Source organism: Panicum virgatum, chromosome 9N (assembly GCF_016808335.1).
Source record: "Panicum virgatum strain AP13 chromosome 9N, P.virgatum_v5, whole genome shotgun sequence".
Lineage (NCBI taxonomy): Eukaryota > Viridiplantae > Streptophyta > Magnoliopsida > Poales > Poaceae > Panicum > Panicum virgatum.
In genome coordinates this window covers 78,326,110-78,379,060 of record NC_053153.1, presented here as the reverse complement: position 1 = coordinate 78,379,060, position 52,951 = coordinate 78,326,110, and the positions used below count along the sequence as shown (strand labels likewise).

Genomic DNA, 52,951 nt, shown 5'->3' with positions numbered 1-52,951 from the left:
CTAAACTGTAGTTTATGAGCACGATTCTTGTTAATGGATGGTAGATTTGAATAAAATCTAGAAAACTGGGGAAGCAGAAATAGCACCGCTGCAGAACCTGCCAAAACCTCAAAGGAAGTACTCCATACAAATTTAAAGCGTGCTAAATTACTGAAAGAGAAATCAAGAAATGGGAAGGTGTCCCCTGTGAACTGTGGAGTCAGTCAAAACAGGATCCTTCCATGCTTTGGCCAAAGTGCTCCTCTTTGGCTTTTGCTTTTTCAGCTTTGCAGGCCCTCATTTAGCTCTCCCTCTGGCTAACGGTAACAGAGGAAGTCAGTAAGGTAGGAGCAGGAAAAATTGAGCAGCATGCTTCAAAAGATTGACATACTGCTGTAAACCTGTTATGTTCTTTGCACAAAAGTGTAGGCCATTTGTTCCTCACCTAAGGTAGCTAGATTTAAGTGACGAACATCTCCCTTTCAATCCCTCCCCAGCACACTTCCCTCGTGTCATAGTCTGAAAGCCTCTAGTTGATAGGGATGTACACGGAGGACAACTCCAAAGCCTCTTTGAAGTGAGGATAGTTGCAGAGTTGCTGTTGTTCATCAATCTACCACGTACTGTCTCTCTCCATTAAACCCAAGCAAGTCATGCACACTATCACTTATCTTTCTCACCATCCTTTTCCCATGCACATACAGTCGCACACTCTGTCACTCTCTGGTCTCTGCTGTCATTCCACCCTTTTGTCCCAATCCCTACAGATCCATTTCTCTCTCTCTCTCCTCTGCAATCTCTCTCTCCAACTGCCCCCCCCCCCCCACCATTGGCCCAGTATTGATAAATGTGACGGAACCGTCAAATTAAAACTTTCAATTCAGCATAATGACCGTCATTTGAACACATTGGGCGCATTAACTTAATGATTTAATTTGACAGTCCTTTCTCAGCCCACGTCCCGATCGAAACATCACCGATAGTCTCACACGAAGATGAGCGCAGATGGTACAAGCACGACACATATTTGAAAATACAACAATATACATAAGACTCTACCTTGAGTTTTACAATCCAAGGTTGAATATATACATAGTTTATAAACTTTACAATACCGAAATTAAGGTTCGAATAGAGGAAAGAGACCTACAACTACCACACGTGTATGCCGAGGAGACCCCTAACTAAGTGTCTGGCTCCACAACCTCCCATCCCTCTGCATCCCGACAGATGAACTTAACGTAGCAGGGACAGAAGTCTACATCTGAGTGTCCTGAAATAATATTTCAACAAAAGCTCTGAGCAACTAATACTCAGCAAGACTTACCCGACCAGTGGGTATAACTTAGGCCACATATCTAGACATGTAAGGCTTTTGCCTGGTGGTTTATTTTGCAGAAAAACGTCTAAAAGTGGATCCTTATTTTCAATATTTTCGCTCCAGATTCTGTATGGATTAATCATAATCTAATATTTGCATGGCCCATCTAGAACAAACATGGTAGAACATTAATTACAATTCAAAATAGAACCAACATATATAATAGATTCCATGTTCCAACTCATATTACTACGATGTGACTCGGTGATCAAGGTGCCCATGTCCGAGAGCGACTGACGGCGAATCGATTCGATTTAACCTTGCAAGGTGGGCCTAACCAACACGGCACGCATAAGCCCCGTCAGACCACACACACCAACATTTCCCCTCCCCGCCTCGAACTACAGGATCGCCCCACCATCATATGGTCAGCCGAGCTCAACGTGGGACCACCAAAAGTAAATACGTACAACCCAATTCTCCGCGACTACTCGACTACCCCAGGAGGTGAGATGGGATCCTGTACTTTCGAAGTGAGGCAGTACTCGGCTTACCGGTTTCGACTACCTCCTACTCCCGGCATGCGGTTAGTACATTTCAAACATGATCAGCAGGGCCGACAACGGTACGGTCCTTAACCGACACAGACGGAGCTACACTTTTCTCCGCCCGGTCTCAACTTCTATTTTTCCTTTCCTTCCAAGATTAGTAACTCATATATAGAAACATGAAATAACATATATCTCGCGAGTAACTGAAAATTACCCGACTTCTACCGAACCCTATTTAGGGTAGCACGACTATCGTCCGACATATACTAGTGTATAACTCATGGTACCTAAGAGTTATGCATCTAAGGTTCCATTCAACTCCTATGACTTTAATGCACAAGATATATATATATATATATATATATATATATATATATTGTTATGATATAATGCACCTAGGTGCATTCTGTACATAGAATGCACCCAGGCCAACAGGCGCGCCTGGTCCGACGGACCGACCAGGCACTTGAGCCCGACAAACCACCCCCGCACGGTACGCATGCATCCGATCAAATAATTGTACATGCTTCCTATACTAATCTATATCGTCTAACACAAAGGTCAGCCTGATGCATGCATGCATGGATAGAATCTTTTGTTGGTTCAATTCTTTGAAACAAAATTTCTCCTAATCCGTAACTTCGATTGACAAACCGTTTGTTGCATCTTACTCAATAAAATATGTTTAACAAAACAAGATCCAATATCAATATATTTTTACTTTTTTATGCAAATTGCATCTTTGTGTACCACCGATTGCAACTCTATATATTATCGAGTTGCAACTATATGTACTATTTGCATCCGATCTCTATAATTAGATTCATCTGTAAATCTGGATGCAACTAGAGTAGGAGTTGACTTGCAATTGTGTAGCAACTGATTGCATGTAATTAGGTTGCAACTAGTAGTAATTAGGTTGCAACTGGAACAATAACTGGATTGCAATTAGTACTAATTAGTGGTTGCAACTAGTACTACCTGGTTGCAACTAACTAGTAACTGATTGCAATCAGCAGTAGCTGGGTTGCAAATGAGTAGTAATTGATTTTCAACTATTAGTAACGGATTGCAACTAATAGTAACTAGCTTGCAATAAGTAATAATTTCTTACACAGGTAGTAATTGAGTAGTAACAGGTAACAACTTTCACTAACTAGACTTGCAACTAGATTGTAACTAGTTGCACTAGTTGCAATTGGGTAGAAATTAGGTTCCTAAGTGGTTGCAATAAGTGTTAACTACGTTACAGCCAAGTTGCAATTGTGATGTAGCTTTGATGGTAACTCATAGTACAGTGAAGTTGCAATTACGTACTTGAAAAAAAAAGTTCATAAAATATAGTCTTCATGGATCTCGGTTTGTTAAGCATAGTTTTTCCAACAACCTGCTGCAAACGGATCTGAAATCGGAGCTACAGTTTAAAAGATATTGCATTTTTTCAATCCGAATCAATAAAAATTCTCTGGGTGGCGGAGGATGAGCTGTGATTGGTTGTCTCATCTAATTTTGCATGCATGAGGTTGGACCAACAGTTATATGAGGCCGACAAAGGGTCTGTGCATTTGCTATAGCAATTGCACCTTGTTGCATTTTAGCCTCACCGGATATATATATATATATATATATATATATATATATATATATATATATATATATTGCATAATTTGAAATAATGGTTATGCACCGGGGCTTGCCTTGTGGCTGTTGCTCAGAACTATGGTCAGACGGGCCTTGGGCCGGGTTCTCACGCCTCTCCTCCTGTGCTTGATCCGGCTGCTTCTGCGGTGCCGCAATCACCTCAAACACGGCGTTCTCGACTGCGGATGCTACACGAATGCATATGAAATGATTGAGTGCAACTCAAACTATATAATCACTATACACAAAATGAAATGTCCTGCGGACTGTCCGCAACCAAATGGTGGACCATCCGCAGTTCAACTTCGCAGACCCACCAACGTCTCTGGAGAATTTCTAGACTGACTGGCGGACTGTCCGCGCCTCAGTAGCGGACTGTCCGCAACACACCTACGCCACTCCACCAGAGGCAACGACGTCTCTGGACAAATTTCTAATCCTACCGGCGGACCGTCCGGCCCTCCTTGGCGGACCATCCGCAATGCACTCTGCCAATCCACCAGAGACGACAACGTCTCTGGACAGAATTTTAGACTCTACGGCGGACTGTCCGCTCTCCATTAGCGGACCGTCCGCAGTTCAAGCCTGCGAAACCCACCAGAGACAACATCGTCTCTGGACAAATTTCGAACTCAACGGCGGACTGTCCGCTCTCCAATAGCGGACCGTCCGTAGTTCAATTCTACGAAAACACCAGAGACAACATCATCTCTGGACAACTTCTAACTTGACCTGCGGACTATCCGGCCCTCCTAGGCGGACCGTCCGTGATTCCTATCTTTTGACACCGCGCGCCGCCACCAGTGAGGCCGGCGTGGCACCGCGGCGCGCCGTTCCCGCCGACGGTGGCCCGACCGACGGCGAGGCTAGCACTACACCATCTACTAGACGAGGCGCACACGGGCATGGGTGATGCACGCGAAGAACTCAAGCCTAACCTAGTCGGCGACGTGTGTAGGATCAAGAACACCGACTAGAGGGGGGTGAATAGGCGGTTTAAAAACTAAAGCCAACAACACTAGAGAAATTTAATTAGTAACAAAAGAAAGCCCTATGTCATGCTATTTCAATCTCTAGATGGGTTTGCAACCTAGGGTGACAAGACACGAATCAAGCTCTAGTAAAGTAAATTGCTCAAAGTAAAGACAAGAATAAAAGTGAGCAAGAGAAGTAACCAAGCTTGACACAAGAATATATCCCGTGGTGTCGATGACTTGCCGGTCACCCCTAATCCACGTTGAGGTGGATTCCAAGAATCAACCGCTCCTCTATCAAGAACCTCTTGATCTTGAGCCGGCTTGAATCAAGGAACCGCTCCACACCTCGATTCCACTAGAGTTGCTCTTCACTACTCCGGTGAGGTGAGCACAAGACCTCTCACAACCGAAATCGGGGCTCCTCAACAATCTCCTTGGAGGAGCTCCACGAAATCCACTTCTCCAAGCCGTCTAGGGAGCGGCAACTCCCAAAAGTAACAAGTTGATAACGCTTGCTTGAAGTATCCCTAATGCCACAAATCTCAAACTCTTGATGCAATGCACTAGGAAGCTCTCACACTCTCAAAAATGCAATCTCTAAGCAAGTGTGTGTGAGAGAGGGATGCCTTAGCTCTAATGTGTCAAGAATGTTGTCCAAATGGCCAAGAGACCCACCCAATGGCCGAGCATTGGGTATATATAGACACCCCTTCAAAAACTAGCCGTTACACTCTTTTCTGCGAAATCGCGGACCGTCCGCGGTTCAAAAACCGGACTGTCCGCCGTTATAAACCAGTGAGTCAGAGTGCATTTAATGCGTGTCAGAACTAGCCGTTAAGCCCTGGCGGACCGTCCGCGCCCCAGGGGCGGACCGTCCGCAGTTAAGAGTTCCACACCACCAGAGACTAACATCGTCTCTGGAACAACTATGAGATTAGCCTGCGGACCGTCCGCGCCTCAGGAGCGGACCGTCCGCAGTTAACTTATCAGCCCAAACCAGAGAAACAACCTCTCTGGTACAAATCTGAGATTAGCCGGCGGACCGTCCGCGCCCCATGGGCGGACTGTCCGCCGTTCAACTTTGAAGCCCAAACCAGATAAACAACCTCTCTGGTACAAGTTTGAAATATAGTGGCGGACCGCCCGCCCACCTGGGCAGGACTGTCCGCCAGCCCACCTGGGCAGGACTGTCCGCCAGCCCACCAGAGCTTCTGCAAGCTCTCTGGAACGGGCGCGGACTGTCCGCCCCTCTGGTGCGGACTGTCTGCCGTTACTCAGTCAGCTCTCAAACTTAGTCTTTTTCGAAACTTTTCAAAACGCCGTTAGCCCTCATGCATGCAACTAGACATTTTGAGCAAAATGGCATTAAAGACCCGTCAAGCATGAGTATACAACCCCTCTTGATAGTACGGCTATCTATCCAACAAATCCGGTCACTTTTCATCCACTAAACGCCTTGTGACCGGTAAAATGCAAAAGCCCTATTTTATACCTTTGCCTTGAGCCTGAGCTTTGCTCATCATCTCCAAAACTCCATACGTTCACAACCAAATCTCTTTCATCCGTGGATCAACCTATACTCATCATCTCAAATGAAATCGTTAATCCACAAACCGTTGTCATTAGTTACCAAAACTCGAATTAAGGGCCTAGATGCTTTCAACGTGCGGCCCGTGGCGGTCAAAACAACATCGTCGTGAACGTGCGTGGAAACAACAAGAACGTGGAGGAACGAGGGGAGCATGAGCATTAGTGACTCACTTACAATCGATTTGAGCCCTTGGGCGAAGGAAACGGTGCTCGGATGATGGAGTTCTACGGTGAGGTCGAGTTTGGACCAAACTAAGACCGACGGCCGGGAAATCCAAGATTCCCGGCGAGGTGGGGGTTGTGGCTGTGGTTGGAGGGGTTGAGGAGGGAGCTAGGGAGGTGGTCGAGCTTCCGGTGCGGTGGATTTGAAATCCATGGGGGGAATGCACGGATTTGGCCGGTGAAGGGGAGGGCGCTCAAACGTCGCCCATGGCGTCGGGAGGGAGAGGGAGAGTGAACCGAGAGAGAGAGAGAGAGTGAGGGAGTGGGCGCGGGTGGGTGAGGAGGATGTGCTCGCCTTCAATGCGGCGTACGGGGTGGCCAGGGAAGAGGTCGATGGCCGGCACGTGGCGGCGACCGACGATCCTCGGTCACGGAGCAGGTGAAACAGAGCCGTTGCGGACCGTCCGCCGTCCCAAGCGAACTGTCCGCTAGGCGCAGTGTTACAATAAACGCATCAAATGACCATCATTGACAAACCTTGGAATCTGGTCCACAGTTCATGGCGACATAAGCGTGCCATGAAAGCCCAAAGTATAGCATGTACTATGCCCTTTACAACATGTATACTCTCATCACCACCTTTTAATTCTAACAGTAAAAGAACATGCTATTTCAATACATAATAACTAGCAGACCTTATAGCAGTCGGTTCCTACAGTTATGGTGCTGCATAAAACCTACGGGATTGTAAGTCACATAAGCTAGAATCTCTTACACAGAAAGAACAAAAAACTGTTATATGAACTCTATGAGTTCACCTATGAATATGATTGCAATTTGCAACCGTAACCTATCAGCACACTTGGTAAGGCTCATACCAAATGAACACAGTAGAAATTGTCCTAGCAAATTATCAAGCTGCTGCAACAGTGAGAAGAACAAACCAAAAACTAAAGTTGTCAAATCTGAGTAACGTAGTAAGAGGCCAGGCGACAGTCTTTCCTCACCTAAAGTGCTTCTGCACACGTACCGCCACGCGAGGGCTGGATTCTTGCCATCTCTGAACCTTCCAAAGAAAAATGTCTGAGTGGTCCATCCAACTTCTGCAGTTGACATGCTCCTGCTTAAAAGAGAAACCAAACCTGCAAGAAGCAATGTACGCAAGGACTAGTTACATATGTCGCGCGTGATCAAGATCCAGGACCACATGAATAGTAACACTGTAACAAACCTGACCTGTTATAGCATGGATAACTGACCAGAAATCATGTCTCTGAACCGCAGCGATCTTGTGAAAGAGAGTGGGAAGATTTGATTCCCAAATGTGCAACAAGGATTTGTCGTCTTTGAAGCTTGAGATAACCTGATTTCATCATAAACGAACTGTTGTCATTCACAATTTTTAACATCACTACAACAGTAGTCAAAACACTAAAAGTAGGTTAAACTAAAAAACAGACTACCATGCATAACATGGGTCATGGGGTTCTATGATACTGAGTGAAATTTCATTGTGAATCTGTGCTAATAAGATATGAGCACAATCTTGCCTGAAAAATACTTGATGCCAATAAAGAAAATATTCTGTGGGCACAAGGCCAGATGCCCACCTTCGCTGTCAACCATCAGATCGGCCCCGGAGGGCTGAGATTGGTCCAAGGCAGACGTCAATCCTCCAATTTGTTTATCAAAACAGAGATAAGCCAAGCAACTGTCCTCGCAGAAGGTGTTGAGAGTCCTGTGGATACAGATGATGCTTCTTAAAGAAAAATCCAAGAGATCCATAAGACAAATGACAATTGTCGGCATATGAAGTTGTACATGAATAAAGTACTTTCTGAGCAATAATCTTCTGTTCACAACAATTTGTCCTGTATCACAGCTAATATTCACTGATATATGATGAAGTACAAGATTATTGACAGTTGGAAGGGAATAGCAGCATATCTTCCCAGGAACACACTTCACTCAGACTGACAAAGTGGTTAGTGAAGAACATAGTTGGACCAAATGCAAATTTATTGAGTATATAGTCATCAAATTTGCGAGGCAGGATTGAGTAGATTCAAGGAAATAATGCATTTGGAGAGCTTATTGCTCCCTATCAATTGTTGTACGCAAAGATCACAAAGCTCCCAGCAGCAGTCCTAACTTAATTGTGAGGATAACACAAAGAATAATAAGAGCCTGTCCAATAAAATGTAAGCGGCTTGATCAATTTGCTGACACAAAATTTCTGAGTGCAGGGGACAGAAATAAGGAATCATCGTGTAATCACTTGATTGGTGCTGTCCTTGATACTCAATTAAGCACTGAAAAATAACCATGAATAGGACACTGCTTTACTAACTGTGATACCTATAGAAGACTAGGCATTGTTGAACGTCAATATAGAACAGCATGGAAGACCAAGCTAACTTGCTCTTACAATACGATGAATTTCCTAGTTCCTACATTCAGGGATGAAAAAACACTAGGAAATAAGGAAAATATATAAATGCATTTTCCTCCCTGCGTGAAAAAATACCACCCTCTGCAGACAAAGCAATTAAACTCTAGAAGAAGAGCTATGGAGAATTACCAAGAGTTCCGCAGCAGCAGCAATTATCACTCTCCAATTCAGTAGGGAGGGTTAATCAACCTCCTACGGCAATCACCATTTTCGCTACTCAGACTCAAAGCCTGTTGAATGTCTAACAAAGGATATGGGGGGAGAACCAATCCCACTGTCTATTTCCTCAACATGACATGTATACTAATCAATGCGAGAAGCATATGGGAGATGAGCAAACCAGCCGCTGCCATTTACCGTCCAGCATCTACCAAAGTATAAGCATGAATCCACCCGCTGCTTGCCGAAATAATTAAATATTTGTCCTGACTTTCCACTTCCACCTTGAGAAGACTAATTGGAATGCAGACCGATACCGATTCTGCGACCAGCGCCTAGGGCGAGGGAGGCGACGCGCGTGGCAAGTGATGGATGTCCCAGTCCCCGTTGGAGGGGGGGGGGGTGGAGACTGGGGACACGAGAGGCGTTGCAAGGCCGGGCCAGCGACGGCAAACCCTCGGCGCCGGTCACCGCCGCCGCCCGCCCGCCATTGGACCTCCTCCAATTTTGGCTCGGCTGACTAGCCTTTTGGCCGAAGAAACCGATCTGGGCCGTTCAGATCAAATCTGACGGCTCACATGGACCGAGATCCGACTGAGGGTTGGGCCTCTTTGAAGATCAGGGACGAATTGAAACTGTAGGCGGCGTGGAGGCCCATTGACATCGAGTCCGCGGGGGTATGGGACAGCAGCGTTCAGATTTTGCGTTCGAATTTGAATTCCTCCTGATTTTGCGTTCGAATTCCTCCTGCGTTGCATATTTGCATCTGCAGAGGCCGGATTTGATTGGATTTCTGTGGTTTCCTTGGCAATGCACCAGTACAATACTCGAGATATGATGTTGGTATCCATATTCATATCTCGGCTTGCTTGTTGACAACTCGTGTCGTCAGACTCACTCTCAACTATTACATCTGCACACACCGTGTCACCGTCGTCCTTCCCCATTCAGATTCAGACCATGTTCTCGTGGGCTGCCGCACTGTCCATGACCACGCCGGGCTTGTGCGAGTGCAGCACGTAGTCGCACGACGACACGGCCTCCCCCACCGTCGGGAAGATCCACTCGTGGCCGATCAGCTCCAGGACCTTGGAGCTGTCCAGCTTCTTCATCATCTCGCTGCCAGGGTTCGCCAGCACGATCTGAAAAGGGCACGACGGAACGAAGAACATTCAGAACAAGGTTCATGCCATGACATTCAGAACTCTCTTCAAGTTCAGAGCAAGGTAAGTACAGTGTTATTGCTTTTGCTCTTACCTGCATGCCCCTTCGTTCCAAGGTCTTCTTGAGCTCATCCAGCATGCTTGTCCCGCTCGTGTCGATGCTACCGACGGCTGCAGTAACAAGAAAGACAGGCAGATACGTGTATCATCAGACCATGCTTCATGCCACACATTCACAGTTTTTTTTTTAGATAAAGGAATGCCACACATTCACAGTAACATGCAATGCTCAGGTGTTTGTTTCTGATGCAGAGTTTCAGAGTTCATCAGACAAAAGGCGACAACTCACCACCCATGTCAAGGACAACGTACTGCACGCCCATCTCGCCCTTGCCCTGGGTGCGCTCTTCCTCCTCGTCGATCCACCGCAAGATCCTGACCATGAGAACACGAGTTTAGTAAGGTCACGGGATCGTTCTTGTCATCCGTTCTGAGCCGCCTTATTACCTCTCTCGCAGGTAGCTGGCGTTGGTGAAGTAGATGGGCGCGTCGATGCGCAGCACCAGGACGCCGGGCACCGTCTGCGCCGTGGTGTACTGGTCCATCCTCCGGTAGATCATCGTGTTGGGGACGTTGCCGAGCATCGTCGTCCTCGGCCGCGCGATGAACAGCAACACCCGGAGGATGGATATGGAGACCGCGACGACCAGGCCGATCTCGACGCTGCCGAAGACGACGCCGAGGTAGGCGCCCATGCACACGCAGAAGTCCACCTTGTCGACCTGCCACAGGTGGATGGCGCCCTGGTAGTCGATCAGCCCCAGCATCGCCGAGATGATGATCGCCGAGAGCACCACCAGCGGGGTGTAGTGGAACAGCGGCGTCAGGAACAGCAGCGTGAACATCACCGCCAGCGACATGACCACGTTCGACATGGCCGTCTTGCACCCGGCGTTGTAGTTCACGGCGGACCGCGAGAACGGGCCTGGCATGCACATCATGGAGATGGTTTTAGCAACAAGATTTTCTGAATCCTGTACTACTTGTTTCATCATCGACTGAATCGTACGCCAGCAGAAAATAAGTATTTATGTTACCGGTGGTGAGGTAGCAGGATGTGAATGATCCGACGATGTTCATCGTTCCAATGGCGATCATCTCCTTGTTGCCATCGATGTTGTAGTTCTTGAACATGGCGAAGCTCCTCCCTACTGCAATGCCTTCCTGCATTTGACAGTACGAGCAAACCACTGTAAGTACTTGGACTATCGATGAAACTTTTGCAGACATGTAACTAGCGGTGAGACAGGGATAGTGGCCCTACAGCGAGGGCAATGACGCCGGTGATGATCCCGGTCTTCAGTGCGAGCATCATGTAAGGTGGCGAGAACTGCAGGCTTGTCACTGATGGTGGGTTCAGACCCTTCTTCAGGTAACCGATCTATGATGTAGAAAGGGAAAAAGGAATCATAAATCAGTAACCACTTCTACTGGATGTTCGTGCATTTTTTGTTGACGATGCCATGCTTGTATTGGACAGAATTCAGAAGTTGTGCTCACCACTTGGATGCCATGGTTTTCAGCATGAGTGAGGTACACCAGGACACTCCCAAGGATGACCGAAGTCAGTGGCGCCGCCGCGGATATCCAGAATAGTTTGGGCCGCCTCTTGCTCTGTCAAAACAAGATTACATTAAACTTCACAACATTATACTGGAAAATCCTGTGTTAAAATACGCACCAATTTTTAAAATTTAATAAATAATATTAAAAATTATTAATTACGCCTAGGGACAAGACGATTGGGAAACGCGGCCTAATCAGCCGATGATATACATAATTTTAAGAACAACTTCTGATTGCCACAGTATAGAGGGGTCCAATTTTCTCCAAGGTGGCTTTCCTCTGACGGTTCTTATATATGTATATGAAAGTTGCTACACTAAAATACAGTGTTGGTGGTGGACATTGGCCTTTTGCAATTATTGCTCATTCTTTTCACTACCCATGAACCTGGATCTTTGAAACTGATGCACAAGGAAGTCAAAAGCTCTTCCTAGCAAAAAGCTGGTGCGTATGCCATGCAATCATGCAACGGCCTCCCTGTATCCGCACGGACACGGATCCTAATTAATTCCTAAGTTCTGAGCCCGAGTCAAACTCTGTGCCTGCCTCCTCTATCATTAGTATCTTGAACACGACAGACGACACAGATTGTTCCTGTTTTTCAGACGCAAAGGCAAGCACTTAAAAGAGGTCGAGTTGGATTATGCAGGCTAATCTTTTCATTTTGTTGAAAAGGATGTGCAGGATAGGGAGGTGTCCGATAGAAGCCAAACTTAAACACAATCACACAAATTATATCGCGTCGCCGGTGGCCGGTGCATCTGCAACGCTCCTATCCAAAAATGCTGATGGGGTGATGTATCGATTTTCATTGCCACGCGCCCACCAAAATCAGGTCACGAGATGGCGTCCTTATGTCAGTCATGTGTGCATGTGGGGTCCAAGTATGACATGCATGACAAACTCCTCTTTGTTGCATCTCTAGCAGGCCTGTGTGAGACCACGGCTACCTGCAGTAGTAGTCACGGATCCACCAGGCTAGATAGAGTCTCGCTGGACTACTTGCTATCTACTCTTTAACCACACGGTTACTTGTTTCTAAATCATTTCTGTTTGACTTTTTTTAGATTATGGAAAAAATTCCGGTCTTGATCATTCACATATGAATGACTACAGCCAACATTTATGTGTTGACTACCTGTTTCATTCTAATAATAAGGCAAACCGACCTTATAGCATCACCAGCAGATCTGCATTCCACAATCCAACTATCATGTCATATTGAGGAGTTTCAACAAAAATAGTGCCAACATATCCCTTTTATCTTTTCTTTTTCCCAATGATTTTTTATCTTTTTCCCAATAATTATTAGGACAACTTAATAATCCATTTCAGCTCTACCCAAATACAGTAGAGGTGGAGTTGAATATCTCCTAATACGATAGTTGGATTGGGATGGTAATAATATAATGGGATGACGATGATGTTATTAGGGAACTATAAAAGCAACTCCCCAAATATCATCAAGCAGCCGGCTATCTCTAGTCACAATCTTAGTAAAAAGTGAGGTGTTACGTCATTGTCAATTATATACATAAAGTAAGAGAAAAGAAAAAATATTCTTTTTTTTCTGAAAGACTGTTAGATGCCACTTCAATTATACTAAAAGATTCTCCCATGAGAGGCCATTTCCCACTATGGGTGTGTTTAGATCCGCGAAAATTTGGTAGAAAATGTCACATCGGACACTGTAGCATACTGTAGCACTTTTCGTTTGCTTGTGGTAAATATTGTCCTATTATAGGCTAACTAGGCTCAAAAAATTTGTTTCGCAACGTACATCAAAACTATGCAATTAGTTTTTTTATTTACCTACATTTAGTACTCCATGCATGGGTCATTTGCTATATTTAATGTTTCGATGTGATGGAAAGTTTGGAAAGAGTGTGGGAAGTGAACACAGCCTATGATTTGTCGATTCTCTCCTCTTGTGGTCCTCATATATATAATGCTCCTTTTAGTACGATTGGACCAGGCATTTCCCAAAGACTGTCATGCCTAACCTTTCCTACCAAGTAGTTAATGCTTGTATATCCCTCACACAGTCACACTAGGGGGGAAATTAGGAGGGACTTGAACTCTTCATCTCGAGCAAAAATGGACCACGCAGTTGGGAAAAGGTGTGTGAGGTCTGCTCCATAATAGAGAAAAGTGGAAGCTATTACTGAGCACTTACGATGAAGCGGGTGACGAGGAGGAAGAAGAGGAAGCCGCTGCCGAGCAGGACGCTCTCCCACCGCCACTGCAATCGAACAAACCGTCAGGAACACGGAAATTAGTAGGTGACTCAGCATCTCGATAACGACGGGGATCAGATCAATATCGTGTCGTCGCCGGTGACACTGATGAGCTAGCTAGCCCTGCCGCAAGCGAGAGCAAGCGCGGTGACCGGGCCAGGAGCTGAGTGACCCACTGACCGGGGTCATTATGTCCCTGTCTCCGCCGCAGGCCCCTCTGCAGAGACCTTGCCGGACATGCACGCCGCGGCAAACGCAATGGATCCTTGCTGCAGCGCTAGCTAGCTCCAGAGGATCCGGCGCCGCCGCCGTCGCCGTCGCCGGCGTGTCGCGCGCACAGCCACACACGCGTGGCGCGTGGTCCATCCGTGTACTGTGCGTGCTTGATTGTCCAGCTGATTAATTGTCTGGGAGCTTATTTTTTTGCTTATTAATAAGCTAGCTAGGCGATCGATCGGCTAGCGGCGTGTGGTAATAAGTACCTGGTGTGTCTGGGAGAAGACGGAGTCCATGACGGAGACGACGTCGGTGGAGGTGGTGAAGCGCTCGAGGCCCAGGATGCCCTTGAGCTGCTGGAGGCACACCACCGTCGCCGCGCCGCCCATGAACCCCACGATCGTCGCGTGCGACAGGAAGTCCACGATGAAGCCCAACCTGTTGTTGCAAGCCCATCACGCGATTAGCTAGTCTGCACTTGCTTGGTTTCTTCACCTAAAAGCGCCTATTAGCACGCCCTAAATGGCTGAATTTCTAGTCTTCCTCAAGAACCTACCATACCATCAGTCAATTAACTAGTATAGTTTACTCAGACAGAGTGATAGTGGTACTAGAATGGTTACTCTGGCTAGAAGAAGTATCTCTGAATAAGCTTAGCTAGTAGTACTTCACTTTCAATTTTTGCCTTTTTTTCCCATCGATTTTTTTCTTGCCTATTTTACCAACTGCTCTTGGAGCTAAGCTTTTATAATAAGCTAAAGGGAGTTAAACCGTCCATGAGAGGCTCAGGCTCAGTACAGTACGCCATGATACCTGAGGAGGCCGAGCGAGGCCTGGAAGACGCCGGCGAAGAAGGTGGCGGTCAAGGCGAGGTGCAGGTACAGCGCCGGGTTCTCCGTCGGGGACACCTCGCTGCCGAGCATGGAGCCGATGAGCAGCGACGCCACCGCCACGGTCCCCACGGCCAGGTCCTTGGAGCTCCCCATCAGCGCGTACACCAGGGGCGGCACGAAGCTCGAGTCTGCAACGGCGAAAGCAAGCAGTAGTAGCCGGTCGATCGTCAGCACCCGCGTCGTCCGATTCGTGTGTAGTAGGCTAGTAGCTCAATGCGAGGAATGGCAGTAGCTGCTTACAGAGCCCGAGGATGGGCGGCAGGTTGGCGAGCTTGGCGTAGCTGATGCCCTGCGGGATGGCGAGGCTGGCGATGGTGATGCCGGCGACGAGGTCGGCCCTGAAGGCGCCCAGCGTGTACGCCGGCGCCCACTCGAGGAACGGGAAGAAGTAGCGCAGCGCGGCCAGCGTCCGCCGCGCGGCCCCGCGCTCCCGCACCACGGAGCGGAACGGGTCGTCCGGGAAGAAGGTCTCCTTGAGGTTCGCCCGGAACGTGTCCAGGAACGGCCGCGCCGGCGGCACCGGCACCCGCGCCCCCGCCGGCGACCCTCCGCTGTTCGCCCCCGCGCCGCCGCCGCCCATGGCTCACGGAGCTCGCGCGGGAGAGGTAGGTAGGCAGACCCTTTCGAGCAGAGCGCGGAGCTTTCTCCTTGAGGGGAAGCAGAGCGCCGCGGAGCTCAACTGCTTGCTGTCTGCCCGTTCGGCGGCGATGTCTCGGCGAGGCGTTCGGGGCGGGCTATATATAGGCGGCTCCGGATTAGGCGATGAGATGAGCTCGGGATCCAGGCGCGATGGGGTGGGCGGGCCCGCCAGGCTGCCGCGTCACCCGATCGCGGGCGCGTTCGGCGCTGGTGGCGGGGCCGGGTCGCGGCGGGCCCGCTCGTCGGCGAGAAGGGGAGGGGCTCTTGTACACGTGGGCGAGGCGCGCACGTGGAGCGCGGCGGCCGGCCGTGACACGGCGGCGCTGGGGGGCGAATCGTCTCGTCAGGTGCGGGTTGGCGGCGCTGTCCGTCGCCGGGTGGCGTCGGAGGCGGAGGGTTCGGCTCGTGTCGCCGGCGCCGCTGCGGAAACAGAGGAGGTGCCAGCTCAGCTAGCCGGTCGATCGGCCGCCGATTCGGCGACGAGTCGTTGTGTGAAACGCGCGTGCGCGAGGTGCTCCTCCGGCCGTGGCATTTCCTGATTTAGGAAGTAACCGCAGCTAGCCTACCAGCTAGTAGTCAGTTGATCCCGTGCTCTTGGAACCGTGACAGTGTGACATTCACCTAAACAACGAGATTTTTGCAGCGTGTCGTGACGTCAGGTTTTCTTTTTCTTTTTCCTTTTGCGGATGCGTGACGTCAGGTTTTCTTCGGCGCGAACTACTTGCATGCACGCTTGTGTACGTGAGGGTGACAACAGTACATGTGCAGTACTATGTATCATAACATCAAAGCTAACGGCTGACAGCTGGATGTATGTATGTATGTATGTATGTATACATCTTTTTTTCTTATGCGCGGTAGGCAACAGTACATATGGATTTGGAGAAATGACGATTTTACGCCATTGAGTGGTGAAGCACGTTCATTTAGCCGGAGCTGAAAAGAACTAAAGCACTGCTGCACTAGATCGATACTCGTTTAAGGTGGTAGTTACGATGATTATGTTAAACGCCATCCACGGGGAAGAGGAAGCGACCAAAAATGCGCGTCAACGTCACTCTGTTCTGAGTCTTCTGACAGCAACCAACCAATTTGCGTGTGGGCGCGAGAGATTGGATCGGCGCATCATCAACACGTGTTCACCGTTCTGAAACTACGGGGCTCCAGACTGAGTGGCTGCTACCCCAAATGTGCCCCCCACCTGCCTCTCCAGATTCTACCACCTCGCACTCGTCCAACGAACGATTCGTAACTTGCCCGGACGCGCGTGATCTGCTGTCTGATGCTGATGCTGATTTGATCGCCGTCACCTCACTCTCTTTTAGGTTTTTTTTTTTAAAAAAAAATTTCGTCGTGCCGACTGACGGATTCGATCATCACTAGCAAGCTAGCTACTCGCTGTGCAGGCGCACTTGGACTTGCATGCGCATGCGGCCTTGTCTTGACCTCTCACGGATTCATCATAGACCACACGCGCAATTCCCCGCGTCCATCCTGATCAAAATCGTTGACCACACACATGCATCGCATTCTCTATGTGCCCAGTGGCCCCAAGCAAAGCTACGGAGCACTAAATAATTGAGGGTATGCATACACATCGTCTATTGGACTACTACTATATATAGCCAATACAACACATCATGTATACGTACGTAGACGTATATATACATGCATGTACTCCTTCGGCTACATACCTGAGAACGAATATACGATGTGCTCAGGCATCTAGCTTGTTACGTATTCTGCAAGCCACGCATGCGGTGGCGATATTGATTCGTGTGAAGGTGATGAGATCGACGAGATGCCGATCCCATCATGATATATACTGAGAGCATATATGCAGCCAGCACGTACGCCACCGAGAGGAGGTCATTAGACGCGTATCAGCTTATCAGCGGGGCTAAGCCGTTGACCTCTCGAGTAGCTAGTACGAGATGAGTGTGATGCGCACGTGCCATGTTCCATGTGAGATATGCATGTGTGCCGGCCGGGAACATTCACAGCTACTAGGGGTGCCAATAGGTAACCATCTCTAGTTCAAAATTTTGCACTAATTTTTTAAAACTATATCTCAATTTGAAAAACTAGTACAAAATTTTGAACTAAAATGGTTGGAGGTGCACTTAAGGGTCACCCATTTACACCTCTAACAGCTACCACTAGTCGCTGCAGATCGAGTCTGAATATAATGTCTGATAGGTGCATCCACCACCAAGCAGGCCGCAGCTACGAACTGACACGGCCGTATTGATTGAATTATTGCTACTTAACCAGGTAATTGCTTGCAATTTGGAGAGTAATATATAATATAATTGTGTGCAGGATTCATGCATGAGGATCAGATCAGGGTGTGTTGTTTTATTTGACAGAGATGTGTAGTCTTGATTCTGACCGGTCTTACAGGACCAGCCTGATGATCTTCCTCCCTGTACAGATTTGGAAGTTTCCCTGCCAAGTGCCAACCCTGTCTCACTCTCACCTTCCATTATACGCTAACTTTCGGCTCGGTACGAATAAAAATCGATCTGATAGACGGATGATCAGTGTGCATGGATGACGAAGATTCTTGAACTGCTCGTACAGCGACGGGAGACACGGCATCGGTTCAACCATTCAAGACCGGAGGCTTCCAGAATCCTGATCAGGATGCTACTGCACTACAAGTGCGTCTGCTTGATAGGACCCTCGCATAACAGTGCAGCTGCCGCCACAATGGCAACCTTGCCAGAAGCAGGTGTGCACTGGTGAGGTAGTGATCCAGCTTTGCCGGGTGGTTGGTTAGGGGTGTAAAAGTAGTGAAATCTTCTGCTTTGGAGAAGCGAAGAATTGCGAAAGTCAGTACATGGAACTGTTTGGTTGCAATCCAGGATCTTTCCCAATCCGATACTTAGGCATTCCAATTCATTATAGAAAATTATCTAATAGCGATTGGCTGAAGATCCAAGAACGGTTTGAAAAACATCTCAGTAGTTGGAAAGGTAAACACCTTTCAACTGGAGGTTGTTTAACACTCATTAATTCTGTTCTTAGCAGCTTGCCTATGTACATGATGTCCTTCTTTGAAATACCAAAAGGGGTTCGTAAGAAGTTGGACTATTTTCGATCTAGATTTTTTTGGCAAAGTGACGAGCATAAAAAAAGTATCGGCTAGCAAAGTGGGACATCTTATGTCAACCCAAGGATCAAGGGGGACTAGGGATTCATAATTTGGAATTAAAAAATATAGCTTTGCTCAGTAAGTGGCTGTACCGCCTGTTAACAACAGATGGTACATGGCAGCAGATCTTACGCAATAAATACCTAGGGTCTAAACCGTTGGTACAGGCCCAATGGAAGAGCGGAGATTCACATTTTTGGGCAAACCTGATGAAGATAAAACAAGATTTTTTAAGATTCGGAACATTCGTGATAAAGGATGGGTCTCGAGTAAGATTCTGGGAAGACACTTGGTTAGAAAATAGTCCTTTACGCGATCAATACCCACAACTTTATAATATAGTCAGGAAGAAACAGGATACGGTGGCTGATGTACTAAGTACACAGATCCCGAACCTCTCCTGGCGTAGAGATCTAATTGGCAATAAGTTGGTGATGTGGAATAATCTTGTCTCACGCCTATCAACTATAGTTCTCAGCCAAGAAAGGGATGAATTTAAATGGAACCTAGACCAGACAGGTGTTTTTTCGGTAAAGTCACATTATCTGGGTTTAATCAATCAGAACACTTCTAACCTAAATAAGAGAATATGGAAATTAAAAGCCCCACTCAAGATAAAGATATTCCTCTGGTATCTTAGACGAGGCGTCATTCTTACAAAGGATAATCTTGCAAAACGGAATTGGCAGGGGAACCAACAGTGTTGTTTCTGTCATGAGAATGAAATCATACAACATCTGTTTTTTTTACTGCCAATTTGCGAGAATGGTATGGGCTTCGGTCAATGCGGCCTGGGGCATACCAAAACCTCATAATATGCCTAGTATGTGTGGGAGTTGGCTCAATGGAATTTCTAAAGAATATAAGCCACTAGTACTTCTGGGCGCGACAGCCTTGTGTTGGTATGTTTGGCTATGCAGAAATACGGTGGTGTTCGATAACAAAAAATCTTTTTTTTGCAGGTTATCTACTCAACTACGCACTGGCTCCGTACATGGGCTATCCTTCAGAAGTATACTTTGCAGGACAAGCTTGTAGTGGCCTCTCATTTCTTGGCACAGGTGGCCAAGGATTTTTTTGCCCGGGCACATGGGTGGCGGTCTAGTCTTCGGATTGACAGTCATTAGTGTGGAAGGATCTTTATCAAACTCTTTTTAGGCTATGTGTCGTTTAAGCAGAGGTCGGGAAAATTTCAAGACGATGTATCACCTTAATGTATTGTGCTTGAAATCAATAAAATTTCCCTTTTCAAAAAAAAAGTGCGCGACGACTTTGCACGCGACTACCGATTGACTCCAGCAGATCGAAACGCCGATGAGTCCGAATTCTTCTTCAAACCTGCAATCATTCATGCTAGCTGGTAATCGAATTCGGTTTTAATCTCTCCTTCATCAGAGTTCAAACTGCCAAAACCTGACACGCCTTGCGAGCTGAACAAGTGTCCACTTTGACTTGGACCATATCATCACGGAGTGCCAGCTGGACAACCTGACTGCGGTGAGCAAGCACGCCAAAACTGTGTTGTGGAACTGGAATCTGCTGCGTCTCTGACCTCACAAAATTCAGAGTTTTCCCTGACAAGCCGAACTAGGCCATCTTTCTATGGTCCAATCTCTTCTTCATGCTCCAGATGATGTACGTATATAAAACATGGTCGGTCACCTATTTCCAAATTACTTAAGGCCAAGCACGTTTAATCTCAAAGTTTTTTGGAGACCGGCTTCCAGAGAATAACCTTCCAAATAATAACTTCCCGGTCGGTCAACCATCACCAAATTGCTCTAGACCAAGTACGCTTAACCTTAGAGTTCTTTGGAGAAATTGCTCCAAGCCAAGCACGCTTAACCTCAGAGTTCTTTAGAGACCGGCTTCCGGAAATGAAATTGGTATGAGTATTCTATTAATCCTATTAAACCCTGAACCGAGATGACACACCCTCCGTCATTTTCGATCGATCCTATCTATCCACGAGGCCCACAAGCTAGATATTCTCCTCCATACAAATTCGGACAAGGAGCGTTTCAATAGCTGAGATATGGATGCATCTCTTGGACGACGAACAGAAATGGCGCGAAAAAAGTGACGCATTTTTCAAGCATATCTGGATAGGCATTTCTCAGCCGTTCTTAAACAATTGCAGGTTCACGTCTCCACGGAGGAGTGGGAACGAGCATGTGGTGAAGTTCAGACGAATATGTCTCCACCGAGACGGCGAGACAACGATTTATGCGCAGACACATTAGGGAAGTTGTGTGTGTGTGTGTGTGTCTATATATATATATATATATATATATATATATATATATATATATATATATATATATATATATATATATATATATATATATATATATATATCTCCACCTTGGTGTTGTGGCTTTCAGGTTAACTTCAGCAAAAGTTTCGCCGGATGCGTTAGGCACGGTTCTGAGATTGGATTCTTTCAATCCCCGTCCGTGCTCCGAGTAGATGTCAGTTTCCAGGGAGAATGCGAATCGTCTGAGATGTTGTCTGAGTGGCAGAAAAAAAAAATCAAAGGGAGGAACAGTTTCTGGCTTCCTGAACAAAAGGGGAAAAAATGGAACACTTTCACTTCGGAGATGTACTTTTGCGTGTACGAATTGCTCCTTGCCACATGCAGGAACAAAACTGTTAACGTCACTGAATTTTAGTGTGGAAATCCTTTTGAATTTCTGCTCAAATCGTAGTGCTGAAGGATACCGGAGGAACTAGCACAGCGTGGCTATTTCATTTTCACCATGTTTAGTTAGCGTGCTATTCTGAATTTTTCATGAAAAGTCTGTTTGGTAACTAGTGTCATATTAAAGGTTAATCATTTTCATGGATTACTAGTTGCTACCACATCTACAGTTTTATCTCTGAGAAAATATCAGCTTGATTGTGAACAGTGCATGCAGTTCTGCATATCCATCTTGACCAGGTACAACCTGCCTCGGACAGATTGTTATGCAGATAAAATACTTTTTAGTAAGGGCATGTCATCTCAATTATCCTGATCCACAATAAAGCTGCTCCTTAAATAATTATAACATCCTCCAGGTGCATGTATCCCTGCAAACGAAAAGAGCCATCAACGACTAGCCAATGGAGTATTCCTTCACCTACTACAGGCTCAAATTCAACATCGGTTGGCAATGCATGACTCGAGGAGGTAAAGGTTATGCCACTGCAAATTTGAGGTTATGTGGAAAAAATGGCTCCTTCAAACGAAACCAACAACTTTACTTGAATGTTCCATAATGGAAAAGTGAAAGATAGACAGGGAAGTGTTGGAGTAGTAACTAATGAGTATAGCCTTCCCCGGATATACTTGAATGGGCGCTGTTTTCCTTGTCAGGTCAAAAGTAAAGGAGCGAAAGGAACAAGACAAAGAAGATACAGGTGTTTCACATTCATGCAAAAAGTGATATTGTTCTGAATATGATTGTTCCTTTCGCTGCTATACTTAGTTGAAAGAGAAAAGCAGATATATGCATAGCAGCGAATAGGTGTTTCACATTCATGCAAAAGTGATATTGCTCTGAATATGATTGTTCAGAACCCTGGACTTGAAACAATGTCAACGTTGTTATTCACAACCTAAATTGTTTACCCATATGAAATAAATCAGATAGAGGCTAGCTCTTTTCTTCACTGTACTTAGCAGTGTTCTTCTGATATCTGATAGTAATTCCAAACATTATTGATGTTTTTCAGATGAAATATATACGTGCTAATAAGGATTTTAGTTCAGATACGATGTGCAGCATATCATCAGTGAAGCAACACCCACTGCCCCTGTTGATTTGGGAAAACTCTGGAACTCACTCTATTCCTTGATCTCTACATTTACATATATACATAATACATAGGCCATTGGGCCTCCACACACATAGGTACAGCCCAACACTCCCCCTCAAGATGAATGATAGATATCTATCATTCCCATCTTGTCACACGCAGCATTACAATCTTTTCCTCCTAAACCCTTAGTTAGACTATCCGCTATTTGACCTCCAGAGTTTACATATCTTAATTCTATAGTTCCATCATCCAACTTTTCCTTGATGAAGAAACGATCTATCTCCACATGCTTCGTTCTATCATGCTGAATTGAGTTATTTGCAATATTGATTGATGATATGTTATCACACCAAACTCTCAATGGACCTTTTCTCACCACATTCAATTCTGATAGAAGATTCTTTACCCACAACATCTCACTTACCACAAGAGACATAGCTCTATACTCAGCTTCAGCTATTGAACGAGACGCAACTGATTGCTTTTTGCTCCTCCATGACACCAAGTTTCCACCAACAAAGACACAATAGCTAGAAGTCGATCTCCTATCATCAAGACAGCTTGCCCAATCAGCATCACAATAACCTTCTATATTTAGATGACCATGGCTCTTGAACATAAGTCCCTTTCCAGGGCTACTCTTCAAATATCGTAGTATACGATAAACCACATCCAAATGCCCACTTCTTGGATCATGCATATAACGGCTTACAACACTCACAGCATAAGAAATATCAGGTCTTGTATGGCATAAGTAGATAAGTCTTCCCACAAGCCTTTGGTAGGTCTCTTTATTCACCGGATCACCAGACTCAGCACATAACTTGTGGTTTGGATCGATAGGTGTTGATGAAGGCCGACAACCAAGCATGCCAGTCTCACTAAGTCTAATACATACTTTCTCTGTGAGAGGACTATACCTTTTGGAGAACAAGCAATCTCAATGCCAAGAAAGTACCTGAGTTGACCAAGATCCTTCACCTCAAATTCCTCACTCAAATTTTTCTTTAGGTGATTAACTTCTTTTTCATCATCACATGTGATGATGATATCATCTACATATACAGCCAAAACTACAATGCGCCACCCAAAGTGTTGATAGAATACGGTGTGATCCCCATTACATTGTTTGTATCCCATTCCACACAAAGCACGTCTGAACCTATCGAACCATGCTCATGGAGACTGCTTGAGGCCATACAAAGATTTCTTCAGTCTACAAACCTTCCCGACTGCCTCAGGTTTTGAAAAACCAGGAGGGGTCTCCATATACACCTCTTCCTGAAGATCACCATGCAAGAAGGCATTCTTAACATCCAGTTGGTGCAATGGCCAACCAAAGTTTGCAGCACAAGAGATCAAAGTTCTAACAGTGCTCATCTTTTCAACCGGTGCAAATGTCTCATCATAGTCAATTCCATATGTCTGACTATATCCTTTTGCAACTAACCTTGCTTTATATCTCTCCACCTTTCCTTCTGGGTTTTGCTTCACAGTGAAAACCCACTTGCATCTAACAGCTTTCTTCCCCTCGGGCAGTTTTACAAACTCCCATGTTTTATTCTTTTCAAGAGCTCTCAACTCCTCCAACATAGCTTCTCGCCATTTAGGATCCTGCTTAGCTTCTTTCCAGTCCTTAGGGATTACTACAGACTGCAATGATGCAACAAATGCTCTATATGCAGGAGACAATGATGCATAAGAGACATAGTTACTGATGTCATGCTCAAATCCATACCTTGGTGGAGGCATACCAGCCTTAGCTCGTGGTTCTTTCCGTAATGCAATTGGCAGATCATCCAAACCAGATTCCTCAATCTCAGTCGAGGAAGTTGGTGACACATCAACAATCTCTTGAGGGGTTGCTGATTCAGGAGTTATTCCTGGAACTTCTTCTCAAGATGTATGCGTCCTCCTCTTATACACTCTCAATGGGCCCTTATATCGGGGATCATCACCTACAGAACTGTCCTCTTGACAAGGAGTTGGATCCAAGTCACTCGTCATTGTCTCCATTCTTGGTTGAGGAGTAGAGCCAGTAATCACTGCTTCCATTCTCCTTTGATTTTGCACAATTGGACTACTTATGACATCATGGTTCTCCCCCTCTCGATCATCCTGATTTATGCTCAAATCATCAAATTCGAACAAGGAGCTTAAATCAGTCTTCTCACCATAATAAGGTTCCGATTCCCTAAATGTCACGTCCATACTTATAAAGAGACGATGTTCAGTGGGACTCCAACACTTATACCCCTTTTGACTTGATGAATAACCCACAAATATGCATTTCACTGCTCGAGGATCCAACTTACCCACCGAAGGTCTATGGTCCCGAACAAAGCAAGTGCACCCAAATACCTTTGGTGGAATAATGAACTCATTCACTCCTCTTAACATCTCATAAGGAATTTTCCACCCAAGCAATCTTGACGGCGTACGATTGATCAAATAAACTGTTGTCATCACTGCTTCACTCCATAAAAACTTTGGCACATTCATAGTATACATGAGTGAACGCACAACCTCCAAGATATGACGATTTTTCCTTTCAGCTACTCCATTTTGTGGAGGTGTATCAGGATATGTGGTTTGATGCAATATTCCCTGAGCTGATAAATAACTTTCAAACTCATTATTCACATACTCTGTTCCATTGTCTGTCCTTAGTACCTTAACCCGAGCATCAAATTGATTCTCAATAAGTGAACAGAAATCACGAAAACATTTAAGAACCTCATTCTTCTGCTTCATAAGATATATCCAAGTCATACGAGAATAACAATCAATAAATGTTACGAAATACTTCATTCCACTAATTGAGATGACCGGGCATGTCCAAACATCAGAGTGGATAAGCATAAAAGGAGATATGCTCCGAAGCCCCTTGCCTACATATACCGATCTTGTATGCTTTCCATACTCGCATCGCAAACAAATTTTCTTTTATCCACCTTGCTCATGATCTCTGGGGATACTTTGGCCATGGTATCAAATGACAAATGTCCTAGTCGACAATGTTCTAGTATCACCTTATCCCCATTTTCACCCATAGCAACTGTCAAAGCAGTGCATGAGACATCTTCTCTTCTATCCAGGAACCATAGACCATTACGCCTTACACCACTACCGAGCACTCTCCCCGTCTTTCTATCCTCAATTAAACAATTCTCTCGATCGAGAGTAACACGACAATCCATATGATCCACCAAAGCACTTAAGGATACTAGATTAATAGGAAAGGAGGGAACATAAAGAACCGACGATAATGTAATTGATGGAGTGCATTGAACTGTGCCCACACCTTTAATGGGTTGAGCAGTTCCATCGGCGGTTTGAATAGTTTCATTTCGCATAGGAGCAAATGGATTATATGATGCAAATTCACTTAATGTACCCGTAACATGTTTGGATGCTCTTGAATCTAGTATCCAATTTGCAAGAGATGTACCTTTATCAGGATGAGCAAGGTTGACAAGGTTGCCAAGGATTGTCTTGGTCACTTTCAATTCCTTTGTATTTGATATTTGTTCCGAACTCGCCATACCTTGCTTGGTACAGGATGTCATTTCCTCTGTTCGCGTAATGAGCAAGCTGACCAATTTCTCTAGTCTAGCCAATCTCTCAAGAATTTGTTCAATTCTCTGATTTTCCCCCTCCTTCCTTGCGGCAGGCATCTCCATCTTCATTTCATCGACAGCCGACTCCAACTCGCTGCTCCCAGCAATGGCCGCCAGGAGCGCCACCTCTAGAGAACCAACCTTCGCCTCCATGTCCGTCTTTCTGGATTGCAGAGGCTCCAATTCCCTCCGTGTCTCCTGGAGCTTCTCCACCATCCCTTTGGCCTTCTCATTCTGTACATCACAAGCCACCGGCCTCGCTGCCTCCTCCATGGGTGCCGCCGCCTTCCGAGCCGCGGTCCTCTGGCTCCTCTGCAGGGTGGCTGGGGTCATCGCCACCTCCCCCGCCAAGGCCGCCATCCTTGCCGCAGCCTCCACCAATGCCATGGCCGACTCCTTCCCCGAGTTCACGGCCGAAGCCGTCTTCTCCGCGGCCTTCCCCTTGGCCGCCTCCTTGGACTACTGCGCCTTGTTGCCGGCCGCCTCCGCCGTCTCCCACGCCGCGTCCTTGGCCACGCCGGCTTTACTGGCCGCGGCGTCCTTGGCCACCCCGGCCTTCTCCGCGGCCGCGTTCGTGGTCTGGCGCAGCGTCTCGTGCGCCTTGCCGGCCTTCTCCTTGGCGGCCTCCTCGACCTTGGACTTGCCCTGCTTGGACCGCTCGTGTGCCTCGGCGCCGCGCTGGGTCACCGCCTCGCGTGATGCCTCTGCCTCGGCGCGCCCGCGCGCCTCCCGCGCCACCGCGAGCACCCGCACCGGGGCCGCCCCTGCCAACTCCCCCTGCGCCGGTTCCTCCACGGCCTCCTGCAGCGCGAGCACCCGCGCCTCGCGCGCGACCATCGCCGCGCACACCAACCTCCTCGCCAGGAACCCGCGCGCCGCCACCTGCAAGTCAGTCGCCGTCGCCAGCCCTGATACCATGTTGATTTGGGAAAACTCTGGAACTCACTCTATTCCTTGATCTCTACATTTACATATATACATAATACATAGGCCATTGGGCCTCCACACACATACGTACAGCCCAACAGCCCCGATATTCAGATACGTCTTAAGGAATAGATCTCTCTTTTGGGTTGCATTATTGCAGTTGCCTGCAGATCGTGCCACTGCATGTGGTTTCTAGCGCAGAGGACAGATTCAGTGGCCACCAGATTATTCCGAGGTCAGCCCTATAGGAGAAATGGAGAATAGATTATATCATCATGCAGTTGCGAAACAGGATCTGGACACTTGACTCCGGACACAAATAAGCACTGCAATTGCGTTTGTCGGCTGCATAATTGAGAGTGAAATGATGGATAATCACTTAGTGGCTACTCCTGTAGCCCCATGCTTTGCGTCAGCACAAGGCGAACGGTTCCCTGTTCATCTGGGCCTGAGCAAGTGAGCAACCTGCAGCCTCTCGCAGAGATTTGCATCGCTTTTCTCACCAACAGAATCTCTTCACTGTTCATCAAGATGGCCATCATTCTACATCCACGTCTCTGTGCTGCGAAATTGGAGCACCTACCATGGACTGAAAATGATACAAGTCATTGTCGGGATATAAGAACTGCGATGGAACTTCTCCTTCTGAAATCAAAGCATGTTAAAATCGCACTAGCGTCGCAGCAAACATCCATCGATCTTGTTCTTGAGATGGACTAGCAGGCAAGACTGTCACTGGCCCTATGCGGAAAAGAGGAAACTCATGAGATGTTGTCTGATGATGATGCAAAATAGTCAAATGCAATTCTTTTTTTCTTCAAATTCAGAATCCCTTCCATTTTTGTCAGAACTAGGGAGAAGCGGTGGCAATGGGTTTCTTTGCATTTTTAGGCACCGTTTAGTTCCTAAAATAAAAGTTTTTGGTGGTCAAATCGATTGTTTGACCAGATGTCGGAAGGATTTTTTTTACACTAATTTAAAAACTAATTCCAGAACCCGTTTGAAAACCGCGAGACGAATCTTTTGAGGCCTTTGACCGTACTATTAGCACATGTGGGTTACTGTAGCACTTATGGCTAATCATGCACTAATTAGGCTCAAAAGATTCATCTCGTCGTGTACATCCAAACTGTACAATTAGTTTTGTCGTTTACTTACATTTAATACTCCATTTATATGTCCAAAAAAAAAGAGGCAAAAAAATTTGGGAACTAAACGGCCCAAGATTCTCCTGCATCCACTCCAAGAGCTTGCACTGGAGCTCCTGCCTGTCACGAAAAAGGGCTGGGGCCTCTTCCCCCGCGCCTGGTTCAGGTAGGTCCAAGCGGCTGCTACCTGACATCCACAATCAAACAGCTCACGCCACACCGTCGCTGCGTCCTCCGCCACACCAACGCCAGGAGGCCCCGAGCCGCACCGCGGAAAACACATGGCAGCTCATCAGGGCCACTGGCCACATGGACGACGGCGGGGCGTTCTTAGGCAGCAGCGCCCCGAGGACGACGACGGACGGCCAGACGTGAGTACGTGATGACGCTGGGAAACTAGTAACTAGAGGCGCGGATCAACATCGTACGCCGAACGCACAGTGCGTGGCCGGTGCGCGAGTGGGCGATGACACCGTGCCACATGGGAACGACGGCAAACGACTCACCTCCTGAAAGACCATGGCAACTGTGGCAAGTTTGTTGACTTAATGCATGATGGCCAGAGGAGGAATCAGAGATGGGCTCTGAGAATCTCGTTCGTCTTTCCAATGGCGGGTCCGGCAGTGACTGATCATTAATCCCACTAGGGCCTGAATTATTGCCCAAAAGGCGTAACGATCCAAGGTCGTCTTCTTCCTCTTTCACCTCCTGTTTGTTTGTTCTCACTGAAACTGAAACATCCATAGTTTGAGGATGGCTATGTAATAGCACTATTGCACTGTGCCCTGGTCCGTGCTGCAGCAGAATGGAGATAAGGGCATAATGCGGTTGACTTGGGAAGAAAAGGATGGGTTAGTGATCGAGTGGCTAATGCAGTAATGAATGGATTGTATTGGATTTAGGCCTCAACCATCATATATGAGTACAGAAGATTTGGAGGGCAAGGTACCTCCCGTGATATATGGTAGTCTACGATCTATGTATCTAAACTACCAAATATACTCTAACATCGGTGATTGGAGAAGAAGTCGAAGGCAAAAGCCGGTGGACTGACAACCCTCACAGTTATAACGTCGGTGCGGTGCAGTTGCTGCAATTGGAGAGAAAATCGGTGAGTAACTCATGTAGATGATAGCTCTTTGTGCCGATGTCGAGGTAGCCAAGAGAGGGTGGATAGATATGCTCGAGGATGTCATGCGTAGGGTAGCTATCAAGGTTGCAGAAAATGAGGGAGCTGCATATGAAGCCGCAGGTGCACCACAGTGGTGGCACATAAGAGAAAGTGGCGTAGACGAAGACGGTGACGTGTCAAGGCAGTCATCGGGGAGGAATATTGATGCCGAGGATGACATCAAGACCGCCATGGCGACGCGTGCGCTGGGCTTGCCAGACCCAAGAACATGTCGAGGACGAAGGCGTGTACCGATGTTGCCAATACCGGAGTGCAAGATAGGGGAAACAACCAGACACACCATTGTCTACAGAAATAACAGAGAAGACATCCACGATGGTCGCAGGCACAGAAGAACGACGTGATAGAACATGTCGATGCAGCCTACTTGCTGGAGTACACGAAGTAGTTGGGGAAGAGACGGCGACATTGGCGATGAGGTTGCCTAGATGAAGCGAGTCAGAGATGGTATATAAACGGATAGTCTACGGCAGGGCCAGATAATTAGTGGGTAGCGGTGAGGGTGCTCGTAGAAGACGGAGCAACACTCAATTAGCTTGACCAAGACCGGTGGCGAGGAAGATGCAGTGACGGTGAAGACCACGAGCAGTGGCGTTGCAGTACTCGGGGAAGAGGTGTGCAATACGAGGAAGGACGTCATGGGACCTAGATGGATCATCCACGTTGGCTGATCAGATAGAGTATACGCGAAGTTGGCGGAGGCTTCCAATCAATGGAAGCGACGAGCCAGCGGAGGATGATGTGCATGACAATACGCGAAGTTGACGCCAACATTGAAGTAGAGACGTGAGGTCAATAAGTGGTGGGCGATGTAATCCGGATCTCTAGTAGTTTCAATGCTGATGAAGAACCTTGTAGAGTGTAGTGTTAGTTGAGCCCGTATTTTCATGGTAGGGAGTCTGGGAGGGATACGGAACAAAAGTTCTCACCGAGTACTAGTTTGGTTGTCCAAAACTCCAAATCAAGTCCAAACGCGCTTGGAGGCCAGTCCGCTAGGCCGAAGAGTGCGGCCCAATTTTGGCCACCTGGCCCCGATTGTGCTTTTGGCCCGTACCGCCACTGTTTCTGCTCTCTGGCTTCGGGAGCGGGGTCGGGCGTCGGAGAGACGAGAGGACCACCCCAGAAACCTCGCCGAGCCGTCTCCGCCTCTCCGGCGTACTTCGCCGGTCTTTTCGCTAATCCTCTCCTTCCTCCCCAACTCCTCCGTTCGTTGAGAACCGAGCGTAGCTCGGGTGGTCAGCACCGCGGGTGTGCGGCGGCCGGCGCGGGTTCGATTCCCAGGAATGATTCCGCATTTCTCACCGGGGGTACTGTTCATTTGAACAGTTACACCCAGTGGTCTACAACACATGTTGGGTACCGGTGCATCTCTTCAAAGCAGGCGTGTGAGTGTAAGTTGTAGTTCTTAGCTTTGCGCATAGGTGGTGTATGTGAGTGTGGTGTGTGTGGAGTTCTATGTATATGTATAAGTTCAAATGCTACAACTTGTATTACAAGTTACAAAGTACAAATTATGTCAGTAAATAAAAAAAAAACTCTTCCGTTCGTCTAGTTCTTCCCTAGGGTATTTCACCGGTTTCTTCTCACTAATCCTGTAAGCTCTATGTCTAGGCGGAGGACTGGATAGGCTGAGGATTGGTCAATGGTCCCCTTATTTCACTTTGCGTGGAGGATGCGTTCTGTTTTCCGATTTAGAAATCGCTGGTCTGAGGAGGCTTAATCGGTTCTGGTTTCGGTTTTAGAAATCAGTTATTTAAGAACGTTTGTCTGCTGTATCCCTTGAATTTTCGCATTCTTGCCTTCATCTTTAGATTCCACAGTTTTGTTTTCCCAGTGGGCTGTGTGAGGTTTGAGGCTTTCAGCTAATCCATGGCAAAGTAGCATTATAGGAACCCCCAATTTAGAACTCTCATGTCAGTTTTAAAGGTACATCTACGTGCCTACCACTCCATTTTTGGCACATAATGATCACTGATCATGGTTCGTGTGTTAGCCAATTTGACTCAAACTTGAAACTCCAGTTGCCTGCTGCCCTGCTCCTGTATGGCTGTATGTTCTTGCATTCAGAATATGCATTTTCCAAGCCCACCTTCTCTTGAGTGATGACGTGTTCTTCTAATGCCCAGCTATTGCGCATGATCTAGATATTTAGAGCAGTTATAGGTGATGCTTTTGTATTTGTAAAATCATATTGTTTTTTATGTTTTACTTTTCTGCGCTTTTTTGTTACATATGCTTCTAAACACTAAATGTTTACTCCTATTCCTAACCAAGTTAATCTGTAGTGCATGTATGAATGCTGTTCAGAGAGTTTCTAGACTCTTTAGTGCAGAAATACCTTCTTTCAGATCTCAATGACGGAGGCAATCAACAAAATCTGAGAGAAAGGGATTCCTCTCATATATTTGGATGTAAGAAATACACGATTTTTAAAAAAAAAATTGCTGTTTGCAATATTAGAGTACATAATATACTTCAATTGAGATTGATTGACTGTACATTGAGCCTTGTTCTATATCACGGTTTTGTTGTGAAAAAGTTAAGATTAATTTTTTTTCATGCATCTCACTTTCATCAGTGTGGTGGCATTTGCTATTAACAGTTTTTGGACAAGTTTGGAGATATCAATTCAATTGATGTGGCCTTCAAACGGCATATCTCCCTTTTGAGGGACCATATTTTTCTTCATTCAAGAATAGAATTCAAGAGTCTCGCACTGCTGATACTGCCTGCAAGACCCAAAAAAAAACATTGGATGTGAGAAGTTGTAGAGTAGAGAATTTGACGGTGTGATTGCATTAATTATTTTCCATTTTCTTGGAAGACTACTTGTTGAAGAACGGAGTTGTTACAAATTGGTTGTCAAAAGAGGCTGTATGTAATAGCAGAGAATTCTGCGTTTAGAGAAAACAGTATGGCCTCGCCTGGGGTCGCGCTTTCAGATATCATGGTGATAATATAACATAGGAGTAGGTATCTTATGTTTACTTGTTTAGGTCTCCTTATTCTTCCATCCTGTTTTTCTGCAGTTTAACCGAATCAATGAGAGTTTGTATAAAACGAGTGCTTTTCATTGTGACGTTGTCCTTGGTGGAAACAATGGTGATAGTGCGGTTGAGTTGAGAAGGAATGTATGAGTGGCTTGTCAGGGAAATTTACTTGTTGATTCAGTTTCAGTTACAACTGTGTAGGACTGATTCTGTGTGTGTTCTGTAGCGACAGAACAACAGAAGTGAACTGCTAAGCTTGGTTACCTTTTTGTTACTTTGGTTTCCTTGTAGTTTCAAAAAAAAAAGCACTTTGGTTTCCTTGCACTCCTTGTCAGGATCGGGCATAGCAAACATTACTGAGTGAGGGAGAGCCAAACAAATTCAGTGAGATCCTTACCCATGACGTCTGCGATTATGTGCTGTGGCTGGCATGTCCGCATGTTCACGGCAACACACATCATCTTGTGTTTTCTGGAGATTACACTAGTGAACACCTGCTTCTTTCACAGCTAAACAATACTGTATATTCCACGAGGGTTTGCAATCAAACCTTATTACATTGTGTGTCGTGGTATCCGTTCATACCAACCAATACCTCGCAAAACTTCACAAAGTGGACCACAAAAATATACAGTTTCAACTTTCAAACTTTCAAATGCGACTATGTACTGCTCTGAACCAGCCACGTTCGTTGCTCTCTTGGCACATTGGAAGAAATGCCCATCCATGGCATACACCTGGGACAAGAAGGCCTCAGTACAGGCCGCGTCGCACCTGGAGCACGAACAAAGGGAACAAGGCTCTGTCAAGATTACATGGCACGATGGTGATCTCCACGTGCACGGGGATGGGAATCTTGCGATTTTGTTTTCACCTCGAAGCCGACGAGCGACCGCGTCCGGCTGTACACGGTGGCCGCGGTGAGCACGGAGCTGGTGGACCCGCACTCGCTGTCTTTGAGCGACGCGTCCAGCCTCACGCCCGCCGACCACGGCGACGACTGGCCGCCCCCGCGCGGCGCCGCGCCGGCCACCGACGAGGACCGCTGCATCTTGGCGCCCCCCCTCGGCGGGGTGCCCTTCCTCCGGCTCGGCTGCCGCTCCAGCGCGTCGGTGCGCTGCCGGGGCGCGCTCTGGGACCGCGCCTTGGCGCGGGACGACTCCGTGTTGGCCATGTAGCTCGGGCACGCCTCGGAGGCCGCCGACCCGTGCCGCGGGCTGCTCCGCGCCGTCGCCACCGAGAACTCGTCGAAGTGGCCGCTGTACGCCCTCGGGCTCAGCTCCGTCACCGCCGACGGCGCCGGCGAGCACCGGCCGTGGTGCTCGGCAAGGAGATGCCTGTCCTTGGCCGCGTCTCGCCGCGCCGGCTCGCCGATGTCCATCTCCACAATCTTGGCGTTCTCCTCGCAGGACCTGTCCATCTCCTGGGTTTCCATGCTCGCCGCGATTAGCCATTGCCCGAGACCAGAGTGTTGCAGGCGCCGTGTGGCAGAGTGAGTGAAACCAACTTACGTAGGACCGGCGGTGCCTCGGGTGCTGCCGTGAGTGCCGTGGCCTGGGCGGAGGCGGCGGCGGCGGCACCAGGTGGTAGTGCTCCTGGACGACGCGCATGCGCTGCGCCCGCAGGTGGGACTGCGCCGCGAGCAGCGCCTGCATGCACCGGAGCGTGGCGTTCGCCTGCTTCCTCACCAGCTGGCCCCGCACCAGAGCTTGGAGCTTCACGATGCCCCTCAGCGCGCACAGCGCCGTCCTCGCCTGCCACGCAAGATGAGCTGAATCAATGGTTGGTCGAGTTGCATTATCCCAATCCTGCCGCGCGCGGTCCTGAGCTGCGGACGCGTACCAGGTAGCCTCTGAAGGTGGCCTGGATCCTGACCGCCGCCGCGTCCTCGACGAGGCTGGCCCTGCGAGAGGACAGGCGCGCCACCGCCGCCGCCGCGTGCGCCGCGGCCACCGCGGCGTCGGCGGCCGCCGCGGTCGCCACCGCGACCGCCACGGCGTGCTTCTTCTGATCGAACTCGATGTCCGTCGCCGACAGACCGAGCCCCTCGTCCGGCCCGCCACGCCCCGCCGCCGGGGTCGTCGCGGCGGCCTTCCCTTCCTGCCCCGGCCGCCTGAAGCTCCACCGCTTGTCCTTGGGTGCCCCCGTAGCGGGAGGCGTCGCCGCCGCCACGGCCATCGCCTCGGCGCGCGGCCTGTCCTTCTTCCCGGACAGGAAGCTCTTGAGCCACCTCCCCGCCTTCCCCATTGCTAGTCTGCGAGCACCACCGCACGCAGCCCACGATGAGACACTATACGCGTCGTATTTCACGGCGTAATCTACGGTGAGTACCAACCGGAGCGGACGCGACGCGAGTGCGGACGACGCAGCGGCCAACCACCCCGCGGCGCGACCGGCTCAACGCTCCGGTCAACCGCGGCGAGCCGACCCAATCACCCAACGGCCGGCCACGTGAAGCGGGTGGCCGTCGCGGCCACGAACACGGCGCGGATGGATGGTACGAGTAGGAGTAGCTAGCAACAGCGCCGCCGCGCGAGCTTTCGGCTGTCAGAATCTTTTTAATACGGGAGCGCAGGAGCATCATTGCAAATTGCAACTGTGGGCGGGGTCCGTCCGTGCAAATCATTCGGCGTCCGTCCGGCCCCCTGACAATGGCGAAACGTGAGCTGTGGGTGCCGCGATCCATCCTCCATGGCCCTTCCCTGTCTGTCAGCCCGTCCTTTTTTGTCCATTGTTCTTCAGGGCTCCCATCTCTGAACCTGAACCGAGGCCATGTTTAGTTCCGTTGCAAAAAAAATTTCAAAGAAATCTTACTAATTTGAATTACTAAATGAAGTATATTTATAAAACTTTTTGCATAGATAGATTGTAAATCGCGAAACGAATCTAATGATGCTAATTAATTCATGATTAATCAATAATTAGCAGATGGTTACTGTAGCACCACTGTTGCAAATCATGGATTAAGTAGGCTCATTAGACTCGTCTCGCGATTTACAATCCATCCATACAAAAAGTTTTGTAAATAAACTTTTATTTAATACTCCATGCATGTGTCGAAACATTCTATGTGATTTTTTTTTTGCATTTACGAGGTTTACGGGTCAGATCTGTTTGGCCCTGAATGTTCCCTGCTCGATTTCCTCTTCCTGACGCTGGTGCATTGCTGCGCTTGCAAGTTTGACATGCCGGAGACTGTCAGAGAGATAATCCCAGCAAACGGGGCACAAGAAATGATTCCGGGATGATTGAAGCGCCTGGTTTTCAGATTTGGACGCGTCAGATTCGGATTCCATGCGATTACACCCGCTGGCGCCAAGAACTCACATGTTCTGGTCGTCCACATTTGAAAGTTTTTCCACTGCGCTTGCGACCCCTGTGCTGGGCTCAGGGCTGTTAGAGAGAATCCGCGACGGCGACATGGCACCTGTTCGCGGTACGGCCAGGCCCGGATCCGCCTGCCTGCTTGCTGGCTGACTTTTTTTTTTAATAGGGTGTGTTTAGATTATTTTGTATTTTTTTTCTTGAAAGGAAATCTTCAAATATTTGAAGTATTAAAGGTAGATTAATCACAAAACTAATTACAGATCTCATCTGTAAACTACGAGACAAATCTAATGAGTCTAATTAATTCATCATTAGAGTACATTTACTGTAGCATTGCTGTAGCAATTTAGTACCTAATTACGTTATAATTAGGCTCATTAGATTCGTCTCGCGATTTACAATCCATTTATGTAATGCGATTTATTTTTTGACTACATTTAGTATATCATGCAAGCGATTTAAAAAAATTTATATTTTACGCTTTGGTATCTAAACAAACAAGGCTGTTCATCGATGCATCTATCCACCGATCGCCAGTGACCGTGACGTGGACGTACTGTGCCGTACCGGCGTCCCAGCTGGATGGGGAGCGGCATGATGCCGCATGGGTCGCGCGGCACGTGGCTTGCCCAGTTGCCCTGCTCGCTAACCGCGCGGACGTGGAGGCTCCTCGCACGCGCGCCTGGTCCTCCTGGCGTCGGTCGGTCGGTGCTCGGAATCTGATCCTCTGTTCATTATTTTCAGACTTGAGAGGGTAATCTTGGGGAGAGAAAAATGTTTGGGAGCAAACCCAACATTTTTATTTTTTGTAAACAATGGGCCAAGTTTTTCTCTTTATCGCTGTTTGTTGGTTGTTGGGATAAAATGAGTCTGAAGTCTGAACAGAATACTAGTTCATCTTCATCTTCATCTTTATCGCTTCATCATAATCCAGTCCCAACCTGGTTCAGGCACACGATTTGTATGATTGTATCTGCAAGGCTGCAACAAAACTCTTGATTGTAATGAAGCCAACGTCACGGACGGGTGGATGAAGTCGCGCTGCCCTCACACTGTGGATTCATCTCACCGGATTTCTTGATGCGGAACAGCAACCCGCACGGCGGGCAGCATCGTCACCACTGGAATGGAAAGGGCGGCAAATCCATCGAGAAAGAGACAGACAGAGCTGTCCGTAGTCCATCCACGGATCCACCGCAGCGTACGCGCAGGTAGCCCGGCGGACTCTGGCGCCCCTGCATCAGCACCAACGCCGGCTTTGCCTCTTAAAAGAGAATTTAAAAGGGCCCTGTTTGGGCTAGATGATGCCGCAAACCGTGGGCCGTCGTGACAGTGCATGCACTATGCTGAGATAGCCCAATACGAAACCTCAACATGAAGCAAAGCAATGGCAACACACCCACGGCTCTGAATTTTTTTAAAAATAATACGCGTCTGTATTTCTAGTTTGGAAAAACATACAGCTGGAAATACGGATACAAGCACGTATGGAAAGGATACATGAACAGCTACGCCAACCAAACTTCGCAAAAGACCCAAACAAAACAAAATTTACATTTATGCCCCTAGATCTTCCGCAAACCTCCTCAGGTCGCCCTCCTCGCCGTCAGCCACCGCCACCGGAGAGGAAGACGAGCACCCCCTTGAGCTGAAGAAGACACATCACACGTTGGCTTTGAGAGGAGTCGAAGTTGAAGAAGCCGTCGGCGGTCGCCCATCAACCGGGGCCGCGCCCCGCCTCCTCCAGCTCCTGGATCTGAGCTCGCCACTGACGACCACCGCCGTCGCCGAGGGAAGGTTGGCTCAGATCCAGCCAGCCACCGTCCACAAACCCTGAAGCATGCTCCGTCCCCTTGAAGAAGTAGAAGACCAGTAGCAACATCACCTGGCCAAGACGAAGAAGCGCCAGTCCCGACCTCCAGCACAAAACTCCACGACTCCACCGCCGATGCCGGAGAAAAGCGCCACCGGAGCGAGGAAGAAGCCTGGAGACAACATTCCGCAGCGACGCCGCCACCTTCGCCTCACCGACGCCGCCTAGGAAAACACGCCACATAGGAAATCCCTCACGGCAAACCCTTCCAAAGCTCCTGAAGATCCCGCCGTCGACAGCGGCCTCACCGGGAGCAGCTCGGAGCAGCAAAAGCCAGGCCAGCGGCCTCATCGAAGCCGCCGCCAGGAACCCTACCAAAACCAAAGAAACTACAAACCTAATACTAACCTATACTAGGTACTGCATCCGACGTCGATCTGGCCAACCCACCATTCCTCGGCTGCCATAGAGGCCGCCGGAGGGGGGGCGACGAGATCGACGCCGGATCTACGAATCGCCCTGGAGTCGCCTGTCTACACTGTAGCAACAAGAAAGATCGGGAGGCCTCCAACTGCGGCTCTGAATTTCTTCAGAGGAGAAAAATGTCACCTCCCAACCCTAGCAGCCCGACGAGTTGGGGGGACTCGCTCATCCGCTCGTTCCCCATCTACAGTGCTAGCGGGCGATTCAGGGGCGATTCCAACTTCTGGCGTCGATCTGTGCGATTCCCCTCCCCTGGCGTCCGCTCCGACGGCGTTGTGGAGCGGGGAATCGAACGGATCGACGTCCGGTGAAGGTTTTAGATGCTTTCTTAGATATCTAGCTAGTAGCTTCTGTGTGCCGGTGAGGTCGCCGGCGTCGGCACGGGTTGTCTACGAGCGGCGTGTTGCTGGCTGCGAGGACTTCATGGCGGCTTCTTTTGCTCCCGTTGGACCTTCCTGGTCCATCGGTGGGGGGTGTTTCTCCTCTGCTGCTGACCTGCTGTGGGTTCACTGATTTTCGGGATGGACTCTGCTTCTTCTCCGGTATCGGCGGCGGCGGCAACATGAGGTTAGTTCCCGACAACGCTTGTTTGGTGGGGGCAGCGCGGCCACCGTGGAATAAATTCACCCAGGTCTCCGTCCACCTCGCCGTCATGTGCTCCAGTGGCTGCGGCGGATCTGTGGGGCTCGTTCAGCTCGGATCTGAAGCTCCTCGTCGGGATTTAGATGGAGTTGAATCGGGGCTCTTCTTCTTCTTTGACTCCAGTCTGTTCTTCCCCTTCTTTTTGCTGCTGGTCCTGCGTGTGCAAGTCGCTGGGCAAGAGAAGGCGCGTGGCAAGACCGTCTCGAAAGGCTCGACAGCTGATGGGCGGTTACGGAGGATGTGCTGCAGCTTTCTATTGTTTGCACCTTCATTTCAAGGGATTGATGGTGGAGGATTGCAGCTTGTGCGCGCGGTTTGGTGAGCAGATGGGGATCGATGGCCGGGTCGAAGGTGGAAGATCTACAGTAGCAGTAGGGACTTGGTTGTAATTTTCTTATTCCTTGGGGTTCTTTCTGCAAAAGTTAGGTGTACTGATCTATTTGCATCCTTTTAATATATACTAGAAACCTGGCGCGGCTTTGCCGCGCCCTCGGTGTGGCTTAGCCGCGGTGGTAAAATATTAAGCATCATAGTACATATTACATATGCCATAGGGCAAACAACTGTTGTTTCAAAGACATGATCACAATAGCTTGGGGAACCCAGTTAGTGGGCCCTCAGCCCCAGACACACTGATTTTTAAAACAGTTTCTTAGAAGTCGGAACTCTCTGATGATAGATTGAAAGCCACCTGATCACCACAATCCAAGTTGTGTCGAGAGTGCTCAGGGCCAACTCCCATCAAGTCAAGATAGTATTGGTAATGAGATACCATAGTTGTGATTCCTGGTGAACATCAACAAGCGGATCCAAGATTATCAACAAAGTGACAGATCAGTCTGACCTGTAAACAGGAATAGCACCTCTGCCATAGTACTCATTGCAATCATGAGAGTAGCTCTGACTGGGGCTCAATTGCACCACCATGTGATTCACTATATCCATCTGATAGAAGACAGTTACAGTACTTATCAGAAGCTACTTGGCAAAAAATCAGATTAATGTGCAGAATATTCCAAATTAGGCGTCGTGGCTATCTCTTTCTGAGATTTATGGAATCGGGTGATAGATTGCTGGGTATCAGGAAACTGTTCGGAGGGAAGTTTCTATAGCTAATGATAAATTTCTATAGCTAATATGATGATTTGGGAAACTCTATTAGCTTAGAATAATTAGAGACAATTTCAGATTAGATATGGTACCACTTAAATTATTATTTTTCAATGAAATGACAGCCGAATAAGATCTTGTGGAGATTTATATGACTGAATGGGCAATAGAACAAACCTAGCAAAGCAAAAAATGTGTGTTGTATTGACATTTCATCAAATAGTAAATAAGCATGGAAGCAGATAAGGAGTTTGGCACTTCAATCAATATGGGTTGATTACATAGATGAAATGAAATTTAGCTAACATATAAGTACTACTTGCAGAATGGGGTTCACTACAGCAATTTCAGCATACAGATTTCTATACTAGATAGCATTTTGGATCATAGTTTGGGGAAGCAGAAGCAATATGGTTTAGAAAGGCATACCTATTACAGGAAGCTGGGATCACTTCGGATCTCGGTAAGTGGCCGACGGAGAGGCGTGAACGAGGCGGTCGCTGGTCGGCACAACAATGTGAAGGTTGGCGTCGCCGGTCCCGTCGACGAAGACGGCGGGGTTGGCGTGGCCGTCGGCTGCGTCACCTGCGATGAGATCAAATGTCTGGGCCCTCGTGTTTCTCTTTGTATTGTATACCAGATCGAGCGTATGGGGAAGGAACTTCTGTGTGAATTCAAGAAGTTGTGCGTTACATGTGCGGTCTTGTGGAAGGCGAAGTGTATCTGAGATTTGTGGAAGAACTGTGGTGGAAAAGGATACCGGAGCAACGGAAGATATTTAGCTTGTGTTCCGGCTTGCCGTCGCACGGCTCCTCCTCCGCTCGGGAAGTTTCTAGCGATTCAGAAGAGGAAGCGTCGCGAATTTCCTTGCTGGAGTACTAAGCACGTTCAGGAAGATTCTTGTCTCCAATACGTGCGTTCAGGAAGCTAACCTATATAGGCTTACTTTTCTCCGGCCGTTGCTTGAGAATCCAATGGACCAAAATTGTTGTAGACAAGTTTCGTCTATTAAAGATGTGCATCCTCTTCGCAAAAAAAAAGAAAAAAAAGAGGAGAAAAATGTCTCGTGTACAAGCCGCGGACGCGGAGACATCTGTATCCCCGTTATATTTTCGCTCAGGCTAAATCCTCATCAAGTTGACTCGCCAACACAAACTCCACGGTACTTAGGCGACGCCTGGCACGTTTCCAGGACACGCACGTCGTATCGTTTCACAGAGAGAGACGCACGCACCATAACCAATCAGAAAAAAAAAACCGTGTCCGTGTACAAGCCGTGAGCCGTGTGAAAGAGCATGGAGCCATGGAGGCTCCTAGGCTTGCATTATTTCACACACTTTTTTTTCTTCTACGAGTCCTCCTCCTCGGAGGATGATTGGGGACACGGATTCGAGCGTCTTCTCCTTTGCTGGCAGATTAATGTTAACGTCCATTTTCTGGGCGTACAGGTGGCGACGGTTTGATCAATCGAACACGGCCGCGTTTCTTTCGTGTTTGAAATCATGGTGCTCCCGGGGCGCGCTTAGACCGTCCACAGCGATAGGAGGAAATGGAGGAGTAAATCTACTGTTTGGCACTGTAGATGTACTGTTTGGCACTGTAGACAGAGAGGGCGTGGGAAACGAGGCAAGAGCAAATTTGCTCTTGCTCTTGCCATTGTGGACAGCCTTAGCGTGGAAAGGATAAGCATCGCCGTCGCCTCCCCGCGGATGCATGAACGAATGAATGTTCGGGTCCTCGCAACATGTCAAGCAGTGTTTCGCTCCTACGGAACTTGGATCACAAAGTACTCCCTCCTTCCCCGTTTATAAGGCATGGTGGAATATGACACGGTCTTCTAAACAACACTTTGACCATTTATTTATCATATATTATATCACTTTTGATTATAAACTTATAATCATTGTAAAATATATTTGATTATGAATCCAATCATATGAAATTTGCATTATAAAAATAAAAATTTAATAGTCAAATTATTGGTCAAAGATGATAAGGTTTGAATCTTGATATACGTGTATGCCTTATAAACAGGGAAAGAGGGAGTAGTTCAACATATTCGAAATTTTCAGTCCAAATTTCTCAACAGCTTGGAGTATTTCAAATATCGTGTTTGAAATTTAAATGCTACCCGCGCTCCCTCATCCTCCTAACGACTCTTTTGCTTCAAAATCAACCCATATTTAATGCTGCCCGGCCCAAGGGGAACTAGTAGTTCACGGGCGCCATTTGGGAATGCGCTTTGAACTTCGCTCGCGTCGCAGGCCGCAGCTGAGCGAATCCTGGAAGGCCCTCCTCCCATAAAAGCCCTTCGCCGCCTGCCCTGCCACTGCCACCCAACTGCCTCCCCACTTAAACGCAACCGCCCACTCACGGAAAAGTGACGACGACGACGACGACGACGAGCGCAACCGCCGCCTCGCCTCGCGTGCGCGGAGGCGGAGATCGAAGTGCCCGACCAAACAGACCAGCCTCGATGGCGCTCGCGGCAGGGAGGCGAGGGCTCTCCGCGCTCGTGGCGCTCCTCGCCGCAGCCGCCGCGGCCACCGCCGAGGCGTCCGGCGCCGACGACTTCTTCTCCCCTCTCGCGCCGATCTTCGCGCCCGTCATCAGTAAGCCCGCTTTCCGACTCCTCTGCCGACGCCTTGGTGTCCCCTGACGACCCGGTCTGATCCCGAGCAGACTCGATCTGCAGCACGGTGGCCTGCGGGAAGGGGAACTGCACGGTGGCGCCGGGGACGCTGGGCTACCGCTGCGACTGCGAACCGGGCTGGACGCAGCTCCATGTCGGCGACCACCTCAGGTTCCTGCCATGCGTCATCCCCAACTGTAAGCAAGCCAATCCATACGCTTTTGCTGCTGCTGCTGCTGCTTCTTCTTCTTCAATCAGGGTGGCAATTTAAATTCAGATATGAGTTCCGCTCTGCCAGTGTTCACTGCCGCGTGTTGCGTTGCGTAGTTGGGCAGGTTCACGGGTCGCGGATACCACCGGCCCGTTGCTTGCTTGTCGCGTCAGATTTGGCGCATAAGTGCCTGCCAGCTCCTTTTATCCGGGACACCACTTGATCAACAGCTTTGTTTTAGGATATGTGGAATTCAGTATGGTTGTTAGGAAACCATGATTGTGCTCCCTGATGGTCTGGGTGCGTACGGGTGCTGGGAGCGCGCTAGGCGCTCATTCACTGATCAACAGCTAGGCTAAGACCATACTGCCATAACGGCTTCTGCCAGCTCAAAGGTTGTTCAGAGTGAATATCTGAATTTTAGATAGGAACACTAAATTCCAGGACATAAGACATAGCTTAAAAAAACCTGACGTGTGGGACTGTACTAGCACTCTTCATGCATTGTGTGTGTCCAGATGTATTGCGTGGAAACTCAAGACTACTGATGTTCTGCAAGTCTTGTTTAGTCAGCTTTTCAAATTATTGTCAGGCAAATATGCAGGAAAAGTCCAAATGCATATGAACTTAACTGGAACGGCTCTATGTTCGTGGCGTTTCAATTTCGTTGTCAGTCTACTATCACCTCCACTAGAAGAGAAGACAGTTTCGTGAATTCAGGGCGCGTCTCAATCGGATAGAAAAGGATTGTTCTTTTCTAGGTATTATATAATTTGTTTAGATTGTTTGGGTCTAGTATCGTTTTCAGAGTTGCTTTATGCTTTTTACACCACAAGAAACACTGCTGAAAATTATATAATGCCTTTATTAGATTATATTCAAACCTGAAAATACCATGAAATCAGTTTGTAGCTTTATGTGACTTCAGGAGGAATTTTCCGCTGTTACCTCTATCTTCAGTATCCTTCGAGCAACACTTTTTTTTTGCGCTGGCAACAACTTTATTAATATGTGCTCACATCGTTTGAAATGACCGAATAATAATATTTCCTTTCAGGTTCCATTGACACTTCGTGTTCCAATGGTTCGCCAGCACCAGCACCGACGCCTTTGCCAGCACCTAAAAACTTCTCGCTCGACCGTAATTGCAACATCTCATCATTCCTGAAATATATATGTTTTTGTTGTTAGCATGATATTTTCATGCCATATGTGTTATTCAATTAATTCTGCCTCCACCAATTCGTTCCTTCAGCATGTGAATTAGCATACTGTGGCACCGGAGGCACATGCAGGAACGGCTCTGGTCTCAGCTACCACTGTGAGTGCAAGGATGGTGACAGCAACCTTCTCAACATGACCACAATGCCTTGCTTTCAGAACTGTAAGATCAAACGCTCCATGAAATTTGCCTTCCAAATACAGACGCTGCCATATCAATTCCCATAACGGCTAACTCATGGCACCCTTGCAGGCTCCATTGGTGCAGATTGCTCAAGAATTGGGATCCTCCCCTTCTCAAACTCTTCCAGCAAGTCCCCTGCACCACCTGGCTCGGAAAGCATTTCTAACAATGGCAATGTAGCAGCACCAGGTACAATTTTCTTTTCATATGTCAAAAAATGAGCGTAGTCAACTAGTCATGTGTGTTTTCATGCAAAGATTCAGATAACTGATGTACTGGCGATGCCTATACAGGATCCATTTCGCAGAGAATCCTACTGCCACTGCTTGTGGTGGTCTCACTGGCCATCGGTCAGGCAATATAGATCGAGGATGGAGCATCGCACGGTAGCCCTAGATTGGTTTTATCCACGGGACAGGATAGAGTTGATAGCCTGTTAGGGATACGCTTTGGGATGTGCTATACTGCTGCATGGTTACATTTGATAGTTGATTTCCATTGTAGGAGATGTTAGGGACTTCATCAGTTTCTGTCGATATGGAATAATGGAGTAAATGTTTATGTGAATAATGGAGTAAATTGCCTGTTTATGGGATTACTGCACCTAGCCTGGTCCTGAACATCTATGATCAGATTAAGATGAGATTATCTCTGATCACCTGGCCTCACTACCGGAAATCCTTAATTTGCTGAGTGTTAGACTCCCCTCGTCTTTCCCAAGGCCAAAGCACAGGTCTAAGGCCCGGCCTCGGTCGTGGTCGTCTCACATGGGCTACGGTGCCGCTGTGTAAGGATAGGGCAGGGGTTCGGGGGTTTTCTTGACCTGCGTGAGAAGGTCTTCTCTTAATGCAATGCCCGGGGGCAGTCTTGCCCCCCGCATGTCAAGTTTTTTAGACTCTTTGCCGAGTGTCAAATATTTCAAATGGAGACACTAGGCAAATATAAATTTCAAATCTAATATTTAACCACTAAATAAATTTAAATGAAAAAGTTTTCAACTACAAAATTGTGTAGCTTCACAAGATCTACAACTTTTATATTGATTTTTTATTTTTTGATAAAGTGATAGTAAATTTGTTCACAAAATCAATAGCTCTCTGATATAGTTTCAAAAACTATATATGAGACTTATAAGGTTTGTGAACAATATTACTACCACTATGTCGAATGAGAAAAAAACTAAAATAAAAGTTGTTGATCTTCAGAAGTTGAACAACTTTGTAGTTGAAATTTTTTTAATTTGAAATCATCTTCTCAACAAAAAGTATGTTTGAACTTCTGAAATTCAAAATTCAAATTTTGTAAACAACATCGGATGGAGAAAGTACCAAAATGAAAGTTGTAGATCTTGAAAGTTATGAAACTTTGTAGTTGATAATTTTTTAATTTGAATTTATTTAGAATATGAAATAAATCATTCAAACTCGAAGCAAATAAAAAGTAAAAAACCTTTGCCGAGTGCTAAATAGGGGACACTCGGCAAATAATATGGGTCCCTGAATCCGCACCGCGCGCACACTATTTTTTTCTGTTTTTTTCTCCATTTTCCCTCCGGTCGGCCTTATCCACACACGCGGCCCTCCTCAGTCCTCACGCGGACCTTATCCACACCACCCATCGGCTCCCTCCTCCCGCTCGCCTCCGCTCTCCAACCCATCGGCGCACGCTCTCTTCTCCGGCGGCGGCGGCACGCGGGGCTCGGCCTCCTCCTCCGGCTGCGGCGCGCGCGAGGCCCGACCCCCTCCTCCTCTGGCTGCGGCGCGCGCGGGCCCGGCCCCCTCCTCCGGCTACGGCGCGCGGGGCCCGGCCCCCTCCTCCTCCTGCGGCGCGCGGGGCCCGGCCCTCTCCTCCGGCCGCGGCGGCACGCGGGGCTCGGCCCCCTTCTCCATCGGTGGCCGCGGCGCGGCGCCCTCCTCCGGTGGCGGCCGCGCGCGGGGCACGGCGCCCTCCTCCGCGCGCGGGGCCCGCCCTCAGATCTGGCGGCCGGCGGCGGCAGGGAGCAGCCGCGGCGGCCGGCGGTGGCGGGGAGCGGCTGCGGCGGCCGGCGTGGGTAGAGCGATGGTCGGCATCGGGATTTTTTTTATTCAAATTTTTTTTGCCGAGTGCCGAGGTAGACACACGGCAACTTCTTTGCCGAGTGTCCGACAGAAAACACTCGGCAAAGAGCTCTTTGCCGAGTAAAAGGTTGCCGTGTATTGTTTACCGAGTGTTACACTCGGCAAACACTTTGCCGAGTGTATTTAGGCCTTCACCGAGTGTCTATGGCACTCGGCAAAGCCCCGAGATCTGGTAGTGACTATTACCTCTCCGGATAAAAAATAGTTTTTACAATAAAAATCGAGCATAGTTTTTTTAAAAAAAATCATAGGGGTGACTTGGAACTTCTTTCAAGATTTTGTAATATTTTTTAAAATACAAATTTTCTCCTCCTTGATGTTCCTAGAGGAGGGACACCAAACAGGCCATGCAAAGGTCTTTTTGTTATGGGCCAAGGAGGACTAGGCCCTCCTCGCGGTGGGTCCGTTTGTCGTGGAATCCCTGCCTTGGGCCTCTGTGGCTTTTTACGCCCATCATCGTTGGACCTCCATCGGCAGAAGCGTTCTTTTCTTTTCAGTACAGTATTCAGGATTTCAGGAGAAGAGATCTTGGATAAATGCTGAGTGATAAGTGGCAACAAGAAGTGGCGAGCAAAAATTAGGCAGCTAAGTTTCAGCGCCTGCAATCTGTTGCATATATTGTGAAGAAAAAAAACTATGAAATGGGTGGTTGCATAAACTGGAAACTGCTAATTTCTCCACAAGCTGAAATCTTTGGCACAGTTCTAACTTCTAGGCCCAGTAGTAAGACTGACTGAATGCAAAACAAAAAAGGGAAAATATTTACAACCCTACTGTTTCCTTTCATCCACTATGAACAATTTTGCACAGTCAGACTGACAATGCTAACACCATTGTAGTTGTTGTCCATCATGCCATCATGGTTCTCCAAAGCTGGGCATTCCAGTGCACATTGCACTCCAAGACACGCAGATCACTCCCCTTGTTTCCCAGCTACAGAGGCCCGCCTGTATCAGACTCCCTTGTTGACAAAGAAAGATGCTCGATTCTGTGTTACCAGAACTCGGTTTTGTCATATTGTTACTGCTCCGTGTTCTTGTTCCTTGGTTCTGCGTGGAGGGAATCAGGGAAGTGGCTGCACTACTCAGGAACAGCGTGAGAGCGTTGCTTTGATAGCAAGCAACCTCACTCCCAAGAATACGCTTTGGCAGGTGCGCCGGCGCAAACTGCGAAGGTGCCCACGCCCTTTTTGTTTTGAGAGAAAAACTGGGCACCGGCTAGACACTTCCAAGAACACCATTTTTCAGGGGAGCATCATCAGCAGCTCAGCCACACAGATTTTGCTCTCCTACTTCTCAGCATAGCATCTTTTATTTACCATTGTAAAAGAGCAGCAATTTTCAGTGAATTACAGCACGACTCTTCGGTGTTGTTATTATCCAGCAGCAGCTGTACCCTAGCTACGAAATGAGAGTGACGCATTAGTACTTGAACAGAGCTGTAAGCTTTTTGGTGTCGTAAGCTGTAACCCTTTTTAGGACTCTTGTACCATCTCCGGCCAGCTTCATAGTAGGCTTTTAAAAATGCCCAAGGACAAGCCTCAGTGTCAATCACTGACAGGAGCAACCATGCCCAGAAAAATTTTCTTATCCCCTTTTCGATCGCAACCCCAAGAATTATTTAATACATTATACTGTATTTTTACCTATTTGGCCACTCGCTAGCTCCAAACTTTAAGCGTCCATGGCGACTTGGCGAGAGCAACGAGCTTACGAGCAAATGTCCAGGACGAGGAGGAAAGCCACAATTTTCGCAAAGCTGCAACTGCAGCTGCTGGCCTCATGGTGCGTGCCTGAATGACACAAAATGCAGCCTAGCCCTGCGACGGGAGGATTATAATGGAACGATGATTGAACTAGCTTGCCCTAGGCCTGCAGATAAGCCTAGCTCATGTAAACAAATGCAGCAAAAACAAAAGCATTGGCATCTGAAGTATTTTTTTTTCTCGAGCCAGGCCAGGCCTGAGGCCTCTCTAGGGAACTTATGCTGATTTGACGTGAGTAAAGCAGCAGCAGCACTGGCAGTAACATAAATTAGTGCCACTGCCAGAGAGGAGGCTCACTGTTCCTTGACATTGTGTATGCACACAGGCCTCACATCTCCACAAAAACATCACATCTCCATCACATTTCCATCACATCAAAACATTAAATGTAGCAAATGATCCATGTATGGAGTACTAAATGTAGGTAAATAAAAAAAACTAATTGCATAGTTTTGATGTACGTTGCGAAACGAATCTTTTGAGCCTAGTTAGGTCATGGTATGACAATATCTACCACAAACAAACGAAACGTGCTACAGTATGCTACAGTGTTTTTCACCCGCGCTACAGTAAATTCCGGGGATCTAAACACAGCTAGGCTCGCTTCCCTTTATTTCTAGCTTCTGTAAAAGCTGGGTTGGAGGACTGTGTCTACAACTACAACTTCCTGCTATCTGAGCCAGCCACTGTTTCACCTTCTCATCTTTTGGGGGGTTGGCTTCGAGCTGCTTTACTGTGGTTTTCTGCGCACTCTCATGCTACCTCAATCGATCTCTGCTCCAAAGTTTGGGTTTTCTCATTCGACGGGAAATTTTCAGTGAACTGAAGTTTGTGTGAGAATTTCCTTTTTAAAATGTTTGTGTGAGAAAAAAAGATGGTTTCTCTGAGTGCTGCCTGACTGCATCAGGAACACTGATGACAGAGGCAAGAACCTGAACTACTGAGGAAGTGGTTTTCAGGCCTCCCCTAAATCCAGAGCAACGTGATGGCAGAATTCAGAACAATTTGCGTACAAGATGATGAACGTTATCTCCGAGGGACCAAGAGTTCACGGCACAGCTGATAATCGCAGGGGAATTACTAATATCCCATGAACCGAAAGGAAGTCATGAACGAATAAACACCGCAGGAAGCAAAAGGCGGAAAAGGAAGAACAAAAATGGCGGCATCGGCATCGCTCTCTTTGTACACACAACAGACAACCGGTTACTTACAACGGATTACACTCGTATGCATCCAAGAACTCAGCTCAGCAATGTTGTTTCAATCACTAGCTGATAGAATCGAAGCCTCACCATCCACGAGATGTTTCCCGGGCAAATCTCCTCATCTCGTCTCCTCTTCCAACCAAGTCGCTTCTTCCTTGCTTGCCGCAAGTGTTCTCTTCCTTATCTCTCTCTCCTCCAGTAGTAGTAGTACTACAGCTAGAGCTAGCTCGCATGCGTGCGGTGCAGCCACCATCCATGGCGACGCATAGCTGCCGCCTTAGCCAGCAGCCAGCTAGCTAGCTAGCTTCAGTGAGTGAGCGAAGCATCAGCATGCGCGTAGGAAGAGCTTGGGGCGGTGGGTCAGGGCATGAAGAGCTTGTTGCCGCACTTGCAGCGCCAGGCCTCCGGGTAGTACTCGAGCGGGAAGCTCCGGCCGGGCTGGATGGCCACGTGCACCGGCCGGCAGGGGTGGCAGCCCCCGCACCGGCTGCGGCACGTCGGCGGCGACGACCCGGGCCCCACCAGCCCCCGCCGCGCCGCCGCCATCCCCGGGTCCCATGAGGAACCCTCCTCCGGCGCCACCCGACCCCTCGGCGGCGACGTGCACGTCCCTGCAGAACGCGAGAAAAGACACGCATGTGAGCTGGTAACAATAATGCAAAGAACGCCCCGCGGCAGGCGAGCGGCCGTAAGAGTCGGCTGGCATGTGCGGTGTGAGAGTGCAGTACCGAGAGCGGAGGAGTTGAGGAGGAGGAGCAGCAGCAGCACGGCGGCGGAGAGGCCCCGGCCGCTGCCCGGCCAGCCCATGGACGCCGCTCGCGCGCCCGTGGTAGCTCGACCAGGACCAGATCTCGCGCGCGCCGCCGCGGCGCCCGCCGCGCCGGGCTCGGAGACGGAGCGAGGCACTGTAGCTGACGAGCAAGACGCCGGGGGGAGAGCTAATGATGGAGAAGAGAGAGCGAGCAGCGTGTGTGCGCGAGTCAATTCGCACGCATGGACCGTGCCGTGCGCGCACGCGCTGAGGGATCCAGAGACGAGAGAGAGAGAGAGAGAGAGAGAGAGAGAGAGAGAGAGAGAGAGAGAGAGAGAGAGAGAGAGAGAGAGAGAGAGAGAGGGGCCGAGGCTGGCTGAGGTGGGGTGGTGTCTGGGGGCGCGGCGAGCGGGCGTGATGGCTGCGCTTGCTATTTGGAGCAGCTAGCGTGAGCTGCTGGGTGGGCGGAGGAGCAGCCGAGCAGGAGAGGTGGCGGTGGCGGTCTGGCGGAGGGTTCTGGCCTGCTGGGAGGGGAGGTCTTGCTTTGGTTGTGGTGGCGCTCGGGCGTCGCGGTGTGCGGGCAGGGCAAGGCTCGCCGCGCCCCCTCGTGCGCCTGGCCTGGGGGCAGGAGCAATGCGGCTCGCAGACTGATGGGCGCGGGTCGGTGGGGTCGCGCGCGGCGCTCGGCCTCGCGATTCGTGAGGGGCCGGACGGTCCGGGGCCTGGCACGGCGTGCTGGCCGGCGGCGTTGCCGTGCCGTGTGCACCGCCTGATCGGTACGTGCGTGCTCAGACTACCTGGCCAAGTGGCCAGGCCGGCTTTTTTCAGAACTGAAATATGTAAGACACAGTCGCAGCTAAACTTACGCCGAGTATTGTCGTTACGGTCGAGTACGTTAACCACACGTGATCAATGCTATAGTCTAATTTGGGTAGGCTGTTGGAGATCCTAACCTGGTTCAGATAATTAAAATATACTCCCTCCTTCCCCGTTTATAAGGCATGGTGGAACATGACACGGTCTTCTAAACAACACTTTGACCATTTATTTATCATATATTATATCACTTTTGATTATAAACTTATAATCATTGTAAAATATATTTGATTATGAATCCAATCATATGAAATTTGCATTATAAAAATAAAAATTTAATAGTCAAATTATTGGTCAAAGATGACAAGGTTTGAATCTTGATATACGTGTATGCCTTATAAACAGGGAAGGAGGGAGTATGTTATAGAGTTTCTCAAATAGCAACTTCAAGAGACTCTTTATATCTCTCTTCATTGCTAGAAATAGAGATTTTTATGGAAAAATATTCTCCAATAACTTTTCTAAGTGGTTATACAAATATAGTCACACTCCATAACAAAAATAACTTTTTATAATAATATATAAGATATAAAAAACTATTATAAAATGAAAATATATAAAAAAGCTCTCTCCACATTCCTAGCTGCATACACGCATATTTCAGGGGGTGTTTAGTTGATGAAAGTTTTTTGTTCAAGGGTTACATCAAATGTTTGACCAGATGTCGGGAGGGTTTTTCGGACACTAATTAAAAAACTCATTTCAGAACTCACCTGGAAACCGCGAGACAAATCTTTTGTGGTCTTTGACCGTATCATTAGCACATGTGGGGTACTGTAGCATTTATGGCTAATCATGCGCTAATTAGGCTCAAAAGATTTATCTCGTCGTGTACATCCAAATTGTGCAATTAATTTTGTTATTTAACTATATTTAGTGCTCCAAGCATGTGTTCAAAGGGGAGCACAAATTTCGAGGTGAAATTTTTTGGTAACTAAAATGGCCCTCGGCACTTCGTGGAGCTGCATTCCCGGGTGGTGGCCGGCTGGCAGCGAGCAGCAGACAAGCAGAGAGAGTGAAGCTCGATTGAGGGAGGGGTGAAAGCGGCGGGACAGAGCAGGAGCAGGGAGGTCTTTTCACGTACCCTCTATGCTGGCCAGCTGACTGCATACCATTCATCAAAATCATCAAATAGTTAGTCTCGAATGAAGGACAATAACAAATTTGTAGGAGTCAAAATAAAAATAGCTTTCGAAGGAGTAACTTTCGTAAAGATGGTAAATAGTTAAATAACACTATACCGCCATCTCTTGCATCTCCTATATATCTCTTAATTATATTATGATGTATAGATGAAAATAATCATAGTATCACAATTATAGTATTTTCTTTTTAATACAAGAATTGCAACTGGCGGTTTCTTAAATTCTTTAAGGATTTTTTTAAATACGTTCGTGCTGCATGTACAATTTACTAGTAATTTATGAAGTAAAATTAAGAAAGACTCTTTAACATGTTTTTACGAATCTCGCTTAACACCGACAGCTGGATGTACAAAGAAAATGTAGGAGCCATGTACAGTGGCCGATCGTCATCGCGATCGTCCTAGCCGCGAAAGCCATCACATCCAAACGCCTCAACCCTCTCCATGCATTCATGTTCGGTGATCGATCGATCCCGTTGGCGTTGGGTTGTCCTAGTTGCTTTCCCCGCGATTAATAAATTGGGAACCGATTAGGCTATCTGAACCGGGTCCGCAACCGCGTTCTCTATCTCACACTGCAGTAGGCTTTAGCGGAAAAAAGCACTGCAGCGGGAGACGCTATCGTGTCTGCAATCATTGCGGATGCGGAGCGGTCCGCCAAATCAAGCGGGGCTAGCAGCCTCCCGCTACGCCGTGACGGTGGCGGGGGGCCCGCCCCGCCCAACAACCTCGGAGCGCCCCACAGCCGCCGCCGCACGGGCCGTGCCGCTGCCGGTCTGCCGCGCCGCGAGATAGAGCTCCGCCTGCGCCGGGGCAAGAGCAGAACCGCGCCGAGGACGCGCCTCCGTTGCTCCCCCGCCGCCACCGCCCGCCGCTGGACGCCGCCACCGTTGCTCCGGGCCACCATCGCCGCTGGACGCGCGCCACCGCCGGCCGCGCTGTGCCGCCCGAGCTCCGACCGCAGGGGAAGGGGGAGGGAGGGAAGGAGGGGAACGCCCGACGCCGCCGCAGCTCCGCACGCCT

General features: G+C 48.2%; 4 protein-coding genes and 2 long non-coding RNA genes across 7 annotated transcripts; 2 read left to right on the top strand and 4 right to left on the bottom strand.

Moving 5' to 3' along the window:
• Positions 1-9,560: 9,560 nt before the first annotated feature.
• LOC120689866 (sulfate transporter 3.1-like) lies at positions 9,561-15,685 on the bottom strand. Its single transcript, XM_039972308.1, has 11 exons — positions 15,208-15,685; positions 14,888-15,095; positions 14,341-14,512; positions 13,798-13,863; positions 11,556-11,669; positions 11,320-11,436; positions 11,093-11,219; positions 10,503-10,980; positions 10,345-10,430; positions 10,090-10,166; positions 9,561-9,974 (listed from the first exon to the last, which is right to left on the bottom strand). Exons 1-11 carry the CDS (start codon positions 15,545-15,547, stop codon positions 9,786-9,788), a joined length of 1,974 nt encoding a protein of 657 aa, XP_039828242.1. The 5' UTR covers positions 15,548-15,685; the 3' UTR covers positions 9,561-9,785.
• A 5,420-nt stretch (positions 15,686-21,105) lies between these two features.
• LOC120691249 lies at positions 21,106-22,422 on the top strand. The gene is made up of 2 exons (XR_005682161.1): positions 21,106-21,935; positions 22,122-22,422. It is a non-coding gene; the product is annotated as an uncharacterized LOC120691249 (long non-coding RNA).
• Positions 22,423-32,924: 10,502 nt separating this feature from the next.
• LOC120693063 (cilia- and flagella-associated protein 91-like) lies at positions 32,925-34,994 on the bottom strand. Of its 2 annotated transcripts, XM_039976463.1 has the most exons (5): positions 34,780-34,994; positions 34,287-34,698; positions 33,956-34,198; positions 33,319-33,867; positions 32,925-33,218 (listed from the first exon to the last, which is right to left on the bottom strand). In XM_039976463.1, exons 2-5 carry the CDS (start codon positions 34,689-34,691, stop codon positions 33,198-33,200), a joined length of 1,218 nt encoding a protein of 405 aa, XP_039832397.1. In that variant the 5' UTR covers positions 34,692-34,698; positions 34,780-34,994; the 3' UTR covers positions 32,925-33,197. The 2 variants fall into 2 exon arrangements, with proteins under 2 accessions (XP_039832397.1, XP_039832396.1); XM_039976462.1 differs by having other exon boundaries at positions 34,287-34,994.
• Positions 34,995-39,215: 4,221 nt separating this feature from the next.
• Positions 39,216-40,643, bottom strand: LOC120691713. Its single transcript, XR_005682362.1, has 2 exons — positions 40,249-40,643; positions 39,216-39,654 (listed from the first exon to the last, which is right to left on the bottom strand). It is a non-coding gene; the product is annotated as an uncharacterized LOC120691713 (long non-coding RNA).
• A 1,412-nt stretch (positions 40,644-42,055) lies between these two features.
• Positions 42,056-44,665, top strand: LOC120693228 (neurogenic locus notch homolog protein 3-like). The gene is made up of 6 exons (XM_039976638.1): positions 42,056-42,431; positions 42,502-42,648; positions 43,720-43,803; positions 43,918-44,046; positions 44,137-44,256; positions 44,361-44,665. The coding sequence occupies exons 1-6, from the start codon at positions 42,296-42,298 to the stop codon at positions 44,429-44,431; spliced, it is 687 nt and encodes a 228-aa protein (XP_039832572.1). The 5' UTR covers positions 42,056-42,295; the 3' UTR covers positions 44,432-44,665.
• A 4,347-nt stretch (positions 44,666-49,012) lies between these two features.
• LOC120693439 (EPIDERMAL PATTERNING FACTOR-like protein 4) lies at positions 49,013-50,493 on the bottom strand. The gene is made up of 2 exons (XM_039976866.1): positions 49,886-50,493; positions 49,013-49,768 (listed from the first exon to the last, which is right to left on the bottom strand). Exons 1-2 carry the CDS (start codon positions 49,962-49,964, stop codon positions 49,518-49,520), a joined length of 330 nt encoding a protein of 109 aa, XP_039832800.1. The 5' UTR covers positions 49,965-50,493; the 3' UTR covers positions 49,013-49,517.
• Between the last annotated feature and the right edge of the window lie 2,458 nt (positions 50,494-52,951).

Bases quoted from the DNA above. Each gene is read 5' to 3' on its own strand.
- LOC120689866 (XM_039972308.1), bottom strand. From the start codon at position 15,547: ATGGGCGGCGGCGGCGCGGGGGCGAACAGCGGAGGGTCGCCGGCGGGG. The intron at 11,437-11,555 runs GTGAGCACAACT...TCTACATCATAG, and splicing joins AAAACCATGGCATCCAAGTG to ATCGGTTACCTGAAGAAGGG. The intron at 10,431-10,502 runs GTAATAAGGCGG...TCTCATGGTCAG, and splicing joins GCCAGCTACCTGCGAGAGAG to GATCTTGCGGTGGATCGACG.
- LOC120693228 (XM_039976638.1), top strand. From the start codon at position 42,296: ATGGCGCTCGCGGCAGGGAGGCGAGGGCTCTCCGCGCTCGTGGCGCTC. The intron at 42,649-43,719 runs GTAAGCAAGCCA...ATTTCCTTTCAG, and splicing joins GCCATGCGTCATCCCCAACT to GTTCCATTGACACTTCGTGT. The intron at 43,804-43,917 runs GTAATTGCAACA...TCGTTCCTTCAG, and splicing joins TAAAAACTTCTCGCTCGACC to CATGTGAATTAGCATACTGT.
- LOC120693439 (XM_039976866.1), bottom strand. From the start codon at position 49,964: ATGGGCTGGCCGGGCAGCGGCCGGGGCCTCTCCGCCGCCGTGCTGCTG. The intron at 49,769-49,885 runs GTACTGCACTCT...CGCGTTCTGCAG, and splicing joins CCTCAACTCCTCCGCTCTCG to GGACGTGCACGTCGCCGCCG.
- LOC120693063 (XM_039976462.1), bottom strand. From the start codon at position 34,691: ATGGGGAAGGCGGGGAGGTGGCTCAAGAGCTTCCTGTCCGGGAAGAAG. The intron at 34,199-34,286 runs GTACGCGTCCGC...CTTGCGTGGCAG, and splicing joins CCACCTTCAGAGGCTACCTG to GCGAGGACGGCGCTGTGCGC. The intron at 33,868-33,955 runs GTAAGTTGGTTT...ATGGAAACCCAG, and splicing joins CGAGGCACCGCCGGTCCTAC to GAGATGGACAGGTCCTGCGA.